Source organism: Peromyscus californicus, unplaced genomic scaffold (genome assembly GCF_007827085.1).
Source record: "Peromyscus californicus insignis strain IS unplaced genomic scaffold, ASM782708v3 Scaffold_23__1_contigs__length_62951481, whole genome shotgun sequence".
In the NCBI taxonomy this organism is placed as follows: Eukaryota; Metazoa; Chordata; class Mammalia; order Rodentia; family Cricetidae; genus Peromyscus; species Peromyscus californicus.
The window spans coordinates 25,389,237-25,460,703 of NW_026294534.1; the positions used below are offsets into that span (position 1 = coordinate 25,389,237).

The window sequence follows — 71,467 nt, forward strand, 5'->3', positions numbered from 1 at the left end:
GAGGGATGTTTTTATTTCATCATCCTTTGAGATAAAAAGCATTCCATTCCATCATATTTTGAAACAGGGTCTTGTCATGTAACATAGGTTGCCTCAAATTTGTAATCCTTTTGCCTCTGCCCCCAAGGAGCTGGTAGGACATGAAGTTATCAATGTATCAGTCAGTCTCTTTATTTTTCTTTTCTTTATTAATTAATTTCTTTCAAGACAGGGTTTTTTTGTTGTTGTTTGTTTTGTGTGTGTGTGTGTGTGTGTGTGTGTGTGTGCGCGCGCGTGCGTGCGTGCGTGTATAGCCCTGGCTGTCCTAGAACTCACTCTGGCCTCGAACAGAGATCCTCCAGCCTCTGCCACCCAAGTGCTGGGATTAAAGGTATATGCCACTATACCTAGCTTCTTAATTTATTTTTGAAACCAGGTCTCAAGCATCTCAGCCTGGTTTCAAACTCACTTTGTAGCCAAGCATGACCTTGAACTCCTGTTCCTCCTATCTCTACCTCCCAAGTGCTAGGACTGCAGGTGTGACATCACCATGCCTGGCTTTCTTTTTTATCTTAACTATTGCAATGTACCTTAAAAAATAAGGACTGAGGTGATGGCTTAGTTGGTAAAGTGTCTGCTACACATCCATGAGGACCTGAGTTCGGATCCCCAGCCCCACGTTAAGGCCAGGAGCAGCTCTGGAACCTCAGTGCTGGGGACCGAGGGAGACAGGCAGATCCCTGGCAGTCACTGGCCAGCCAGTCTAGCCAAGTTGATGAGACCCAGGTTTTGAGAAAGACCCTGTCTGGAAGAATAAAGTGGAGAGGAAGAGGAAGAAACCTGATTTCAGTCTCTGGCTTCATGCATCCACACACATATACATCCACATTACACACACTGTAAAACACTAAATGTAAAATGGCATATTTTTGTAAAACAAAAATAATATCACACATTTAAATTCAGAATAGAGATGGTAGTCTTATTTCCAAATCAAGTACCCTTGTAATTTCCTCTGGATATACCTTCTGGGATCTAAGTCCCCCCCCCCCCCCCCACACACACACTGTTTGATTGGTTTTTGAGACAGGGTCTCACTATTATGTAGAACCCTGGCTGTCCTAGAACTCCTATGTAGACCAGGCTAATCTCAGACTCACAGAGAGATCCGCCTGCCTCTGCCTCCCAAATGCAGGGATTAAAGGCATGTGCCGCCACAGGCAAACTGTAAATCCAGTTTCTCAACAAAGCAGACTTGCAAACTGCCTCTGAAGTTTCTTACAGTACAGTGTGCTTCCTGCTAACTTCGAATTTAAGCTTTAGTTCTCTATTCTCTTCAGTTTTTATCCTGAGCCTCAATATTGGACACCGAAATCATGTAATAAGTCCAAGTAACATCCGTCTGCACAGAACTAGACAACTGGAATTACAGATGGTTGTGAGTCAACATGTAGGAGCCGGGAGTTGAACTCTGCTCCTCTGGAAGAGCAGCCAGTACATTTAAGTACTACACCATCTCTCCAGCCCCTGGATTCTTAAAAAGCAAGACGGTTTCCTATATGAAGTTGAATACTTGTTATTGCCTCACAACGGCACCTTTCTCATTACTAGCAGTATTTAATCTTGGTCTTTTGAACAAGGTGTTGACTGCAGAAATAGCACCCTTTCCATTTCATGATCAAGAAGGAATCTGTGTGTGTGTCAGAATTCTTTAACTCTGTGTGTATATCTATCTAAACTTTTTCTGTCTATATAACTTTATCCCCATCAAACGTTAACGCGGTGATTTTAACAATCATTGATGGTTCCTAACAAAGCTGCTTTCACTGTAACCTTGAAAATGTTTTCTCGCTGTTATTCTGTCTACATTTATTACAGGGTACTATATACTAGAAGGGAAAAAAACCTTCCTTCTTCCTTGATGACTTTGAACCCAGGTTCCTCCTACCTCCCCCTCCCAAGTCATTATTACTTTTCAAGCAGGAAAAAACCCAACTTAATGAACTCTATAACGTTCTAATTCGGTGCGTTCTGATTGTGTGCGGGGCCTACCCGCCCTGTGTTCCTCATTTCTTCGCCATGGGCTCCTAGCCGTAGGCTTATGTCATCTATACACTGTTCCCAAAGACCCTGCCTGGGATCTTGGCCGGTTTAATTGGCGGCTCGGTCTCAGTCTCTTCCACAGCGTGGCGAAGCAATGCTTTTGTCTTCAGGCTTCATCTGTGGATCACAGAAATCTTTTCTGCCATCCAACTCATTATCCCAGCCTTTTTAAAAGTACAAGTACCCGAGAATCACTTTAGGGAGGAAAAGTGGGGTTTTAAAATGTAAATTCCTGCCTCCTGCCCCCCCCCCCCGCCGCCCCCCCTCGTGAATCTGGACATGGGCAGTGCAGGAGCGGGTCCCAGAGAGGCTGGGGGAAAACAAAAGGTTCACGTCCTTTCTTTATTTTATGTATTCGGTGCTCTATCTGCATGCCAGAAGAGGGCCTCAGATCCCATTACAGATGGCTGTGAGCCTCCATGTGGCTGCCGGGAATTGAACTCAGGACCTCTGCTGGAGGAGCTGCCAGTGCCCTTCCCCGCTGAGCCACCTCCCCGGCTCCCACGGCTCCCGCTCCTGGTCCGGGTCCAGGCGCTGCGGGGGCGGGGGCCGGCGAGGGGTGGGGACAGCGGCCCTGCGCCCGGCCCGCCGCGGGTGCTTAGTCACGCCGACGCTGCGCCCGCTCGGCCGCGCACTTCCGCGCATGGCGCTGCTGCCCCGGGCGCTGAGCGTGGGCGCGGCCCCGAGCCTGCGGCGGGCGGCGCGCGCGCTCACCTGCGCCATGGCGAGTCCTGGCGAGCTGCAGACCCCGGCCACCGCCGCCACCGCCGTCGCCTCCTTCGACTACCTGGTGATCGGCGGCGGCTCGGGAGGGCTGGCCAGCGCGCGGCGGGCGGCGGAGCTCGGCGCCAGGGCCGCGGTGGTGGAGAGTCACAAGCTGGGTGGCACTTGCGTGAGTATCGGGGGGCCCCTCGGGCCGCGTCGGCAGCGCGCCTGCTCCCGGACTCCCGCGCGGGCGTCCCCGGGGGCTTCCTCGCTCTTCCCAGGCCTTGGGGCCCAGGAGATGGCGGGAAAGAGGGGGGAAAAAAAAATAGCGACCGAGCCCGCCACGCAACACAGGTGCAATGCTAAGGAAAGGCAAACACTGCAGCTGCCCAGCTTAGCTGCCCCGCGTGCACCTCCGTGCGGGGGAGTATTGCATCGGGCGCTGGAGCCAGGGAAGCACGAAACTGCCTCCGGGAAACTGCTAATGGCGTGGGCGAGTGGAGAAGGGGAGGGCTCTGGTGTTAAGGAACGGGGACCTGATACCCATTTTAAGGGCGGAGTGATGGGTGACAGTCGTTCTCAACTTTGGTTGCGCATCGGAACCCCCTGGAGAGTTGAAGTTCTGCTGCGCGTGTTCCCGCGCATCCGAGGCTCCCCACTGTGGCTGGAGGTGCCCCGTGGGTGTGAGCAAGTGCAGAAACTCGCAGTTGATCTGAACTGCAGCCAGCGCTGAGAACGACAGGCTACCTTAGGAGAAGTCTTAAGGAGTCTCTCAGAGCTTTACGATACCGTTTGCTTTGCATTGTTTGGGGACAGGCTTTCAAATTGCAAAGGGATGGGGGTGGGGGACAGAAAAAGTGGTAGATTGAAAAACTTTGGTAGTTGTTAAATAGTCTCATACCCACGTTAGTGTGGCCCTTTCCCATCACAAGATCTAGTCAGAGTTCTTGTTGGTGACTGAAAATGCTGAGCCCAAGAGTCACCTGAGACTGGGGATAGGTTCTCTCAATGCCTTTGAAGACTGACGTTTAAATTATACTAAATTGGGAACTCCTTAGGGGCAGGGATGGGTTCGTAAATTTGTGTGCTGTTTGGTACCTTAAAGTGCCATGCTCCGTAGCTGTTTGTGAACCGAATGAAGCTGGAGATGAGTAGCCGTAAGCAGGCTCAAGCCACTGTTGAAAATGAAGGGAGGGAGGCGTTAGGAGAAAGGAAAAGTCACTGTTAATGATTGACGTGCTCTTTGAGCCTGCCGCCCTCTGCCCTCCATAAATGGTGGGAGTTTCTCACCTCTGCCCTTCTCAAGGCTTTTGCTTTCTCCCGTCCTTGCTCATATCACCATGGATCTGTGACATCTTCTGCCATTGTTGGTTCTGCTGGCCTCAATAAAGAAGGGGCTGGTGGGTTTATGTTCCCAGTGAGAAGGTGAAGCAAAGGACAGCTCAGAATGTCGTCCCTTGCCGCCTGTGGTACACCTGGCCTTGCCCAGCGCATCCTTGTGCACCGGCTTCCATTTCCATCTAAGCACTGATGTCTCCCGAACGTCCGTCCGTTGCTGTTCTAGTGTCGTAACTTTGGGGATCTCCTCAAAGTAGTTTTGGCCTTGAATTACAAAGCAGGGTAGGGCTGCAGCCAGTGTCAGAGAAAATGCAACCGAAGGGTAGATATGGGTTTAGATTTGTCCAAGGATTGCGGTTATGAGAGCTGACTACACAGAGTAACTTCCAAGCGTGGGCAAGGAAAAGAGAGGTTTTCTGAAGCACATCCTTTTATTCATGTTTTGGGTTCTTAGAAGGAAGAGGGTAGATACAAATTATTTTTCTACAGAGGTCCCTTTCTTCAAGGAACTTTCCGGGCTGGAGAGATGGCTCAGCAGTTAAGAGCAGTGAGTGCTCTTCCAGAGGACCGGGGTTCAATTCCCAGCACCCACGTGGCGGCTCACACCTGTTTGTAACTCCAGTTCCAGAGGATTCAGCACCCTCACAGAGACATATATTCAGACAACACACCAATGCTCGTAAAATAAAAATAAATAAATTTTAGAAAAAGCTTTCAAGGAACTTGGAACAACTTTCAAGGAGCTTGCGGTGTGATGGGGTGACCAAATACAGCCGACCACCAAGTGGGATTGGCCTGTTGTTGTTGTATAATGTTTATTTGTTGAGTGCTTCCATGGGTGTCCGTGCACTGCATGCATGTCTGGTACCCACAGAGGCCGGAAGAGGCTGTCCTTGGATCCCCTAGACCTGGAGTTACAGATAGTTAGTTCTTGGCTGCCCTGTGGGTGCTGGGAATCCAACTCAGGTCCTCTGGAAGAGCGGCCAGTGTTCTTAGCCACTGAGCCATCTCTCCAGCTCAGGACTGGTGTGTCTTAATTATTGCAAGTAATGACCATCCCAAGTAAAGTAGTTCAGGGAAGTGTTAATTCTCATAACTTCCTGGGGCACTCGGGAGGCTGAAGATGGCTGAATTCAAGGCCAGCCTGAGCTGTGAAATGAACCCTGGCCCCATACACAGGGCAATTAATTAAGTCTTCCTCCGGCAGTGTTACTTCCAGGTGGTAGGATTTTATTTTATTTCTACTTGTTTTATTTTTATTCATTTGCTCACTGGATATTATTGAAAAAAATCTGTGTATCGGGAGCCTTTTATAAAGACGTGTTGGGGGGGGCTGTAGAAATGGCACTTGCGCCGGGCGGTGGTGGCGCATGCCTTTAATCCCAGTACTTGGGAGGCAGAGCCAGGTGGATCTCTGTGAGTTCAAGGCCAGCCTGGTCTACAGAGGGAGTTCCAGGAAAGTCGCACAGAGCTACACAGAAAAACCCTGTCTCAAAAAACAAACCAACCAACAAACAAAAAAGAATGGCACTTGCCACTCTTATGGATAACTGGGGTTCAGTTCCCAGCACCCACATGGTAGCTCACAACTGTCTGTAATTCCAGTTCCAGGGGATCCAGCACCTTCTTTTAACCTCCTCAGGTACTGGCGCACACATGGTACATAACCTATTTGCAAGCAAAGCACTTACATAAAATAAAAATCCTTTTCAAAATTTTATTTGTGTTATGTAGGTATGTAGGTGTGTGTTGAGGGATGGTGTGTACGTGTGAGTGTAGGTACCCACAGAGGCTAGAGTCAGATTTCCCCCAGAGCTAGAGTTGTGAGCTGGCCAGCCTGGGTGCTGGGAACCATCTACTGGTCTTCAGCGAGAGTGGTCCATGCCTTAACTGATGAGTCGTCTCTCCAGCAACCCCTTCCCTACGTTTTCATAGATGCTAGAAGGCCGGTGCAGCCAGCAAAGCAGATAAGAATTCCTGTCCCTGGGGGTGGGCATTTTGGTTATCTGTAGTTTCTGAATTTTCCATTTCTATTTTTTTGTGATGATACAGAAAACTGTGTTATGGGAGCTGGTGGTGATGGGCTTTGTTTGTTTGTTTTGTTTTTTTCTTTTTAGCTTAACCCTTTTTTTTTCTTTTTTTTTTTGGGTGAATGTTTGGGATCATTGGAAATAAGGCTAGAATTGATTTTTGGAGATTCATCAGTCCTATATGACTATAGGTTTTTTTGTGTGTTTGATTGATTTTTTTTAATTTTTTTAATATATATATTTTTTAAATTGAGTCTTTGAGAATTTTACACCATGTGTCGTGATCCCACTCTTTTCCCAATCCTTCCATATCTGCCCTCCACCCTGGTAACCTCCCAGTACTTGGGAGGCAGAAGCAGACAGATCCTCTATGAGTTCAAGGTCAGCCTTGTCTATGGAGAAAGTTCCAAGACACTCAGGGCTACACAGAGAAACCCCGGCTGCAGTAGGACCAGGGATCCAGACATTGCCTTCAGGTGTAGCCCAGACATTATCATGGCCCTCAGCCACAGCCTGGACATTATCATGGCCCCAGGTGGCAGCTCAGGCCACTTAGATCATATGGCCCCCGGCGGTGCCAGTGTGGCCCTTCAACATCAATGTGGCCTCTGGTGGAGGTTCAGACCGTGGCCCTTGGTGGTGGCCACAACATCAACACAGCCTCTGGCTGCAGTAGGGCCCCTGCCTGACCCAAATGTGACCCTTGGCAGCAGCTCGGGGGCCCCAGCAGTGCAGGCCACTCCCCTCAGCCTTTTCCTCACCGTCTCCAGTTTGGTCTCTTTCCACAGCAGCACTGAGCTGCTCCTCTTCTCTTACTCTCCCATCTCTCCATCACATGCTTGCTCATCATAGTGGCACCCGGCACGGGGCGGTGGGATGGGGCTGTCATGAATATATTTTTTCAAAACAAGATTAATAATGCAAGTCTGGGCAGTGCTCTTTTTTTCTATAAACCAGGCTGGCCTCAAACTCAGAGCTCTGCCTCCCTCTGCCTCTCAAGTGCTGGAATTAAAGGCGTCTAGGCTGGCCTCAAAAGCACTATAAGGGGAAGATGACCTTGAACTTCTGACCTTCCTATGTCTACCTCCCAAGTTTTCGGATTACAGACACGCATCACCACTTCCTACTTTATGTGGTACTGGATGTGAGCCTGAGGTTTTGTGCTTGGTAGGGGAGCATGCTGCGTACCCGCTGAGAAGGTGCTAACATTGTCTGTCACTAGCAGTTTGATCAACATTTACTTTGCCAGACATGGTGGCGCAGCGCTCGGAAGGCAGAGGCAGGTGGATCTCTATGAGTTCGAGGCCAGCCTGGTCTACAAAGTGAGTTCCAGGACAGCCAGAGCTGTTACATAGAGAAACCCTGTCTTGGGGCATTCAAAAAAAAAAAAGACTTCCTCCATTTATTTAGTTTGGGGAGGGGACATGCGTGTCATGGCATATGTGTGGAAGTCAGAGGACAGCTTATGGGAGTCAGTCTCTTTTTTTTAATTATCTATTTTTATTGTATGTACATTGGTGTTTTGTCATGGTGGTTGGGTCTCCTGGAATTGGAGTTACAGACAGTTACAAGCTGCCATGTGGGTGCTGGGAATTGAACCTGGGTCCTCTGGAAGAGCAGTCAGTGCTCTTAAGCATTGAGCCATCTCTCCAGCCCCCAGTCAGTGTCTCTTCCACCGTGTAGGTCCTGATGATTAGACTCAAGTTGTCAGACTTATCAGCAGGCATCTATCCATTGGGCCATCTTGTCAGCCCCAAAGTGGTATTTTATTACTTTCCTTCTGCTTTTTATTACAGGAAATTGAGCCCATGCCTTGTATATGCTAAGTATATGTTCTGCTCCTGAGCACTACCTCCAGCCTTAAGAACAGTATGTATTTTAATGAAAAATGGCAAACACGGGTCCTGTGTTTTTTATTTCACATAGATCCTGATATAGAGTCAGGGGAACTTCATTTTGTTCAATCTCTTTGCTCCGCTAACGAGCAAATTGTCAGCTAACACACTTGAGAACACTCCAGTAAGTGTGCTGAGGCCTGTGACATTGGCCATAGACACCGTGGCTTCTGTGTATCCTATGGGCTCGTCTGTGATGTGATAAAGGTTTGTGGGTTTGAGATTTGTTTTTGTTTTTGTTTTTTTAAGATTTATTATATATACAGTGTTCTGCCTGCACACCAGAAGAGGGCACCAGATCTCATTAGAGACAGGTGTGGGCCACCATGCGGTTGCTGGGAATTGAACTCAGGTCCTCTGGAAGAGCAGTCGGCGCTCTTAACCTCTGAGCCATCTCTCCAGCCCTGTGATAAAAAGTTTTTAAGCATTGTCCTCCAATAGAGGGGAGGGGCCTTTTTACTTCTGCTTAGGAACCAGGTATATTTATTCTAGACCGGTTAGAACTGGGTTGTACCTCCGCATAGAGCTCTTGCCTGACATCTGGGAGACCTGGGACCCCGAAACAAACATACAACAAGCTATAAGTCTCTTAACTAGGGGTTCCCATATGAGTCTTCACCCCAGAGCTCCCAGTTTGGTATTTCTGGAATAAAATCTTACAAACATAACTTTCAAAAGCTGCACCCACATTTTTTCGGGTGAGTCAGACACAATACCAGCTTTTGTCAGAATGGGGACTAGGAAAACAATAGAAGAACTCCAGTAAACCCTTGAGTGCTTGTGGGGTGAGACAGCAGGGAGTTCTGTCCCGGGTCTGTGAATATTTCTAGTTTCGGTGTGGCATGCTTCTGAGATAACCGGCCTGTTACACCTTCCAAGGATGTCTGCCTCATATTTGACCGCTTGCTTTGAGGTTTTTTTTGTTTTGTTTTCTCACTCTGGGTCATCTTCCCCAAGGCTTTACTCACTGCTATGAGACAGTGGATAGACCCTTCCCCAAGAGACGTAGACCCTCTAAAGGAATGAGTTGGTGCTATTGAAACCCTACCTCTCAATATGCTGATATCTGGGGATGATGAGGGTAGATGAAGATATGAGATGGGCCCTGTGGGCATCATTGTAGAGGAGGGAGACAGACTTCTCTTTCCCTCTGCCGTGGGAACCCTTACTGCCAACCAGCTGGCAGCACACAACTGTGAGAACCGTGTGCCGCTTCAGTTCTCCAGTCTGGTGTTCTGGTACAGCCGCTTGGACTCCTAAGATTGGCACGTGTCTAATAGTTCGCTTCTTTTTTACTGATTTTTTTTGTTTGTTTGTTTTTTGTTTTTCGAAACAAGGTTTCTCTATATAGTTTTGGTGCCTCTCCTGGATCTCATTCTGTAGACTGGCTGGCCTCAAACTCACAGAGATCCTCCTGCCTCTGCCTCCCAGGTGCTGGGTTTAAAGGCATGTGCCACCACCGCCCAGCTTTACTGATTTTTAAAAAAAATATAGAAAAATTTAAGATTTGTGTGTATGTCTGTGTCTTACATATTTCAAGTTGAATTTTCTGTGTAGCTGGGGATAGCCTTGAACCTTGGTCTTTCTCTCTCTCTCTCTCTCTCTTTTTTTTTTCCCCCCAGACAAGGTTTCTCTGTGTAACAGCCCTGGCTGTCGGGAACTCCCCTCTGTAGACCAGGCTGGCCTCAAACTCACAGAGATCCACCTGCCTCTACCTTCTTAATGTCAGGATTAAATGTGTGCGCCACCACCACCTGGCTCCTTTTAGTTTTTTGAGACAGGATCTTACTTTGTAGTACAGGCGGCCTCAAATCTGCCATCCTCTTGCCTTAGCCTCCTGAGTGCTGGAATGATAGTTATTTTCTTCCATCCAGGGCTCACTTTTTTTTTTTTTTAAATAGCATCTGTTCCTTTGAGACTTTGATGGTGAGCGGTGGTGAGATGGCAGCTATGAGATGACCCTGCCCCACACTGAACTGAAAACCGTAGGGCCCAGAACTGCCGCTAAGATGAGCCACAGAGAAATAAATTCACCGACCCGATAGCATGAGTCCACTGGAGTTTATCCTTAATTTTCTGAATTAGGCAAACAAAGAGTTTTGGGGTGTTGGATTACATAAAAAGCATGGGAGTAGGGATCTTTTCCCCTGGAATTAAAGATAATCCTGTGAGCCGGGCGGTGGTGGCGCACGCCTTTAATCCCAGCACTCGGGAGGCAGAGCCAGGCGGATCTCTGTGAGTTCGAGGCCAGCCTGGGCTACCAAGTGAGTCCCAGGAAAGGCGCAAAGCTACACAGAGAAACCCTGTCTCGAAAAACAAAAACAAAAACAAACAAACAAAACAAACAAACAAAAAAAAAGATAATCCTGTGCTGCCCAGAGGACAGGAGAAAACCCTTAGAGATGATCTTTGAATTCAATTGCAAAGTCTCTCCAAAGTACAGACCAGTGCTTCTCCTGATCCCGGACTCCACGCCAGCAGGAGAGCAGCATGAAGCGCGTCCCCAAAGCGGGGTAGTTCTCTCCCCCACACAGACCTTGGAAGGGAAACTCCCTCTGATTTACTGCTCCTTTGCCCTGTGGGGGCTCCAGCCCCAGTGTTTGCTGGGATCAGGAGGAACCCATTTCTTGTGGGGGGTCTGTACATCCTGCCGGGAAGCGGGTGGTAAGGGTGGACTGAGTGATTGGCAGTTATCCTGAGCTGGACTGCACGGTGCTGCCAGAGAAACCACAGGGCAGGCCTGGGAAAGGCTCGGCAAATGACGACTTATCTACTCAGCAAACAATGACTTAGCAACATGCAAATCATAACCCTGCTTATGGACAGCGTGCACGTTCATTTCTCAATGTAGCTTTCGAAACTGCCCAGGGTAAAGGAAGTTCACTGCCTCTGATCCCAACAGGTTCCCCTTAAAAAAAAAAAAAACAGGAAATTGCCCTTATTTGCTTTGTGAATCGAGAACTTCCTAAAATGAGACCCGCCTGTTCTCTTGGGTGTTGAAGAAGTGGTTGTGACATAAGGAGCTGGTTGGGGTTGGTAACGAGTATTAATTAACTCTGGCCATTTGCCTTGTTGATTGGCAGTTTCACAATGATAACACTATATTTTTATTTTTTTAAAAAGAACATCTTTAAAGGGCAAACAAGCAGTTCAGAAGTGTAAAAAACAAAAAACAAACAAAAAAAACCCCTCATTTTTGAGTCCCCTCCTGTAGCTGGGAGGGGACTCAGAAATGAGTTGCCTGTTTTTTACAGTTTAAATATTATTCTTATTATTTTTAAATGTGTGTGTGTATGAATGAGTGGAGATGCCCACAGAGGTCAGAGATGTCAGATACACACACACACACACACACACACACCCCTGGAACCACAAAGTTACCGGTCGTTGTGAGCCACCTGGCCTGTGAGCTCTTAACTGCTGAGCCGTCTCTCCAGCCATACTTTTACAACTTTTCTCTTTTGAGACAGAATCATGTGTAGCCCAGGCTGGCCTCAAACCCGCCACGTAGCTGATGCTGCTGACCTCCAGCAGCCACTTCCATTTGCTAGTATTGAGGGTGTCCCGGGCGCCACAGTGTCTGGACCTCAGCTAGAGAAGGCGGAGGAGAAGGAGAGCGTGGCCCGACTTCCAGAGCTCCTTAACCCTGCTCTCTCCAGCTCTCACGGTCCTTTATTCTTTCCATGAGGTGTCTGTCTCCTGTCGTGCTGAGAGGGGTGGGGCTTGGGTTCCAAATGCAGCAACTGCCTCTGGAAGGCTCTTCTCCAGAGCTCGCAAAATAGGACAAGTGCTATTTCAGGACCGCGGCCCTCCCTTACGTCTCCAGGCTCTGAAGTGTGCACCTCTGCATCTAGTCTCTTTGTAGCTAGAGTTTTCCTGCCTGGCCCACAGTCAGGATAAATCTCTTTCACCCACCAGCCCCACAGCCGCTCAAACCCGACCAAGTAAACATAGAGATTTATATTGGCTACAAACTGTATGGCCGTGGCAGGCTTCTTGCTAACTGTTCTTACAGCTTAAATTAATCCATTTCCATTAATCTATACCTTGCCACATGGCTCGTGGCTTACCGGCATCTTCACATGCGGCTTGTCATCGTGGCGGCTGGCAGTGTCTCTCTGACTCAGCCTTCCACTTCCCAGCTTTATTCTCCTCCTTGTCCCGCCTACACTTCCTGCCTGGCCAATGGCCAATCAGTGTTTTATTTATTGACTAATCAGCAACACATTTGCCATACAGAACATCCCACAGCAGTAGCCTTAACCGGAGGGAGAGGCAGCCAGATCTCTGAGTTTAAGGCCATTTTGGTCTACACGGGGAGTCCCAGGCCAGCCACAGCTACATAGTGACACCCGTGTCAACAGAAGCAGCAAAAGTCACCGTAAGTGTGGGGGGGGGCTGTTCCCACCTTTTCCCCCGGGGTACTCTTGAGAAGTGAGGGTTAAGAGATTTAGATAGAAATATAGAGGGGAGAGAAACAGAAACACAGGGTCGCCTCAGGAGGGCCTGGATCCTTATCCACCAGCCCCTCCTGTCTCTTCTAACGGGCTTTTTCTAGAAATGCCAAGGGATGGAGCAAAAGACCTCCCCCCAGCACAGCCAAGTGCAGACCGTTCCAATCACCTGGTAACCATGCACGTGGTCAAGCCATCTTCTAATGCAGCCCTGCTGGGTAAAGCAAGCTCAGATCTGACTAGGAAACCTCTGTGGGCTCCATATACATGTTGCTGGAGAGCTTTTCTCCAGGTCCCACCAAGCCCCCACAGTCCCACAACCCACATATAAAATAATCACTCAGACGCTTATATTACTTATAAACTGTATGGCCGTGGCAGGCTTCTTGTTATCTACTTCTTCTATCTTAAATTAACCCATTTCTATTAATCTATAAGTTGCCACGTGGCTCGTGGCTTACCGGTACCTTACATCTTGCTTGTCATGGCGGCGGCTGGCAGTGTCTCCCTGACTCAGCCTTCAACTTCCCAGAATTCTCCTCTCTCCTTGTCCTGCCTATACTTCCTGCCTGGCCACTGGCCAATCAGTGTTTATTCATACAGAGCGATATCCACAGCACACACGTAAGTCTTGTTCTTCGTTGTTTTTTGAGACAGAACCTCACCTACTGCCCAGTCTGGCTTTACCCTGTATGTAACCCTGCTGCCCTTGACGCCTCCCAATGCCCAGGTCACAACCTCTGTCCCTGCACCTAGCCCTCCAGCTCAGTGTAGGAGATCTACTCAGGTTTTCTAGTTTCACTAGCAGTGGCTGCTCAACATCCCAAGTTCCGTACCATGTGCCTTACAATCTTGTGCTTTTGGTGACCGCTCACCAGTTTGTAGATATGTGGCACCCCCAGCGCCAATTGGTATTGTGAATACACCGATTTCAAAAAATACTGCGTTTATTTATTTGACTGTGTACATGTGTGCATGGATGCTCCTGCCATGGTATATGTGTGGAGGTGAGAAGACAACCCATGCTGGTTAATTCTCCTCCTGTCGGTACATCCAGAGTATCAAACTCCGGCAGTCAGCCTTGGCTGCAAGCATCTCTACCCACCCAGCCATCTCGCTGGCCCCACACTGGTGATTTTTAAAGATGCACTGTCGATACCTTCTTTTAAGTCTTAGTACTTCTTATATCAGCCAAGATAAATGATCACTTCTTCCTAGTCAGTAGTTAGCCCGTGAAAGAGTGTTTGGAATGTGCGGGGGGGGGGGGGGGGGGGGGGGGGGGGGGGGGGGGGGGTGGATCTAGACAGCCAGGGGGCCTGTAACTTGCCCTTCAGGCTGAGATCAGTCTGGTTTTCCCTCCTCAGGCAGCTTTCCTGCTAGTATATACAGAACATTGCCCAGTCGGTGGGGCCCAGGCTTTGATTTGCTCCTTCATCTGTCTGTCTGTCTGTCTGTCTATTTTTGAGGCAAGGCTCATGTAGCCCAGGCTGGACTCAAAACTTCTCCTTATTTAAGGATCCTGGACTCCAGATTCTCTTGCTTCCGCCTCCCAGGTGCTGGGATTCCGGGTGTGTGCGACCATGCCTGGTTCAGATTCCCTACTCTCAAGGCGTTGTAGACACATGCTTACACACCCCAGCTTTTAATAAGAAGGAAATGATCCAAAGCAGTTATGAGGCCCGGGAGATGACTGAGTAAGTGAGGTGCTTGCTATATAAGCATGACTTGAGTCTGGACCCCAGAACCCACATAAAAGCCGGGCGGTGGTGGCGCACGCCTTTAATCCCAGCACTCGGGGAGGCAGAGGCAGGTGGATCTTTGTGAGTTCGAGGCCAGCCTGGTCTACAGAGCGAGATCCAGGAAAGGTGCAAAGCTACACAGAGAAACCCTGTCTGGGGGGGGGCGGGGGCAGATGTAGCAGCTTACCCCAGGTCCTGAGGCAGGCAGATCTTAGGGGTTCTCTGAACAATCCGTCTAGCCAAAGTAGTGAGCTGCAGGGTCAGTGGAAGGCCTGTTTCCATAGAAGGTGGAGAGGTCTCAAGGAAGATTGCATGAAGTCAACCTCTGACCTCCACACACATGCAGGTAAGCACACCTGTACACACATACACACACATACACACACATGCAGGTAAGCACACCTGCACTCACCCACACACTTGAGTATACACTACATACACACACAAAATCAACAGACGTGTACAAGCGTCAATGTGCAAGGATGGTCTCCTTTTGTAAGCATCTTGGGAGGAGTTTTTGTCTGGCCTTGATGTATGATAGTTTTTGTTTTTGTTTTTTTCTTGACTGTCTGGTGAAGCTTTCTTTTTTTGTTTGTTTGTTTTTCTTTTTTTATTTATTTATTTTTTTTTAAATGAAATCTTGTTTCGTTTGCGCTAGGAAGGGACCACGTTGTGTTCTGTGTCTGTCCATCTTATCCTGAGGCTTCCTAGCATGGCGGTTCCCGCTGCTGTGGCGTGGGAGAATGAGACAGGTTGGCCACTAGCTGTCAAGGGCCGTGGGAGCTTCACTTGAGTACCTCAGCGAGTTCACAGAGACTGTTCCCCAGTCTCCTCTCACTGCGCCTCCCCCTTCTCGAGGAAATGGGTGACAGTGTTCCCCGTCACACGAGGAACAAGCATGGTTTTCTCATTGTGGTAGGAAGAGGAAGTGCCTGTCGGATCCGGGCCACTGTGGCTGTCACTAGTTGTGTCTGGTCTCGGGGTGACTGTGTGATCGTTGGCATTCATCCCTGCGGGTGTGTGGATGACTCGGATTGGGTTTTCCTAACCTGTGTCTTTTTAAATTTTTTCCCCTAGGTGAATGTGGGATGTGTCCCCAAAAAGGTAAATTTTTAAATTCTCCTTCTCGCAATACTCCTTGTTCATGTTTAGTAACTCATGGTCGGAATAAGGGTGTCCCAAACGTACCCGTTACACATTGTCCTAGTTAGCCTTCTGCTGCTGTGACAAGCACCAGGCCCAAAAGCACCTGGGAGAGGAAAGGGTTTATTTCAGATTACAGCTCGCAGTCCATCATAAAGGGAAGTCGGGCCAGGCGCTGAAGCAGAGACCCTGGCGGGACACTGCTTGCTGCCCGTGGCTTTCTTATACAGTCTGCAGTGCGGTGGGTCAGCGTCTTAGTGAGGGCTCTATTGCTGTGGAGAGACAGTGTGACTGACCACGGCAACTCTCACAAAGGAAAACATTCAATGGAGGTGGCGGCTTCCAGTTCGGAGGTTTAGTCCATTATCGTCATGGTGGGGAGCCTGGCGGCTGGAAGTACGGCAGCGTGCAGGCAGACATGGTGCTGGAGAATTCTGCAGCTTGATCCAAAGAGAACAGGAAGTGAACTGTGACACTGGGCGTGGCTTGAGCATATATGAGACCTCAAAGCCAGCCTCCACAGTGACACACTTCCTCCAATAAGTCCACACCCACTCCAACGAGGCCACACCCACTCCAACAAGGTCACACCCACCCCAACAAGGCCACACCTCCTAATAGTGCCACTCCCTTTGGGGACCATTTTCTTTCAAACCACCACAATCATTAATCAAGAAAATGCCCCACAAATTTACCTACAGGTCAATCTAATAGAGGCCACAAACCTACAGAGATCCTCCTGCCTCCGCCTCCTGAGTGCTGGGATTAAAGGTGTGCTCCACTGCACCCTGGTAGTTGCCTCTTAGTTAGCAGAACAGCCTGAAATCACTCTTGTGGGAAGGATAGAGTGAAAGAGCAATCGCCAGTAACTAGAGAATAGGCCTAAGTTGCCGCCGCCATGCTGAAGAGGCCTGAGCCAAAACCCTAGAGCAGTTAGTTGATAGAGAGGCCCTCTCTCCGGAGGGTGTTTGGTGCTACTGTGTGGTCCATGACGTGGCCTGGAAGTCAATAAGTGTCATGCTGCAGGATGACCGAAGGTAAAGTGACGTTTGTTAACGTAATTTATTTGTGGCATTGGTAAATCCTCCATGTGCATTAAGATAATGGAACAGATAAAATGGTTAGTAGTGGTAGTCTGTTGCCTAGAGTTCTGGATACTAGTTTGAAGCTTCCTCTGATGGTCACGTGGCCTAGGCAGCCGCCTCCAGAGAATGAGCTGTACTCCACAGAGGAGAATGCACCCTCTGTGGTCACATACGTCCTTCAAAGGGTAGGTTGACGGTTCCTGGCTGCATAATAGGATGTATTACCTTTAACTTTTAAACTCTCCACGTACCTTGTGCCTTTTCTGTCTAAATTGTAGACTTGTAGAGTTGAGCTGTATTCTGTTTCCTAAAGATGAATGAAAAAGGACAAAGCTTACAAAAATACAGAATTTGAAACAGGAGTAAGAGCGATAGTAAACAAAAAGCATAAGCTATACTGAAAACTTTTAGAGGAACAGTTAGGCCAGTAATAGTTTACTTTTTATCATGTTTATAGGCTAGGTAGTTTAATGGTAGGTGTTATTTTCCCCGATATTTCAGAGTCCTTACTATAAAATTTATCTAGCCAGATCCTGAATTTTCTCTCTTAATGTATTTCGTTGTTATTTAGCTCCAGGGTCACTATTTGTATCAGTTACATTCCCCTCGTGGTTTTTGTCTTTCTTCGGCACACAGGCCTGACTAATTTTGACACTTCTTTTCTAGGTAATGTGGAACACAGCTGTCCACTCGGAATTCATGCACGATCATACGGATTATGGCTTTCAGAGTTGTGAGAGTAAATTCAATTGGCAGTAAGTGCTCAGGGGCTTCCGCTTACAAGTACGGGGTTCCGTTTACAAGTACGGGTGGTTTTGAGACTTTGAGGGGCGGGGGTTTACTGGGTCTGAATATGTACAGGGCTGGGCGTGGAGCTTGGGCTAAGAGTCCTTGCCTGGGCTGTGTAAGGGCCTGGGTTCCATCCCTACTGCCATATGTGTGTGTGTATATGTGTGTGTCTGTATTTATGCACAACGTAAATTGGCCATTTTCACCATTGTAAATAGTTTGACTTTAAGCACATACACACGTTTCACAGACAGCACCCCTTATGAATTTCCAGAACTTTCCCATCATTCTGAACAATCATTGCCTTTAAATAATAACTCCTGATTCCCTACTTTGCTATCAGCCTGTAGGATCATATGATCTCCTTTTAGGCCTGATTTCTTTTCTTTTCTTTCTTTCTTTCTTTTTTTTTTTTTTTTTTTGGTTTTTCGAGACAGGGTTTCTGTGTGTAGCTTTGGAGCCTGTCCTGGAACTCACTTTGTAGACCAGGCTGGCCTCGAACTCACAGAGATCCGCCTGGCTCTGCCTCCCAAGTGCTGGGATTAAAGGTGTGCGCCACCACCGCCCAGCTCCCTGATTTCTATTGTTCAGTGTCACAGTTAAGGTTTGACTGGCTGGAGTGTTGGCTTCCATACTCTCGAATACCAAATGCCACCTCTGTACGGCTTCCTCTGTACAGTGTGCCAGTGTGTTTATCCAGGCATGTTGCAGTCACCTTGGGTTGCTTCTACTTTGTGACTGTCATGAGTGATGCCTCCATGAAGACTGACGGACAGTCATCTGTTGGAGACCGTGTTTCCAGTTCTTCTGGGTCTGTACCTAGAAGCATGTGCTGGGTAATAGGACAGTCCTGTGTGTCACTCTCTAAGGTATTGCCACCAACTTTTGGAGTCATCAATTTCTCAAGGAGTTTAAAGAAATCTGTTCATGTAAATAAAGTCCATCGGGGACCGTGCTGGAACAGCTCTCCTGCTTTGTTTCTAATATTTTGTTACTTTGTGTGTGTGTGTGTGTGTGTGTGTGTGTGTGTGTGTGTGTGTGTGTGAGTGACATGCATGCATGCTGCATCACGTGTGGACATCAGAAAACAGTTTATGGGATTGGTCCTTCCACCTTGTGGGTCATGGGATTGAGCTCAGGCAGTCCGGCTTGGCAGCATGTGCCTTTCTGTCCTGAGCCATCTGGCTGGCCCATCTCCAGATTTCTACACAAAAAGAGGCGTGTGTACCGCAGACGCCACCTGAGCGTGCTCCAGGACGGAACAGGCCCTCAGCACCTGAGAAGCCTCTGACGCAGGGGGACACCTGTCTTCAGACACTTGCTTCCTTTGTTCCTTGGCTCAGGGACAGTCAGTGGTCTTGGAGGCTGGGGCCCTGGCTGCTGGGTGAAGAAAGGAAATGCTGTCTGAGTACTGACTCGGCTCTCTTTCCAGTGTCATCAAGGAGAAGCGTGATGCCTACGTGAGCCGCCTGAACACCATCTACCAAAACAACTTAACCAAGGTGTGTATGCTGGCCTTTGAACTTGGTGAAGGGGTCGTCAAGGAGGCACCGGATCTGACCAGACAAAAATGAAGTCTTTGGATGTGTCTTACTATGTTCTACTTTTTTTTTTTGTTTGTTTTGTTTTGTTTTGTTTTTTTTTGAGACAGGGTTTCTCTGTGTAGCTTTGCGCCTTTCCTGGAACTCGCTTTGGAGACCAGGCTGGCCTTGAACTCACAGAGATCCGCCTGGCTCTGCCTCCCGAGTGCTGGGATTAAAGGCGTGTGCCACCACCGCCCGGCCAGTAGCCTAGTCTTTTCTGCCAAGAGTAGAGAGTGTATGCAGGTCCATAGACCAGATTTTACCTCATGTGTGCATGCTGAGTAGGTCTGTCCCTCCAGTTAAATCAGGAGAGAGGGATTTACAGAATAGTGTGTAGGTTGAAGCCAGGAACACAAGCTGAAAGCCCAGTGTCGAACATTTGCTCAGAACAGCTTCTTACAAACCAGATTCAGAAATGTAATTTTGTAAGTAAATTCTTACCAAGAAAATTCTACAAAGGTGTATTTGCCTACAACAGATATTTGCCTTCTGTCCCTCTCTCCCAGTGCCCTTTTTAAATTAAATGTGTGTGTGTGTGTGTGTGTGTGTGTGTGTGTGTGTGTGTGTGTGTGTGCGCGCGCGCGCGCGCGCAGATACCCATAGAGGCAAAGAAGGTGTCAGGTCCCCTGAGCTGCAGTTACAGGCAGTTGTGAGTCACATGAGGTAGGTGCTAAGATCCAAATATGGGTCTTCTGGAAGAGCAGCAAGCCCAGTTAACCACTAAGCCATCTGTCCAGCACCCCTCCCCCTGTGTAGGGTCTTAGAATGTAGCCTTGGCTGGCCTGGCACTCACTATATAGACCAGGCTGGCCTTAGAACTCACAAAAGTCTGCCTATCTTTGCCTCTTGAGTGCTGGGATTAAAGGAGTGTGCCACCATGTCCAGCTCCTGCTGGAATTTCTTTAATGAGGCTAACTAAATTTTTTTTTTTTTTTTTTTTTTTTTGGCTAACTAAATTTTAAGGAAAAGATGGGCATGTGAGATGGCTCACAGCTAAGAACACTGGCTGTTTTTCCAGAAGACCCAAGTTCATTTCCTAGTTACCCACATGGTGACTAACAACTATAATTCCAGTTCCTGGGATCCGATGCTGTCTTCTGGCCTCTGCAGGCACTTTGCATGTATGGTGCCCATGCATACATACAGCAAAACCATACACATAAAATAAAATAAATCTTAAAACAAGATAGGAACGTTATTGAGAAATCAGCATTTGTACGAAGCTCAGACTTGGTGTGTGGTGGAGCTCACTCTGACCGTGTGATAGGGTTGGGCTGGTAGGAATTCCACAGCAAAAGAGACTTGGATGCCATGTCCCAGACAGTGCCAATCTTTCTCCCGACCATTACGTGTGCTGTCGCTACTCAGCCCTTTTCCTCCCAGGGAGAACTCGCTGCCCCCCAAGAAAGGCTGTTAGGAATGCTTGTGGGTTTGGCATTAATTGAAATTCAGTTCATTAAGCCAGGCACCTGCAAGAACAGGCCTGGAGGGGAGGTTGGGAGGGAGGAAAGAGTTCAGAACCAGACATGCTTTAAAACGTTGACTCATTCCTTTGTGTGAACATACTTACGTGGCTCCACTAGCTTTTAATAGTCCACCTTTGTGTGCCAGGACATAGGTCACAGCTGGCTGGAGTTTGCTGGCAGGCCTCAGATTGACCCCTTGCACAGGGTTGCACTCAGAGCAGGTCAGGCATTAGTGTTCCCAGAATTTCCACGGTAGAGCGTCTCTGTGTAGTTTGCTGTTTTGAACTCTCTTCCCACCAAAGACAGCAAAAGGTCGCATCTTCTGTCTTGGCCGGAGTATTTCTCTGGTGTCTGTTCCTTTCACCTTTATCCTTCTCCCTTGTCCTTCTTACTCGTCCCCCTCTCCTCTGGCATGTCATTTCCTAGTGTCTTTTCATTGTCGGGAGGACTTTCACCTTCAACCCTTGGAACCAAAGATGCTGTCTTTTTCCTTGGAGTGACTGGCATGGCTTTTGTTCTCTTGGTTTTGGCTCAAGGTAGCGCCGTTCTTTCTCCTTGTTACTCACATCCAGCACTAACGGGCAATGAGCTCTCCTGAGTATCCGTTACCAGTCAGGAGGTCGAAGAATGTGAACCACAGAATTCCTCTTGTTATTGACAAATCCAAAGTTAAAATCTTAAGTGGAGCAATGTGCGGTGGCATTGTGTAATCACTTATAATCTCAGCTGTGAAAGGCTGAGGCAGGGGGATTGCTATTTCAAAGACAACGAGGGTGGGGCTGGAGAGATGGCTTAGCAGTTAAGAGCACTGACTGTTCTTCCAGAGGACCTGGGTTCAATTCCCAGCACCCACAGGGCAACTCACAACTGTCTGACTCCAGTTCCAGGGGACCCTCACACAGACATACACACAGCCAAAACACCAGTGCACATAAAATAAAAATAAATCAATTATTTAAAGAAAAAGGAAAACTTGAGCTACAAGAGCCAGGTGTCATGCTGAGCTTTGTAATCCCAACACTTGGAAAGTAGAGGCAGAAGAATCCAGATTTTTGAGGTCATCCATGACTACATAATTGGGTTGGAGGCTAACCTGGACTATTTTGGGGTGAAGAAGTAAAGAGTTGTTGTATTAGACAGATAGATTTTTTTGTTGTTGTTTTGTTTTTCGAGACAGGGTTTCTCTGTGTCGCTTTGCGCCTGTCCTGGAACTCGCTCTGTAGACCAGGCTGGCCTTGAACTCACAAAGATCTGCCTGCCTCTGCCTCCCGAGTGCTGGGATTAAAGACGTATGCCATCCTTACCCGGCCAGATAGATATTTTGTGAGACAGGGTTTTCCTATAGCTCAGACTCCCTATGGACTTGCTATGTAGCCAAGGATGACCTTGAGTACCTGATCCTTCAGCCTCCTCCCAAGCACAGGATTATAGGAACGCCCCACCACTCCCGACCAGGTGTTTTTTTTGTGTGTTTGCTTTTTAAGTCTTAAGAATATGCTAATGTCAATGTTCCTTCTCCAGTCCCACATAGAAATCATCCACGGCTATGCAACATTTACAGATGGTCCTCAGCCCACAGTCGAAGTCAATGGACAAAAGTATACTGCACCTCACATCCTGATTGCCACAGGTGGCGTGCCCACAGTTCCTCATGAGAGCCAGATCCCAGGTGAGTCTTCCAGAGGCCAGTACGGTCAGAGAGTTTACGAGTCACGTCTGGGGATCTGTCTACACTGGTTCTGTCCTGAGAAAGGTCAGAAAAGAAGGTCCTGAATCTACGTGGTAATTGACGATGAGCCAAAGAAAGCTATTTCATCCAGCTCGGGACTCAGGAAGAGAAATCATGGAGAACTTCAGCTTTTCGCTCCTGGTGTGGCACAGAGTGCTGCCCTCCTGGGGTTGTCAGACAAATTTTTACTTCTGAGACTCAATATACAGTAACTGTTCAAGAGAGAGAAATCTTGTAAAAAGGATAGCTCTCCCCATTCCAAGTTTTTGTTTCTTATACAGCAAGGTGTGAATGATTAAACTAGCCATGAATCTCAGAGGTGGTCCTAGCTGCCTGTGTAGCTATGTGTTGGGCTAAGAGCTAGGGATGAATCATGAACAGATGACCATATTCACTCCAAAGACAGATTACTCATTCTTTCTCCCACATAGTATCACGTGTGAGACCTTGGTTCTGTTTGGAGCAGTGCAAAAAAAAACAAAACATGACCTGGGGAGAAGGCTCAGCCATTTAGAGCACGTGGTGCTCTTACAGAGTACCTGAGTTCGGTTCCCAGCACCGTCTATAACTCCAGTTCAGGGGATCGAGCATCCTCTTCTGACCTCCGCAGGCACTGCACCAGTGTGGTGCACAGACATACATGCAGGCAAAACACACACACACACACACACACACACACACATAAATAACGGTGAGGCTATAGAGATGGCTGCATTTTAAGAGCACTGGTTAATCCTCCAGAGGACCTGGGTTCAATTTCTAGCACCCACATGGAGCTTAACAACCAACTCCAGTGCCAGGGAATCCAGCACCCTCTTCTAGCCTCTCCAGGCACTATATACATGTGATACACAGACATACATGCACCTAAAACACCCATACCCATAGAATAAAATGATACTTTAAAAAGCAAAACAGCCGGGCGGTGGTGGCGCACGCCTTTAATCCCAGCACTCGGGAGGCAGAGCCAGGCGGATCTCTGTGAGTTCGAGGCCAGCCTGGGCTACCAAGTGAGTTCCAGGAAAAGGCGCAAAGCTACACAGAGAAACCCTGTCTCGAAAAACCAAAAAAAAAAAACCAAAAAAATAAAAAATAAATAAAAAGCAAAACAACAGAACCTAATATCTATTCTGTCTAGAGAGGAGTCAAGACATAGAATGGGGAAGAGTCCTGATCTCACTCTCCCTCTACTGTACTTTCTGATGTTTTTACTTACTTATTTGTTTTGTTTTTTCCAGACAGGGTTTCTCTGTGTAGCCCTGGCAATTTTGGAACTCACTCTGTAGACCAGGCTGACCTCAAACTCATTGAGATCCACTTGCCTCTGCCTCCCAAGTGCTGGAATTCAAGGCATGTGCCACCACCACCTGGCTCGGCCTCGCCTTCTTTTTTTTTTAGTATTATTTTTAAGATTTTATTTATTTTTTGTGTACACAGTGGTCTGTCTGCATGTATGCCTGCATGCCAGAAGAGGGCACCAGATCTCATTCTAGATGGTTGTGAGCCACCATGTGGTTGCTGGGAATTGAACTCAGGACCTCCGGAAGGGCAGCCAGTGCTCTTAACCTCTGAGCCATCTCTCCAGCCCCCAGCCTCACTTTTTAAATGACTGCAAACGTTACTTCATTGATTAAGGTAATAACAAGAAATGCATCGTCTAAGCTCTCTAAGGCGCCAGATGCTGAAGGCAGAGATGGTCTTGAGGTGGGTGTATAGAGCTTTAATTGGCAGCTTGAGCCTAGAAGAGTGGGCCTGAAGATGAGGGGACCAAAGTCTCATGCATTAGCCAACTTTATTCAGAGCATCAGACAGTTTGTACTCTGAGGGTTAAGAAGAGTCACCTGAGTAAAGTGTCCAATTACAAGGACAAGCCACATGTGGCAAAACATGTTTTTCCATAAAGTCATACGAATAACAACAGCTGAAGTAAACTCACTCCTATCTACTAAACACATTGTTCCAAGAACAATTCTATGTTTCCAAGAAACTGAGGTCACAAGACTCTTGTCTTGGAGTTTTCTCACAAGCACCCAGAATTCTTACATGATGCCATTCTTGGACTGTTTTCGGACAGAAGGGAGGATCCACATGGACAGGCCTGACCCAGGAAGACTTCTAAGAAAGGGGCTCTCAGTCAGAACTATGTGCTGAGAGAGAGCAGAGCAGGAAGAACCAGTGAGTCATGAAGACATCTCTGAAGGCTTTTCAGTCAGTTCAGTCAGTTGGACGGCACTGAACTTCTGGAAGCAAGAGCTTTGAGTCGAGACTAGAATTAGGTTATGATGGAATTATGGGAGACTCCTCAAGCCAAGGTCACTTTGGTAACTGCAGCAAATCATTGGCTTATAAACAGTGACAAGATCTGTGTGATGTTCAGAAACAAAGCTGACAGGGACTGGATGAGGAGGGACTTTCCATAGTCCGCAGGAGGTGGAAGATAGTTCTAAATGGATGCTCTCACCAGAACTGAAATGGGAGACTCTCAGCCCCGTGCTCTAGGTACTTGCTGAGCCCTCTACTTGGGCTAGGGGAAACAGGCTGAAGACAGCCCACGAAAGGTCGGATGCTGTACATCTCTGAGTTAAAGAAAGGTTTCAGAACATAACTCTTCACCACGGAGACCTGCCAGGGTATGCCGTGTGCCCGTGGCTCTTAGATTTGGAAAGATGGGTGTATCTGTTAACTGAGGAGGTCCAGATTAGGAGGTGAGTGTTAGAGAAAGAGGCCCTGTCTGCATTATCAGGACAGAGTGCTTCCTCTGGCTAAAATGGTAAGAGGCATATAGTTTGGAAAATTAAGATTTAAAACTGAATGGACAGGTTGAACATCCATATTCTGGAAATTGAAAATGTGAAATGCTCCAAGATTCAGTTTTTTGACATACCACAAGCAGAAAGTTCTGCCCAATGAAACTTTATTTCATGTATAAAATTGTTTTTAAATGTTAAAATATTTTGTGTTAAGCCAGGCAGTGGTGGCGCACACCTTTAATCCCAGCACTCGGGAGGCAGAGGCAGGCGGATCTCTGTGAGTTCGAGGCCAGCCTGGGCTACAAAGCAAGTTCCAGGAAAGGCGCCAAGCTACACAGAGAAACCCTGTCTCGAAAAACCAAAAAAAAAAAAAAAAAAATTTTGTGTTACTCGCGCCCCCATCCAGATAGGTCTTGTAGAGCTCCAGTGGCGCATGGTTAGCACACGGTACTTAAAGGATAGGCCTTGAAGCCCAGACTGACCTCTAGTCCACTCTCTTCTTTGAATTCCTGGTCCTCCTGCCTCTGTCTCCCCTGTGCTGGGATTACAAGCTTATGGCCTCATGCCCAGTTTATTATGTACAGTTTAATCTTCAGCTGTAGTCCTAAGACATCTGTCTCAGTTAGCATTTCTATTGCTGTAATAAAACACCATGGCCAAAAGCAACCTGGGGAGGAAAATACAAGTTCATTCCGCCTCACAGGTCACAGTCCATTGTGAAGGGAAGTCAGGGCAGGAACTCCAGGAGGGAACCTGGAGGCAGGAACTGAAGCAGAGGCCATGGAGGAACCCTGCTAACTGGCTTGCTTCCCATGGCTTGTTCAGCCTACCTTCTTTTTTTTTGTTTTGTTTTTGTTTTTTGTTGTTGTTGTTTTCGAGACAGGGTTTCTCCATGTAGTTTTGGTGCCTGTCCTGGATCTCACTCTGTAGACCAGGCTGGACTCGAACTCACAGAGATCCACCTGGTTCTGCCTCCCAGAGTGCTGGGATCAAAGGCGTGCACCACTACCACCCAGCCTCAGCCTACCTTTTTAATACAACCCGGGACCACCTGTCCACATTCATCAAGAAATGCACTATAGTCATATTCCCAATTCTGAAAAACTTCTGAAATTTGAAATTCTGACCTCACGGGTTCCAGATAAAGGGAACTTGAATGAGAATTAAGAAGCAGGACAGATGTAAGTATGGACCTGGAATGTTTGAGGGGGAAATCAACACTGCTGCTGTATGTGTAGTCTTGAAGAAGAAAAACAGGTGGAAACCAGGTGTGGTAGTGCATGCCTTAACCCCAGCACTTGGGAGGCAGAGGCAGGGCAGGCAGAGCTCTTGTGAGGTCGAGGTCAGTTTGGTCTACATAGTTTGAGTTCCAGGATAGCTAGGGCTATGTAGAGAGGCCCTGTCTCAAAAAAAAAAAGTGCAGGAAGTGAAGGGTGCCGAGACCCCACTCCTGGCTTCCTGGCTTAACTTGGAGTTAGACACAAAGCAGAGTTAGCAGTGTGTTCCTGACAGCTGACAGGATCTCAGTCCTTCAGGGAAAGCTAAACTGACTTATCCATCACCGTTCCTATTTCTTGAGATAAACATAAAATGTAGACTCCAGGAAGACGTGTTCTCAGTGGAGGTCTAAGAAAGCTGCTATGACAGTGCCTTGGCTGAGAAGAGTGTTTGGTTCTTGAATAGCTTGTGTTTGGGCCAGGCATGGCAACTTATACTCCAAATTCCCACTGTTCCGAGAGGCTGAGGCAGGAGGATTGCCATGAGTTTGAGGCCCACCTGGGCTACGTAGTTAAGTCCCAGGTCAGCCCAGATTATAGTGTGTAACCCTTCCTCAGCCCTTGCTAAAAACAAGGTTAAATAGTGCGTCCATTTTACCACAGTGTGGTGTTTTTCTCCGTAGGTGCCAGCTTGGGAATAACCAGTGACGGGTTTTTTCAGCTGGAAGACCTGCCTAGGTAAGCAGACGTGACGAGTATTCATCTCCCCCTCTCCTGGGAACCAGTGCTCTTCCTTTTCCGAAGTCTCAGTTGACTTACCTGCCTCAGCATGAGCCACCCTGAAGTGTTTTTAGGCTCCACAGATACGATGTGAATGAGCATGCATCCCGAAATAGCCAGCCATGACTCAGTTGTGTTTGGGTGATGATGTAAGTCAGTTCAGACCCACCCCCGAGCAAGCTCTATTACATATTGCCCATTACATATTTTAGAACTACTTAATAAACTTTTATTGATAGGAATACAAGGTTAATGAATGAATTTATTCATGCTGTAAAGAAAGGGCTCTGGGAACAAAGGGAAGTGAGTTCACAGTTCAGCTAGGTGTGGTGCTTTGCCCAAATCACGGCTGCTTGGAGGCTAGAGTAGAGAATGGCAGGAAGCTAGGCATTCCAGGCCAGGCTAGGTAACCTGGAGCAACCCGTGTCTCAACAAAGAACAACCAGCCGGGTGGTGGTGGCAGAGGCAGAGCCAGGTGAATCTCTTGTCAGTTCGAGGCCAGTCTGGGCTACCAAGTGAGTCCCAGGAAAGGCGCAAAGCTACACAGAGAAACCCTGTCTCAAAAAACAAAACCAAACAACAAAAAGAACAACCAAATATGGCACTGTACTTGTGGGGCACTTGGAAGGCTGAGGCAGGATAGCTTTGCTGGATAGTGAGTTCAAGGCCAACCTGAGCTGCATAGAGCTTCCCTCCCTCCAAAGCTATTTCGTAGGTGATTTCTTTTTTCATTCCTTTTTCTCTTAGAAGTTTTTTTTTTTTTAATCATAAATTACAGTCTTGAATAAATCCTGTAGGTGAGGTACCAGTGCACCACATGGTCCTGTTTTTGCCCTCAGAGGGCTTATGGCTGGATGGGGTGGGCAGCTTGAAGCCTCTGGAAGGCTGTGGTGATAGTTCTCAAGGCGTCAGGAGGTAAAAGGGAGCTGCTTTGGGGACGCAGAAGTGTGGAAAGTTGTTTTCAGTCTATACTGTAGTGATGGGGGTGGGGTGAAGGCCAGTGGGAGCTAAGGGAAGCAGTGAGCTCCTTGTAGCTCTCAGAAAAAGCCGTGTGATGGCGACCTGTCCTTTTCACTTGAATGCCGCCTCCCCACAAAAGATACCCACCTCTCAGGAATCCACAGTTTCTACCCTTCAAATACTCAGTCCTCTTTGACCAGCTTCAGGGTGTGTTTCTTTAGAAATTCTTCATGGGCCAGGCCTTACGATTTGGATTTATTTATTTTTTTATTATTTTATGATTTATTTATTTATTATGTATTCAGTGTTCTGCCCCACATGTATGCCTGCAGGCCAGAAGAGGGCACCAGGTCTCATTACAGATGGTTGGGAGCCACCACGTGGTTGCTGGGAATTGAACTCAATACCTTTGGAAGAGCAGCCAGTGAGTGCTCTTAACCTCTGAGCCATCTCTCCGGCCCACAGTTTAGATTTATAATCCCAGCTACTCTGGAGGTTGAAGATGGAGAATTGTAAATTCAGGGCCCCTTGGGCTGTTGAACAGATTTTATAGCCAACCTTGGCCACTTGGCCAGGCTGGTCTTTAAACTTTATTTATTTATTTATTTATTTATTTATTTATTTATTTATTTATTTAAGGCTGGAGATATAGCTCAGTGGAGAGGTGTGTTGAAGATGGAGAATTGTAAATTCAAGGCCCCTTGGGCTGTTGAACAGATTTTATAGCCAGCCTTGGCCACTTGGCCAGGCTAGTCTTTAAACTTTATTTATTTATTTATTTATTTATTTATTTATTTATTTGATTAAGGCTGGAGATACAGCTCAGAAGAGAGGCATGTCTAGTATGGAAAGGGCATTGGGTTCACACCATGTCAGTATCGAAAAAAGCAGAAAACACTTTGAAGGCAGAAACCGTTACCTATCCCATCTAGTGTAATGCCTAGTACAGTGTAGGGCTTCAGTGTCCAGAAAAGCAAGAAGGTGGAGAGGGGAACTGAGAAAAGCAAGTGTGTGTGTGTGTGTGGGGAGACTTACGGAAAGAAAGGGGTCAACACAGGAGTGAGAGAGCCGGAGATGCCAGAGGAGCTGTGTCACAGGTTTTGAAGAGTATGGAAGCTTCTAGTCATGCTGAAGATTTTAGGGTAAGAGGGTCCTCACCGGTCATCTGCAGCCATTTGAGGTCTTTATCCTCCAGCCAGGCCAGGAAGCTTCTGTAGGCTGGCATGTCTGTGGGAAGTCCTGGAAGATAGTTCCTTTGTTCTTTGCACAGTGGGAGGGGCGTGTTGGAGCCTTGGGAAACCTGTAGCAGAAATCTCTGACTGGGACTGTTACTCTCCATGCCTCAGCCTGGACGTAAGCCTTAAGCAACAGGGTTTTTCCATCATTGATCCAGACGGTCATTCAAGCGTTTAACTGGGGCTTAAGCTCCTTTGTTAAACCGAAATGCATTCGAGAAGTTGAGTTCAGCTGCCTCCTGGGCCACCCAAATGCTGGGATTACTGGCATGAGCCACCATGCCTGACTTAAAATGGCTTTCTTAGATTGGCCTTAGGTCAAGCTACAAGGATTAATAGAACTGAATAATGAAGGAGGAGAAATACCCGCCCGGAAAATGATGGTGCTGTTAGATGTCTGTATGGAAATTGGCAGGGGTTCAGGACCAGTCTCAGCAACTACTTGTTGGCCAGCTGAGATACAGAGGCTGTCCTAGATAGATAGATAGATAGATAGATAGATAGATAGATAGATAGATGGAAGGATATAGATAGATAGACAGACAGACAGATGGATAGATAAAAATAGGACATAGGGAACTTACATGTCAAATAAAAATATCTTTCTTTTTTTCTTTGTTTTTGGAGGAGGGTCGAGATAGGGTTTCTCAGGGTTTCTCTGTGTAGCCCTGACTGTCCTAGAACTCACTCTGTAGACCAGGCTGGCCTCGAACTCACAGAGATCCGCCTGTCTCTGCCTCCCGAGTGCTGGGATTAAAGGTGTGCGCCGCCGCCCCCAACAAGATAGCTTTCTTTTCTAGGGGAAAATTTTGTTTTGTTCTGTTTGAGAATAACGCTTCGCTATGTAGCTCTGGATGGCTTGGAACTCACACCAGGCTGCCTCCGCCTCCAGATGCTTGGGAGTGCAGGTGCAGGTCACCATGTTACTCATAAAATATTAACTGTTGGGAAAACCGGGCAAAGAGCCCGAGGGAAACACACTAGTGTGTACATCTGAAGCCGTCCCAAAGTCAAGTTGACGAAGTGGTCACCCTTTCCTTTCATCTCAGCCGCAGTGTCATTGTGGGTGCGGGTTACATTGCCGTGGAGATAGCTGGCATCCTTTCCGCCCTGGGCTCCAGGACATCTCTTCTGATAAGACATGATAAGGTAAGTCCGGTCTCCTCTCCTCCCTTTCCTTTCCTTTTTTGTCCAATTAAAGAAGTTTTCTTACGTTTTAAAAACTAGGCATCACCTAATTTTTAAATTTTAACTTCTTATTATGTATATATGATACGTATAGGTGAGTGTGGATGGGCGTATGCCATGCGGCCTGTGACAGCAAATGGCAGTCATGGCGGCCAAAGCAGGAAGCAGAGAGTTCAGCCACAAACAAAGCCGAGAGAGTGAACTGCAAGTGTCCCGAGGCTTTACATTGTCAAAGCTGGTCCTCCAGCAAGGTTGCATCTCCTAAACTTCCCCCAAACATCGCCACCAGTTGGAGACCCAGTGTTCAAATATCTGAGTCTGTGTGACACACTCATTCACACCACTCCAGGCAGTGTGGCCAGCTCTTGTAGTCAAACCTTCTTTAAAATCAAACGTTCTAATACAGAACAATCCAAAGATACACTAACGTGACCCTTCTGTGCTAAGGAGTGATGGTAGAGATATGTATTGAGTCCGTATGTTTCTGTAAGAGCCATGAGCTTTGTATGTGCAGTAAAATCACAGCAGGTTGTGGCATAAAGTCGTCTGAAATCTGCCCTTTGGCGGTCATTGGCCCTCAGTGGCATGTTGCAGTATGGCGTGCATGCGTGGCGTGTTCGGATCCGAGGCAGGGTGGAAGTTGCAGTGTGCGGCATGGTGGGCCCTGCCAGAAACTCTTTAGACTCAGTATACGTTTGGTTATGAATTAGGTTTCTGTCATTGTGTGTTCAGAAACTTTTACTGTTACCCAGTTTTTGTGTGACACCCACCACCACCCCCATTCACTTCTACTAGTTTAAAATGCTGGATCTAGCTGCCGCTTTTTCACAGGATAATTGAGAAAGCCTTCCCACAGACCAGAGGGAAGGTCAGTCCCACTACATGAAAATTTCCCTAGATTCTGAAAAAAAAGAAAGGAGAGGAGGGACGTGAAGATAGAGTTCTGAAGTTTGTTCATTTTTCAGAACTCTAAAATAGATGTGGACGAAATCGGATACAGTAGTGACGTAGGCACATAGAGGCTCTCCTAAACCCTGCCCCAGTGTGAGCTCGAGGGAGGGAGGCGGGGAGAGGAGGGGTAACAGAGGACCGGAACTGCTCTCCCAAGTCCATGCTATGACTCTAATCAAGTTTCATTTCCTCCCCAACATCCGTCTCTCCGCCGCCGCCATGTCGAAGTGCAGGTTCTTAGAAACTTTGATTCCCTCATCAGTTCCAACTGCACCGAGGAGCTGGAGAATGCTGGCGTGGAGGTGCTCAAGTTCTCACAGGTACCCGGCCGGGGCTGGTCAGTCACACTTCCAGGGCATCATCCTGTGTGGGGAAGGGCTCCGCCACTGAGCTGCGTGTGCCTCAGCCGGCCCCTAGTTAGCTTTGCAAACGCATCCTTCCTCTACTCTGACTCCGTGTGCCAGTTCCTTCCTTCCTCTCTCTTTAATCTGTGTGACTGTTTTCCCTTCATGTATGTCTGTATACCGTGTGGCTCACCCGGTGACCAGAGACCAGTGCATGACCAGAAGAAAGTGTCGGATCCCAAGGTGTCGGAGTTACAGACAGTTGTGAGCTGCCATGTGGGTGCTGGGAATTGAACCCGGATCCTCTGGACGGGCAGCCAGTGCTCTTAGCTGCTGAGCCAGTGTTCCAGCTCCTCATGTACCTTTTTGCACATCCTTATTTTTCAGATTTTTCAAGAAATCAATTTTTTTAAGCATATGGGGTCTTTATTATTTTATGTATTAATTTAAACCAAGCATTACAGACTACTTTATTCCTCAGGATATTATTTAATTTTAGTAGAATTTTTTTCAGAGATTCAGCCTGGTAAACATGAGTATGGTCTGTGCTACCCTTTCAGCATAGCCCATATTGAGCAGAGTAATAAATAACAGTGTGCTTTGGGGATGCAAAAAATGAAGGGATTTCCATCTGCATCACCTTGGAGACCTTCATTAAATGATGAGCTGGGCACCCATAGGGATGCTCACTACAAGTGCATATCCATCAACAACTGGACTGTAAATGTTTGAAGTAAAAGAGTGTGTCTACTGAACATGTACAGGCTTTCTTCTGTTCACTGTTCTTTAAATAATATAGTCCTAACAAACAGCTATTTTCATGACATTCACCTTGTGTCTGACATTATAAACAACCTGAACTTGATTTAAAGTATTCACGATGTGCTTGGGTTCTATGCAAATGGCAACTCACAGCCGTCTGTAACTGCAGTTCCAAGGATTATAATGATGCCTTCTTCTGGCCTCTGTGGGCATGGCATACGTGTGTGCACACACATACACATGATTGCAGGTATCCTTGTAGGGAAGGCCAGAGGTGTTGGAGCCATCTGGAGTTGAATTTACAGGCAGTTATGAGCTGCCTAGTATGGGTGCTTAGAACCAAACTCAGCTCCTCTGAGCCACCTCTCCAGCCCTGGAAATATATTTAATTTTTAGGCCGTAGCATTTCTGTAGTGTCTTAGTTACTGTTCTCTTGCTGTGAAGAGACACCATGACCAACTCATAAAAGAGAGCATTTAATTAGTTGGGTGCTTGCTTACAGTTTCAGAGAGTATGTGCATGACCATCATGATGGGGATCATGAGCAGGTAGGCAGGCATGGTGCTGGAGCAGTAGTTAAGAGCTTACATCTTATCCACAAGCAGCAGGCAGAGAGAAAGAGACAGACAGACAGACTGGCTGGCCTGGCTTGGGCTTTTGAAAACTCAAAGCCCCTTTCCAGTGACACACCCTTCCAACAAGGCCACATGCACCTCCTAATACTTTCCAAAACAGTTCCACCAACTGGGGACCATGTTGGAAGCCAGGCCAATCCCAGGCTTTTCCTGAGGCCCTGGTGTATGGAAAAGGAATATAGTTCCTTGTCTCAAAGCAAGAATATGCTTAACAAGGCCAGTAATAGTCTGAAGCATCCCGGGCGGTTGGTGACGCACGCCTTTAATCCCGGCACTTGGGAGGCAGAGCCAGGTGAATCTCTGTGCGTTCGAGGCCTGCCTGGGCTACAGAGTGAGTTCCAGAACAGGCACCAAAACTACACAGAGAAACCCTGTCTGGAAAAAAACAGAAAGGAAGGAAGGAAGGAAGAAAGTAGTGTGAAGCCAGAGCCTTGGAGGATCTGTGGCTTCAGATTCTGGGAACCCAGCTCTTGACTCTTTTTAAAGGGCTATGGTATCAGTCCCAGGCTGCTGTGTGTCCAGTCTGTGACACTTGAGATACCCTGTGTTCTTTTTGTACAGCGTTGCTTGAGTAGCCTCCTGCCCGCTTTGTCCTATTGTATGATAGGTTCTGCCGACTCTCCCACTTCTCCCCTGCAAATAGTATATAAGATGTGGTAATTCTTAGCCGGGCGGTGGTGGCGCACGCCTTTAATCCCAGCACTCGGGAGGCAGAGGCAGGCGGATCTCTGTGAGTTCGAGGCCAGCCTGGTCTACAGCGCGAGATCCAGGAAAGGCGCAAAGCTACACAGAGAAACCCTGTCTCGAAAAACCAAAAAAAAAAAAAAAAGATGTGGTAATTCTTAAAAAGCTTGCTGTCGTGAGTCACCAGCTCATACAGACCTCCTGGTCCCTGTTGGGGTAGCCTTGGCTGTCCTGGAACTCTATCTTATCTCCTCATCCCATCCTCCACCTCGACACCTTGTCCCTCAGGACCCTTATTCCTGTGGGTTTAGGTCAGGACCACACATGAGCCTATGGGGGCCATTCTCATACAGACCCCCACATACAGCAACATAAGTCAGCTTTCCTGGTCATTGGAAGAATCAAGGAAACAGGACTGACTCTGGGGAGTTTGGTGTCCATGGCCTTTGGCTAAAATTAAATACCTGTTTGAACTATAAGTAAATGTTATCAAAAATTCTAGCTGGATGTAACAGCCCAAGCTTGTAATCCCAGCACTTAGGAGTCTGGTGCAGAAAAATTGATAGGAATTTGAGGTCAGTCTGGGCTATAGATTGAGATCCTGTCTCAAAAAACAAACAAAAAAAACCTCACAAAAATTTGGTTCTGGTTTTACTGAGTCTAGTGCTTAGGTCTAAACTCCCAGGTCTTAGGAAGCTGAAGCAGGAGAATTATTAAGTTCAAGGCCTGTCTGAATGACAGAGTAAGCTTAAGCCCAGCCTGGATAATTTAGTGAGACCCCTGCCCCCCAAAAAAAGGACAAGGATGTAGCTCAGTGGTTGAGTGCTTGCCTGCCATGAGTTCTAGGGTCAGTCCCCAATACTGGGAGAAAATCTTTGCTTTCATACTGCCTTTGCGTTTTCCTCCCATACATACTTTTTTTTTTTTTTTTAAATAGGTTAAGGAAGTAAAAAAGACACCATCCGGCTTGGAACTCCAAGTGGTTACTGCGGTTCCTAGTAGGAAACCCACCATGACCGTGATTCCAGATGTTGACTGCCTGCTCTGGGCCATCGGACGGGACCCAAATTCCAGGGGCCTGAATCTAAATAAAGTGGTACGCTGACCCGGTCCGCCCTGTGGAGTTAGTCTTCCATCTGCCAGTCGCCCCGTGACCTTTTGCACACCCATTCATCCATGTGCTTTGTTGTGAAACCCTGCTGCTTTGGAATATTTCTCCAGATCAGGTGTCTTGTTAGATTGGAGGGGTCTGATCCAGATTGTCCAGCCATTTCCTGATTTCAGTCGTTCTTTGCAGACTTCTAAATGTTAGGATTATGGGTGTGCACTGCCCTACCACACCTTCCCTCCCACTTCCTGTGTCCTCCATTTTTCTCTCCTTCCCTCCCTTCATTCCCGTTCTTTTTTTTTTTTTTTTTAAAGATTTATTTACTTATTATGTATACAGCATATATGACTGCAGGCCAGAAGAGGGCACAGATCTTATTACAGATGGTTATGAGCCACCATGTGGTTGCTGGGAATTGAACTCAGGACCTCTGGAAGAACAGCCGGTGCTCTTAACCTCTGAGCCACCTCTCCAGCCCATTTTCGTTCTTTTCGGCAGCAGTGGTATGAATTGAATTTAGGGTCTCCCCCACACACATGCTAGCCAAGTACTCTACTGCTGACTGTAGTCTTAGCCCTCTTTTTCCTTTTTTTTTTTTTTTTTTTTAAAGACATGGTCTCACTAAGTTACCTAGGCTAGCCCTGAACTCAGTCTGTAGCCCAGGCTGGCCGTGTAGTTTTCCTTCTTCAGTCTTCCAAGTAGCTGGTGTTAGAGACCTGCACCATCAATCCCTGTATTTGTTTGTTGGTCTTTTGAGACAGGATCTTTTGTAGTCCAGGCTAGCCTCGTTTTCAATAGGGAACTGAAAATGACCTTGGACTGCTAATCCGCTTGCCTCCACTTTACAAGTGCCCGGATTCCAGTCATGAGCCCCATGCCTGGAGCCTTCAACATTTTAATGAGTAAAATATCTAGGAAGGGGGCTGCCTTGTTTTCAGTCTTCAGTGAAATTTAATTAAAACTCACTATTCATAATCATAAAACTAATCCCCTAGCCTTTCATCTCTAATTGGTAACGTGTGTTTGTGCAGATGGAATGTTCATGAGTCCAGTGGTCAGCTATATTTTGCTGAATTTTTTTTTATTGTGTTTATTTATTTGTGAGAGGATTTGTCTGTGCTGTAGCGCCTGTGCGGAGCTCCGTTCTTTCCTCCCACCAAGTGGGTCCTGGGGATTGAACGTAGGTCCTCAGGCTTGTCAGCAAGTGATTTTACCACTGAGCCATCCTCTCAGCCCTATGTGGTGAATCTCTCCCCACCTCCTACTCCTCTTTTGTTTGCTGAATTTGAAAAATAGTTTTTCGGCAAACTAAGCAATGAGTTTCATTGGAGCATTTTCATAGGAGTGTATGATTGTACTGTGTTTAATTCACGCCCCTCCGCTGACCTCACCCCTCCTCCTCCTCCCCTCCCAGATCCCATCCTTATTTGTTGAATCTGTGTGGAGGTGTTGATGTGTGTGTATGCATGTGTGCTTTGCATGTAGTGGCCAGAGACTGCCATTGGTGTCTTCCTCGATTGCTCTCTATCTCAGTTTTTGAGAGTGTCTCATTGAACATACAGCTTGCCAGTTGGGCTAGACTGGCTGGTTAGCGGCCCTGGGGATCATCTTGTCTCTGCCTCCCCAGCTCTGTGACTCCCGCTACACCTGGCTTTCCCGTAGGCGTTGGGGACTGAACCCAGGTCCTCCTGTTTGCCCAGCAAGCTCCTCACCCACAGATCCATCTTCCTATCTCCAGCTTTGAATTTCTTAGCCTCCTGACTCTACCTCCCAAGTACCGGGATTGCAGACACGCACTGATGCTGCGGATCAAACCCAAGGCTTCGAGCATGCTAGACAAGTGCTCTGCCAGCTAACCTATTTCCCCAGCTCATTCATTCACAAGTGCTCTGCCAGCTAGCCTATTTCCCCAGCTCATTCATTCACAAGTGCTCTACCAACCTGTTTCCCCAGCTCATTATTTCCTGATTTTTTAAACAATGAGGCCAAAAAAGAAGGTCGATTCTCACCTTATTAAAAGTTAAGATAGTCTAGGACAGACTACAAAGCTACAGAGAAACCCTATCTCGAAAAACCAAAAAAAAAAAAAAAAGTTAAGATAGGTCTGTTGTAATGCAAACTGAATGATTGCCGTGTGCCAGGTTGTACCAGGGCATTACTCATCTCGTAAATCTTGCCAGTAACTGAAGGGCGAGGAAACCAAGAAACAGGATTAATAGATAATTCACCAGGCTGGTAACTATGGACTAGGAAGTCTGTCCAACTCACCTGTCTGTGTTTTAGTGGCCAAGCTAAACCTGCAGTAGAAGCTCAAATATCTATAGCTAAATGGTTACATGTGTGAAATTTTTTAACTAGTGAGTGACAGAGCTGGGATTTAAGCCAAGTCTGTCTGACCCGCCCCATGATGCTGGGAGTCAGTGCCAGGGCCTGATACATGCTAAGCGTGTGCTCTAACCATGGAGCCACATCTCAGCTCCAAAGATCGTATTCACATATATGTATTCATATACGTGAATACACCAATACATTTATTTATCTATTTATTATTGAGGCTGGGTCTCAATGTGTAGCCATGGCTGGCCCAGAACTGGCTACGTAGGCCAGGCTGTCCTCGAACTCAGTGACTGTTCCTCAGCACGGTGCTTCTCTGCAGAAGCCATTGTACTTTGTCCTCCTCTTCACACACTGGAACGTTGTGTCTCTCGGATCTGCAAGGCCGCAATATAAACAGAACAGCGAAACCTAGGAAAGACGACTCCGCGTAAAGGAAGTGGATTCGGTTGTGCCGAATAGCATATTTTGGAGTAGAATGCAAACTTGGCTTAGATTTTTAAAAAAATAAGATGATAACTTGAAAAAAAAAAAAAAAGCCTTCAGTGACTGTTTCGTTCTGTGACCCTCTAGATGACTGTTTTAGTGGGGTTTCTATTGCTGTGATAAAACAACATGACCAGCCGGGCGGTGGTGGCGCACGCCTTTAATCCCAGCACTCGGGAGGAAGAGCCAGGCCTTTGTGAGTTCGAGGCCAGCCTGTCTACAGAGCAAGTTCCAGGACAGGAACCAAAACTACACAGAGAAACCCTGTCTCAAAACAAACAAACAAACAAACAAAAACACCATGACCAAAAGTAATTGGGGGAGGAATTGGTTTATTTCAGTTTGTAGTTTGTAGTCCCTCATCCAGAGAAGTCGGGAGGAACCCATGGAGGAGAGCTGTGTACTGGCTTGCTCCTCATGGCTTGCTCAGCCTGCTTTCTTATATTATCCAGGACCATCTACTTAGGGTGGCACCGCCCTCAGTGAGCTGGCCCCACCCACTTCATTAATCAAGAAAATGCCCTATGGGCTTGCCCACACGCCAGTCTGATGTCAAGGTTTGATGTACCATGATAGATGGCCCTGGTATTGACCAGATGTTCCCTTGTGGTTCTAGGGGATTCAGACGGATGAAAAAGGTCATATCATCGTAGACGAATTCCAGAATACCAGTGTCAAAGGCATCTATGCTGTGGGAGATGTCTGTGGGAGAGCGCTTCTCACCCCAGGTAATGCTTCTTCCTTTCTTGGGAAGAGAGGGGGCCTGTGTGTTATTAAAGCTGCCCAGCTTGTCACAGTCAAAATCTTCAGCAAAATTAAGAGCATTTGTGTCTTTGTCACAAAATGACGTTGAAGTAGATGGAGGCATGGAACCTCACGTTTTCTGAATAAGATTCTTGATTCCTTAGAAGACTCTATCTGTTGCTCTTCTTGTTGCTGACAAGAGCCACTGAAGGAAGGAAGGAAGGGCTTCTCTTGGCTCCGAGTGTGAGGGATTCCCAGTCCATCATAATGGACGGGCACAGCATCGGGAACAGGAGGCTGCTGGTCACATGGTGTCTGTGTCCAGGAAACAGAGAGAAGCAGGTGTTAGTGCTCAGCTTGGTTTGCCCTTTTTGTCTGGTCCAGGATGCCAGCCCAGGGAATGGTGCTCCCCATATTCAGGGCAGGTCCTCTCTCCTCAGTTAAACCGCTCTGGAAAAGTCCTCATAGATACACCCAGGGCCGTGTCTCTTAGCTGATTCTAAATCCAGTCAAGTTGACGATAAGGATTAACCATCACAAACACATTAGCAAGTCCTGAATTCATCATCAAGAAGACTGTTCCTATAGGTTACCTTCTGAAGATGTGTTTAGACGGTTGGCATTGTTGGATGAGTAAGTGGTCTTGGTGCCACCGGCTCTGAGGTCCTTGTCCTCATTGCTGTACCTCGACCCACTCTTACTTCAGGAACTCACTCTGTAGACCAGGCTGGCCTCGAACTCAGAGATCTGCCTGCCTCTGCCTCCCGAGTGAAGGGATTAAAGTGTGTGCCACCACTGCCCAGCTACTCTCAACAATTTTTAAGTAAATAATACATGTGTACTTAATTATATGCTGTATTAACAGTGGTTACCATGCTGTGCAATAGATCTCTTAAACGTAGTCATTTTAACTGAAATTTTATGTCCTTTGACAGGACTTTGAAAACAACCTTGCGTCATATGACACAGGTCTACTTAGCTTGTCTTATGGAATACACTGCTAATTTTGTATCAGTAAATTAATAACCAGTGCTTTTTCTGGACTCAGGCCATTTGAGGGGAAGACACAGGAATAAAAACAGGCTGACGGAAACAAGCTTTTTAATTTAAAAGAATCTTACTGAAGTAGAAATAAAAATGTGCCACACTATGGCTTGTTCTATAAATACCCTACCAGGAAGCTCATGTCCTCATTCAGCAGATTAACTTCCAGGTGACTGGGAACTTAGGCTCAGGTCACTTTTCTTCCTAACAGAATGTACAGTTACTAAGTCAGTGGTTTTGGATTGTTCACGATGGCAGTGCTAGGTTCTCCTGATGTTGAAGTAGAGATGATGATGAACGTTGGCATAAAGCCCGGTCGGAGCTCTGCCAGATCAGTAAACGGCTGTTAGCACAGTGCTGCCGTGTTAAAATCAACAAAACAAACACTGATTTTTGTGTCATTGTAGTTGCCATAGCTGCGGGCCGGAAACTGGCCCACAGGCTTTTTGAATGCAAAGAAGACTCCAAGTTAGACTATGACAACATCCCGACCGTGGTCTTCAGCCACCCCCCCATTGGGACAGTGGGGCTCACTGAAGGTAGGTGTTTTCAAAGGAAGGTCATTTGTGGTTCCTTCTCTAAACTGTGTCCCAAGTTACACTAACCCTTTTGTTTAGTCTGGAGTCATAGTTCTCAGGCAGTGAGTACTTGAGAGTGTGGCTCCTGCTGCCCATGTGTCTCTGTTTCCGTTCTCTCTCTCTCTCTCTCTCTCATTCTCTTGATTTTTTTATTTCTATAAGTTAAAAGTAGCCACCGAGAATACGAAGGACTCCTCTATGTCTGTACTGTTCCGACCTTACCATTTTTGCTCCCTATACACCAGTGGTGCTTAGCCTGTGGGTCTCGACTCCTGTGAGGGCTGAATGACCCTTTCACAGGGGTCACCTAAGACGACCAGAAATACTAGACATTTACATTCTGATTCATAACAATAGCAAAATTACAGTTATGAAGTAGCAATGAAATAATTTTATGGTTGGGGGTCACCACAACAGGAGGAACTGTATTTAGGGGTCACAGCATTAGGAGGGCTGAGGACCACCGCTGCATACACACCTTGCATCTTACGTTTTTTTTTTTTTGTTGTTGTTGTTTTTGTTTTTTTTTTTTTTAAATTTATTTATTCATTACATATACAGTGTTCTTTCTGCACGTATCCCTGCAGGCCAGAAGAGGGTGCCAGATCTCACCACAGATGGTTGTGAGCCACCATGTGGTTGCTGGGAATTGAACTCAGGACCTCTGGAAGAGCAAGCAGTGTTCTTAACCTCTGAGCCATCTCTCCAGCCCGCATCTTACGTTTTAAGAACAGAGCTTCACTTACATAAACAGTAGTTTAAGAGGGGAAAACTTCAATTAATAAATATTATGTAAACTTGAGGTTTTATGCAAATTTAGCCATCTATCTCAAATATCATTTGGAACATAGTTCCCCACCCACAGTCCAAAACTCAGTTCAGTACAATTCACTGCAAGCAGTTTGGTCCCATTCAGTCAAACAAGCATTCCTCAGCCATTCTGTGTGTGATGGGACGTGGACATTGATTTTGTAGACTGTCCCTTCCTTTGGTACAGTTGGCTGCTTCTTTCTTGTTTGATTCATGTGTATTCCTGTTTCTGGACAGTTTCAATCAGGTGTATTTCTGGACTGTACCCTCTCATAGCTCTGTGGGATAGTTTAGCTTTTGATTGATGCTGTTTGTTTGTTTGTTTGTTTGTTTGTTTCTCAAGACAGGGTTTCTCTGTGCAGTTTTGGTGCCTGTCCTGGATCTTGCTTTATAGACCAGGCTGGCCTTGAACTCACAGAGATCTACCTGGCTCTACCTCCTGAGTGCTGGGATTAAAGGTGTGCATCACCACCTCCCAGCTTTGATTGATGCTTTTTAAATGTGTGTTATAGATGAAGCCATTCATAAATATGGAAAAGATAATGTGAAAATCTACTCAACTGCCTTTACCCCAATGTATCATGCTGTGACTACAAGGAAGACAAAATGCGTGATGAAAATGGTCTGTGCCAACCAAGAGGAAAAGGTACTGGGGAAAACGTTGTCTCTTAGATGTACATTGGGACACTTTTGTTAGAAACAAGACTCTGTTCCTTTTTCAAAATGAGGTGTGAGTCTCGACACTGCATAAAAGAATGGCTATCTTAAAGATGAAAAGAAAAATTGGGAGGAAAAATAGAAGCTTATTGTTGACCACTAACCCAGAACAGACAGGAAGCTCAGAAATCCTGGAAAGATGACCCCGTGGTCCAGAGCATTGGCTGCTCTTGCAGAGAACTGGGTTTAGTTCCTAGTACCCACTTCAGTCAGGTGACCCTCAACCACCTGTAACTTAGCTCTAAGGGGATCCAGAACCTGTATCTGGCCTCTGAGGGCACCCCCACACGTGTGTACAGAATTACAGAGGCACACACGTAAACATAAATGAAAATGAAATAAGTCCTTAAAAAATACAGTGGCAAATGTGTTTTAAGATACGATGATTTAAAACGTAGCATAATAAAACAATAACGCAGAAGTTAGTCAGCTGTGGTTTTGAAAGTTACCGTCTCTTGGCTTAGCTTTCTGAAGATCTTCCAAATGGGTTTGGTGTTTTGCAGGATTTTCTGCCTCCTCCACCCAAAATGTTCGCATTCCTCCCACACCCTCACCACTGCCTTTTTCGAGGTAGCCACTTCAGTGAGTGTTGTGTGGTTTCCTGGTATGGTTTTGATCTGCATTTGAATGGGTTTTATTTTAAAATTTAGGAAATAGGTTTAGTTTTGGGCCCTCAACTTCTTAAGCTGTTTCTTCTCATTGAATTAAATCGTAAGGAGGAACTTGGTCATGTGTAAAGGCTGTGGTTTACATGAAGTGTTTGTTTTGCTTGGTTTTTTGCGACTGGCTCTTACCACATAGCCTGGTTCGTATTTCCTGACCTTTGTGCCTCAGCCTTCCAAGTTGTAAAATCCGAAGCACGTGCCGCCATTACCAGTGCGATGGGATGTTATGAGATATACATTAGGTTCGGAGATGGCCGGGCGGGTAGAGGTGCTTTGAGGCCGGATGACCTCAGGTTGACCCGCTGATCCCACAGGATGGCAGAAGAGAACTGCCTCATGGGGAGTTTTTCCTCCGACCTGCACTGACATTCAGTCGTGCACGTGTGACCCGATCACTCTCTCTCACCTGTGCATGCTCATGCTCTCTAGCTCTGCCCCTCCCCCACGCACAGTGAGATAAAGGTAAATAAAAATTATTTCAAAAATTTAGCTGTACTCCTAGTTTTCAGCTTCTGTTCTTAGTAATTACAGTCTGTGTATGTGATTTGATGGGCTTCAACCCCAAAAGCCACAAGATATAGTCTGTGCGGCACCTCAGACCAGCAGAGGAGGAGAGGGGTTTTGTGGCAACAAGACACAGCTCACAGCCTGGAACGGTCCTCAGTGGCCCAGGATTGCCACGTCCGTTGGGTCAACCCCTGCTCATCTCTTCCTGTTTTCCCAGGGTCTCACTCTGGCCTCTGGGCTCCCAGGTTCCTTCATGACTGAAGTTGAGGAGTTCCTGCTGCTCTTGCAACAGAAACAGGGATTGAACTGTACTTGTATAGTCCCTCCCAAAATACATAATCTTGTGACTGGCGTAGACCCTTGACAGAATTACTTGTGCTTAGAAAGCAAGGGACAGAATGAACTGGGTCAGGAAGACACGGGTCTGTAGCTGTCTGGTTAATGAATGGGAAGGCACAGGTCTGTAGCTATCTGGTTAATGGCCTTAGCTCTTAGAAGCAGAGAAGAAAGCCAGGCATGGTGGTGTAGACCGTGATCTCAGTGCTCAGGAAGCCAGCCTAGGCTGTACAGCAAGACCCTAAGTTCATCAACCAGCAAATTCAAAGAGAAGTGCACGGGACAGGAGTGTGCTCTGGAGGAGGTACTGTAGCAGAGCCGTGCACAGGGCCTCATGGGATCACTTACGCTGACTTGGGATTAGAGGTGGGATTAGAATCTTAGAGTGGTTTTATTGGTGGTGGTGGTGCTGCTGCTGGAGGCAGAATGCATTTCCAGCCAACTCTTCTACCACTGCGCTGTCATATTTCTCCCATGGTGTGTAACTAATAAAAATCTGACGTCCCTGATTTCTGTGTTCTCGCAGGTGGTTGGGATCCACATGCAGGGAATTGGGTGTGATGAAATGCTCCAGGGCTTCGCTGTGGCGGTGAAAATGGGGGCCACCAAGGCCGACTTTGACAACACGGTTGCCATTCACCCTACCTCTTCAGAAGAGCTGGTCACACTCCGCTGAGAGCCCAGGGACTTGTCTGGGTAGCAGCCGGACCAGTAGACCTCTGAGATGAACCGATGTATCAAGTTTACTTCCTGCTCCAGCTTTATATATTTCTTTATTTTAATCAAGATCTTCTGATAGTGAAAAAAAAAAGAACTTATTTATCTAATCAGAAATTTGTTTTGTTAATCTGGGATTGGTTTTCATGTGATAATATTTCACGTTAATTAATATTTTTAATTCTTTATTGACAGCCCTGTGCTAGTTCTGTTTTTCCGGCTTCAACCTCATTCCAAGTATAAACGTATATGAAGTACAGTGAAGTTAATGCACCTGACGAATGAATATAGCTGACTTTTTTTTTTTGACAATGTCTCTCTATACAGCCCAGGGTGGCCTCAAACTTAAGATCCTCCAGCTATAGCCTTATGAGCATTGGAAATATAGGACTGCATGGCCGTTCCTGGCCTAGCTCGTTAGTTTTAGATGATGGTAAGTCTCCATCTATCAGTACGCAGGTATACAGAATATGTGTGCGTTGCTGAACCTGTTGTTTTTGTTCTGTGTATTGCAAAGCTGCTCTGAGGATGTGACCTGATTTCATTTTATTCTTTGCTCTGTTTTAAACGATTTAAAATGGTTTGTGTTATTTTTTTTTTTTTTTTTTATGAAATGAAGTGCATTGAAGTTAGGAGAGCTGAGGCTGTTAAATCTGTGAGCAGATTCTGGAGATGATTGTGCCTTCAGGAGGGCTAGGCTGAGCCACCCCAGGAGGCCTGCCTTCTGAGCACTCATGGTTCAGTCAATCATTTCAATAGTTCTGTGGTTTTGTCATTTTATTATTTTTTTTTTTTTATGAGAACTGTTCCAAGAATTTGAAAACCGCTGTGTTGTCTTATAAAATTTATTATGAACTTAATTGCTGTCGGGTTATTTTCTGAGAATTGTCACACTGGGAGAAGAGACACCAACACCTGTTGGGGAAGAAGGCTCTCTGAAGTGTTGGAGGGCCTGGAGGGACAGGACAGCTCAGCACTTGTCACTCTTGTGGAGGACTCAGTTTGATTCCCAGCACCTACGGTGGCTCACAACCATCCACATCTCCAGTTCCAGGGGATTCGATCCCCTCTTGCGCCCTTTGCAGACACTACACACGTGGTGTGCAGACATACACACAAGCCAAACCCTTCTACACATAAAATAAATCAGTCTTTTCAAAAATTAACAAAACTTTGTAAAGTGCGAAGGAGGGTATAAAAGACAGCCTCAGCAGGTAGATGTCAGTGGAAGAGCAACCTGAAAAAAATCACTTAGACCAGGTATGGTGGTGCACCCTGGAGAGGTAAAGGCCAGCCTGGGTTACATGAGAAGTTTTCATAACCCTATTGATGTTGTCTTTAGCAGCTGGGTGAACAAATTTCTCTTTGTAGTTTCCACGAGCAATACAGTGCTGCTGAATTCTTTCATTAAGCTTCTTGGATGACTTTCTGAGTGGCCATAGCCAGTTGTGGCACTGACTTCTGGGTAGACCCAATGACAACCAAGTAAAATAATTAGCGTTAGTAACACGGTTATGTATTTGTGGTGGGAATGAAGGAAAGCCAGGGTTTTCACTTCTGAGCAACCTTCTAGTCTGGAAAAAAGAAAACTTCGCTGTTTTTCTCCTGTATAGTTGTGCCTTGTTGCCCAAGGTGATCCCACAATTGCGATCCTCCTGCCTCAGCCTCCCAAGTGTTGTGACTATAGGCATATATCACTATACCCTGCATGTGAGAAACCATTGCTAGACCAATAACAGGGCTGTGAAGCTCACAGCAGCTATGTGGCTTGTTGACTAACAGGAACACCTTGATGAGTAAAGGGAGTGCTGTTAATAATTGGGACATCAGGGGCTGGAGAGATGGCTCAGTGGTTAAGAGTACTGCTTGTTCTTCCAGAGGTCCTGAGTTCAATTCCCAGCCACCACATGGTGGCTCACAACCATCTGTAATGAGATCTGTTACCCTCTTCTGGTCTGCAGATAGAGAGCACTGTATATATAATAAATCTTTAAAATAATAATAATAATAATAATTGGGACATCAGGCACAGATTGGAACTATCTCCCCAAATGGGACATTGCCATTCGGATTACACAGTGCTAGGTAGATGTTCCTGTGACTTTGGAACAGAAGATTAGAGCTGGAGCAAGGGCCAGAGTGCTGCATTGCTGTGTAGCAAAGACCTCAAAACTTAGCCTGAAACAGAAGCTTGCAATGTGGTTCAGCTAGACAGGGCTCCAAACAGCTTCTGTCCCTGCCCCTTTACGGACCATCACATCTTTTGGCCCCATATGACCAATATACAAAGCATCTTGCATGGCAGCCTGTGCCTGCATAAAACCCTCTTGTTCTGCATGCCTCTCAAAACTAGCAGGTTTTCAGGGCACCTGGACAATGGGCCAGAGTCATCTGTCCAAGCGAGCATGTTACCTCCAAAGCCTGCTGGATGCTGTGCCTCTTTCTTGCTTGTAGAAGGACCAAATTCAACAGTTTAATTGCTCACCTAAAAAAGGTGTTTGGCATGTAACCTACACTAGTCGACCCCTTAACACTTTGCTGAGGTTAGTAGGCTACTGGATTTTTGTTGGATTGATTTTTCCGCTCCCTGGCTGGTAAATATCTTAGCAGTACCGTTGTTGATACTTGAAGAATGATGTCCTTTGAGCATAACAACTATGACCATTTTCATCAGAGTAGACAGGACTCATTGCAAGAGACACTCAGGATGGGAAGCCTGTGTGCATCTCCTCGTAGAAGGCAGGAGTAGAGAGTCTCGTCCCTCATCAGAGACCTCAGCCCCTCTAACCTGCATTTACCTGACAGCTGAATGTAGTTCTGACCCAGCTGAAGATAATCTTGTCTCAGAAGGAGCTAGACTAATAGAGTATATAAAGTGTAGAAGGTTAAGGGAAGAGAGGGACTCCCCATCTGTACAGCTATGGGAAGTCTTCATCTGTGTTGGTGTGAGCCTTCTCAGTGGGGCAGCTCTTTGGGGCTTACCCATGAATCCTTAAGGATCTCCAACTCATCATTTGGCTGTTGGCCTTAGTTAGAGGATTGTAGCTTTGATCTGCTATGACACCCTGCCTGGGTAGGTAAACATTTGTTTACCTCTTCCCAGGGAAAGTTCACGCAACAGAACTCGTGTTTACTTGGTCCAGTCAGTGTATTGTCGATGGGTGGACCAGTGTGGTCTCTTGTGCAAGGGAAAAGCAGTCCAGTTTGCTGTGAATCAAATTTTAACAGGCTGGGGTGTACATCCCTGAGACGAGTCAGCAAAGGGGTACTGCTGGCCTGGCCGGCTGAAAGCAAACTGCTTTTAGTGGCCCTTATTGGTGATATGGACAAAAAACCTTTGCTAGGCCATCAGGTGCATCCCAGGTCTCAGTATTCTGCCGCTGTGAAGAGACAACATGAATATGCAGCTCTTAGAAAGGAAAGCATTTAATTGGGTCTTGCTTACAGTTTCAGAGGGTTAGTCCATTTTCATCATGGCAGGAAGCATGGCAGTGTACAGGCAGACATGGTGCAGGGGAAGGAGCTGAGAGATCTACATCTAGATCTTCCTTCTACATCCACGGGCAGTAGGAAGAAGAGAAAGACACTGGTTCCTGGCTTGAGCATTTGAAACCCCAAAGCCCACCCCCTGTGACACATTTCCTCCAACAAGGCCACACCTCCTAATCTCTCTCAAGTAGCACCACTCCCTAATGACTAAGCATTCGAACATAGGAGCCTATGGGGGGGGGGGGGGTCATTTCTCTTCAAAACCACCACAGAAACCAAAGGCGTTGGACTCCCTGGAGCCAGAGTTGCAGACAGTTGTGAGCTGCCTGATATGGGTGTTAGGACAGAAACTTGGGTCCTCTGGAGAAGCGGCAAATGCTATTAACTCCTGAGCCGTATCTCTAGCCTCCTTTAAAAAAAAATTAAAGTGGGCTGGGTGGTGGTGGCGCCCATCTTTAATCCCAGCACTTGGGAGGCAGAGCCATGTGGGTCTCTTGAGTTCAAGGCCAGCCTGGTCTACAAAGTGAGTTCCAGGACAGCAAGGACTGAACAGAGAAACCCTGATTTGAAAAACAAACAAACAAAAAATTAAAGTGAAATGTTCAAATCTTATATGGTCTTATAAAAAACCCAGAGCCAGATATTGGGGTGAAAGCCAAAAGATAAGAGAAGCAGAGCAAGCCACAGCCAACCTCTCCTTGCCAACTCCTCAGCCAATCCTGTTTCCTCAGACTGAAAGCCTCTGAGTCCTCACCGGAAAGGATCTCAGCTGAACTGCTTTAGTTCCTGTTTCCTCACACCTTGTATACCTTTCTCCACCCAGACATGTCACTTCCTGGGATTAAAGGTGTGTGCCACCACTGCCTGGCTCTGTTTCCAGTTTGGAGTTGAACTCAGAGACCCAGACGGAGTAATAGGATTAAGGGACAGTCGGGCCTCTGTGTATGATCTAGTGGCTGGCTCTGTCCTCCAATCCCCAGGCAAGTTTATTAAAGTATACACTGTATCACTACAGTGAAACGATAGTACAAGTTAGAAAGTAATATAGTCAAGATTGACAACAGGCCACATAAATAAAGGTATTTAAATGATCCCACCCCATTATTGTTTGGAGCTTTCTTTTATGGGATTCAAGAGGAGTCTGGTTACTAGAGGCATAGACTGAGTAGTTCTCTATTTTGTTTGACATTACATAACCATTTCTCTACTGTACATGTCCCCTCCCATATTGCATCTGATTATGATCGTATACACACTCATCTATGCACAGGCATATTTGGCAAATGGGATTTTCCCTGAAGGTTCACTTTGAGGACACAGTTTGCCTTATTATACATGCATCTAAAACCAGTTCAGCAGGTTAGCCTTCCTACTTTATCTAAGTGGTAAAGTATGATCTAGTAGAATCTGTTCAAGTTTAATGGTTATTAAGGGGAGGAGATACTTATTCCACTCACTGTTAGGGGCTTCATGCACATGGGACCCTAGCTTGCTAACAGGTGGCTGGGTGCATTGTTCAGAGAAAAGTGCATGTATAGTACATGCAGGTAAGGGACTCAGGTTTCCAAGTGCATTATTAAAAAAGGAGTGTGTGTATAGCCCAAACCAAGGGGAGTCCCAGAGTGCTAAACTATTCCCAATGCTAGCCTCCCTCATATCTGTTAAAAGAGTTGCAACTGGAGTTACCATGTGGTTAGGACTATGACAACCACTATCATTCTCCCAGGGTCAATCTGTCTTCGGCATGGGGACATGGTGGGGTTTACCTATGCAGTATTGCTTTTGGTTTTCATTTGACAAGATAGAGACAGATGCGTTTTCCCACCATAACCAGTATGGAAAGTCTGCCTGCTGCTAAATGTGTCTATTCTCTGATCTGAGGGATGGGCTCAAAGACCCATGAGGACCGGGTGTGAGATGCACCTGAGCTAAAGTTGTATCAGTCACCTGATTTCCAGAAGTCCCTGACTCTGGTGCTCCACAGTGAGATTTTGTGTTCCTTGATATTAGTGTCTGTTTAGAACTCGTGTTTCTGGGATCTTTCTCCTTTTCCCAGCAAGTAAAAGATAATTCTCTTTAAGGAAAAGTGGGGGGAAGAGTAACAATGTGAGGAAGTTGAAAGTGGCCTGTCTGTTATTCAGGGGTTTCTGGGTTTGTAAAGTGGGTCAACCCCAGGGCTGAGGCCCTACATCTCTGTTTTTGTGATTCAAGCTAGGCTTTCTTCCCTCAGTCTAGAATTTTCCACTTACACAGAGAATGTGAGATTTATAGACTGGGCTGTCTATCCTACCCATAGAACACCTTGATCTGCCTCCCCTCATTAATTGCTGACTACAGAATCCCATTACAGAAGCCACACCCACTTGCAAGTATTTGGCAAGTAATTGCTGCTACTTGGCCTGTCATCCTGAGATCCTGAGTGTTTTATGAGATGTTTATGTACAGTAGGAAAACAATAGGATTTATGTATGTCAGGTCATTTTCAGATTTCCTTGGTTTATTGGTGACTTGAGATGCCAATATTAGATTGGTAGGGAGAAAAGGCAAGATGAGGATGATTGGGAAGACATTCTGTGATGAGCAAGAAGTGACAACTTAAAATCATTCATTCGTTCAGAAGTATGTTTGGGGGAGGTTGGAGAGCTGGCTCAGGGGTTAAGAGCACTGGCTGTTCTTCCAGAGGACCCAGTTTAAATTCCCCAGCCCCCATAAGGTAGCTCACAACCTTCTCTAACACTAGTACCAGGGGATCCAATATCCTTATCTGACCTCCAAAGGCACTGGGCACACATACTTTCAGGTAAAACACACATACAAAAAGAAAACCTTTTCGCCGGGCAGTGGTGGCGCATGCCTTTAATCCCAGCACTCGGGCAGCAGAGGCAGGCAGATCTCTGTGAGTTCGAGGCCAGCCTGGGCTACAGAGTGATTTCCAGGAAAGGCGCAAAGCTACACAGAGAAACCCTGTCTCAAAAAAACCCAAATTAAAAAAAAAAAAAACCACAACAACAACAACAAAAAAAAACTTTTCAAACTTTATGTATTGGACTGAGGAGACACCTAAGTGGATAAAACATTGGTCATGCAGGATGAGGACCAGAGTTCAGATCCTTGGGGCCCATGTGAAAGTGGAGCAGGGGTCAGGATGTAATAGTTAAGAGGTAGAGCACATGTCTGGTATGCATAAAGTCATGGACTGGAGTCCTGGTACCATAAAAATAAAAATGGGGCAGGCATGATACATGACTGTGATCCCGGCACTCTGGTAGCAGAGACAGACTCTCTGGGACAAACCTGGCTAGCTAAACTAGCCAGAATTGGCAAGGTCCAGGTTCAGTGAGAGACCCTGCCTCAGTAAATATAAGGTGGAGGAAGACACGTGATGCCAACTTCAAGCCTCTACATGTTGCTGTTTGTTTTTACTCTTTTGGGAGGACCCACCACCCAGCTCCCAAATAGATCACACATACAGGAGTATTCTTAATTATAAGTGCCTGGCCTTCGCTTAGCTTGTTTCTTGTCAGCTTTTCTTAAATTATCCCATCTACCTTTTGCCTCTGGGCTTTTCCTGTTCTCTTACTTCTGTATATCTTACTTTCACTCTTACTCTATGGCTGGCTAGGTGGCTGGCCCCAGGTGTCCTCTTCTTTCTTTTCTCTTGCTCTTTCTCTTTCCTCCCAGATTTCTCCTTTCTACCACTACTTATTTTTGGTTTTCCCTTGGACACACATATACATACACATAAACACATATACATATACATACTACATACAACAACAACAAAACATTGTGTACCTATGACATCTTAGCTCTAATAGTAACAATGGAACTGCCAGGAAGTGTGTAAGGAAGTATTAAAGATGAAAAGAAAAAAAAAAACAAGCATGTTTTTACTGAGGGGATAGCTCCAGTAGCAAAGGAGTAGGGTGGGGATAAGTGTTCTGGGCACAAAGATGGTAACTGAAGGAATAGTTTTGTTTATTTATAGATTTAGGAGATGAGAAAACAAAAAAGATTTGAGTATATCAAACACACATACTACCAGTGAGCTACACTCTCAGCCCTAATACTGAACGTTTTAAAATCTTTGTTTTTCATTTGGATGGGGGTGATCTGTTTAATTCAAAATTAGGGGTAAGGATGTGTCTGTCCCCTTTAACATCATATGAACCTTAAGATAGATGCATGGTTCCTCTGATGTAAAACCCCAGACGTGAGGACTGGCTACAACCTGCCCTCCCAGCCTTTCCTTCCTTTTCACATGCTCCACTTTCCAGTCAAACTGGAAGAGCAGCTCCTGGAACCAGTCACCCCCCCTTTGTGGTCAGATAGGCCAGTTTCCTAGATGCTGCCTCTCTTGTCTCTGGTACCTCGATTGCCCTATAAACCTGACCTCTCCACAGAGTGAACTCCTCCCCACAGTCAAATCAGGCTTTCTGATGTCCTTCCAAAGTGTTTTCTTTTCTTTTTTTAAGAATTATTTATTATGTTATACAGTGTTCTGCTTGCATGTATCCCTCCCTGCAGGCCAGAAGAAGGCACCAGATCTCATCACAGATGGTTGTGAGCCACCATGTGGTTGCTGGGAATTGAACTCAGGACCTCTGGAAGAGCAGTCAGTGCTCTTAACCTCTGAGCCATCTCTCCAGCCCCATTCCAAAGTATTTTCATTGAATTTCCAGAAGTCTTGGCTGCCTTTTGCTCTGGACCTTTTAGACATGTGATTCTTTTTTTTTTTTTTTTTTTTTTTTTTTTGGTTTTTCGAGACAGGGTTTCTCTGTGTAGCTTTGCGCCTTTCCTGGAACTCACTTGGTAGCCCAGGCTGGCCTCGAACTCACAGAGATCCACCTGGCTCTGCCTCCCGAGTACTGGGATTAAAGGCGTGTGCCACCACCACCCGGCTGACATTGTGATTCTTAATCATGATGGTATTTCTTTATTCTTTCTCAAGCTTAGACATAATGCATGTTTCATGACTACTTTTAAAATCAAAATATTCACTGGAGACAGGCGAATCCCAAGACAGTAAAGTTCTCCATATATATATATATATATATATATATATATATATATATATATATATATATATATATATGGGGGGGCAGGGGAGGAGTTTCGAGACATGGTTTCTTGTATAGCTCTAGCTGTCCTGGAACTAGATCTGTAGATTCAAGCTGGCTTCCAACTCAGAGATCCATCTGTCACTGCCTCCCAAGTGCAGGGATTAAAGATGTACACCACCACTGCCCAGGTACTTCTCCTTATTTATAAAGGCAATACTCTAGACATGTATATTCATTGTTTAACTAATATTTAGGGAGCATGGTCTGTGCTGAGTAATCGAGATACATACTGTTGAATAAGTTTCTGGGAGACTTTGTCTTTTAGGGATCATTTAGAAAGCAATTTGTATTAGTCAGTGTTTGCTAAAGTAACAGAATTTATAGAATGAATCTCTCTATATACATAGAAAGGGGATTTATTAGAATGACTTACAGGCTGTGGTCCAGCTAATCCAACAATGGCTGACAGAAAGTCCAAGAACCCAGGAGTTGTCTAGTCAATGAGGCTAGATGTCTCAGCTCAGTATATGCTGGAATGCCAAAGAGGTAGGCTTTAATACCAGTAAAGGAACAGACTTGCTAGAGAGGCAAGAGCAAGCAGGCAAAGAGCAAAAGCTCCCTTCTTCCATGCCCTTTATATAGGCCTCTAGCAGAAGGCATGGCCCAGAATACACGTGGGTTTCCCCAGCTCTAAAGATCTAGATTAAAGGTGTGTCTTCCTACTTCAAAGATCCAGATTAGAAGTAGATCTCCCCACTTCAAATTAAACAAAAATCCCTCACAGGTGTGCTCTCCACTTTGGGGTTCTAGTTAATCCAGAGGTAGTCAAGTTGAGAACCAGGAATAGCCATTACAGCGCTATTTCTTTATTGAGTTTCTCATCATCATGGTAGGAGAGTTCTTTAAAAATTTTTATTACATATATTTGTGTGTGCACGTGCAAGTGTTTGAGAGTGGTAAGCACCTTGAAGTTGATTCTTTCCTTCCACTATGTGAGTCCTGAAAATCAACTTGGGTTGTCAGATATGGTGGCAAGCACCTTTACTTGCTGAGACATCTTGATAGCTCAGTAGGATGGGTTTTTTTTTTGTTCCTTTCTTTTTGTTGCTGGCTTTTTTTCCCCCCATGACAGCATGAAATTTGCAGGCAAATGGATGAAACTGGAAAATATCATCCTGAGTGAAGTAACCCAGACCCAGAAGGACAAACATGGTATGTACTCACTCATAATAAGTGGATAGATACTAGATATAAAGCAAAGGACAATCAGACTGCAACCCACAGATCCAGGGAGGCTACTTAGCAGGGGGGTCCCTAGGATGACTGTGTCTTATAAGTTTTTGGTTTTACTCAATCACTGGGCAAGCTTCAGTGAAACATTTCACTATTAGGGTAAGAATTTGTACTGTATCAAGCTGATGATAGAAAATGCTGGCTGTACTTTCAGGAGAGGAAGCTAAAGTTTTTTTTTTTTTTAATAAGATTTATTTACTTATTATGTATACAGTGTTCTGTTTGCATGTATCCCTGCATGCCAGAAGGGGGAGCCAGATCTCATTACAGATGGTTGTGAGCCACCATGTGGGTGCTGGGAATTGAACTCAGGACCTCTGGAAGAACAGCCAGTGTTCTTAACCTCTGCGCCATCTCTCCAGCCCCTAAAATCTTTTTAGATTATGGATTAGCCTATAGAAAAATGTCTGCCACAAATCAAACAGTGAAGGGGAAGATGAATAGGAATCTCAGTTACACAACTTAAGTAAAACATAGTTCTCTGAACAGATCAAGATAGGTCTCTTCTGTATCCCAGAATCTAATCAATATTTATATGTATAATTCAGCTATCATTTGGCTAAAAGGGCTTATTGGGAAATGTTATCATTTATGCTATTTTCTACAGAGAAAATATTTTACTGTTTAAAATAAGTAAATAAACAAATAAAAAGAGGCAGTCTCATATAGCTCAGGCTAGCCCTGAACTCACTGTGCAGCCAAGGAGGACCTTGAAATCCTGATCCCTACGCCTCGACCTCCAAAGTCCTGGGATTTTGCAGGCCACACCATGCCTGGTTTTATGTGGTGCTGCAGATCACCCTGAGGGCTTCCTGCATGCCAGGCAAGCACATAGCCTCCTCCCATTCCCACTGATCTTGAAAAAGCAAAAACCATATTATAAATTGCATCGGTAGAGGATCATATTAATGAGATTAAATTGCTATCAATCCACAGAAATAGCTTGATGATTATAGGAATTTATTGAGGGGTTAACTCACAATACAGGAAATTCACAATACAGGAAATAGGGTTGAGGCACGGTCCAGCACTGTTCTCTGGAGAGCTCTGCCCTGATCTGTACCAGCATCCAAGACCACAAGGTAGCAAAGAGAGCGAGCACGTACATCATCCCAGGTTTTAACAGGTCCCTGTTGGGGGCTGGGGGGGATACCTAGCAGTTACCTGCTGCTTCACTAGGGGCAGTGCTTCAGGGTAAGGCACAGACAACCACCCCTACATCTCCCCACTTTGTCTAAGGAAAAAAGTTCTCTAACATAAAACTATATACAATACAAATAATTACCAAGGAGAAATAAAGCATAATGACATAAACAAATGGGACTACAACCAACAAGAACAACATCAAACAAGAGACACATACTAAAATCCAGATAAGTCTGGAGCATGGGTAGATGGTGTGTTACAGAGATCATTCCAAAAGGTGCCCTATCCTGAAGAACCTGAATCTAATACTTAATATGTTCTAGCTAAGATAGAAGATTGTAACTGTAACTGTTTAAGTCTTCAATCCCATCAAAGACCTGAAAAGGAATATAATAATACCTGAGAAATGGGAAGAGGACGTAAGCAACTTTCGGGAGTCTTGCAAGAGTAGACAGAGACAGCTGGCAGCCTGGATAGTCACCTAATGTTTCTCAGCATTGTTGGTGCATTCAAATTGGCTACAGGCCTAGAGTATCTGACAGACCATTTTCAGAAGCAGGAATTCTGAAAGACCATCTTACCCTGTCTTGGCAGAGTACAGCGGTCGCTTTCCTTGTGTCCCGCTTGTCCAGAAAGGACAGCATTGCATTCGTACTGTCAGCAGTCGAGGCAAGGGCAGTTCTTTGCCCAGTAGGCCATTTTGTGCCAAGAAGAAGACAAACTTCCAAATGGAAATGTCTTAAAAGCCCAGCATTCTCTCGGGATCAAATTGGTGCTGCCAGGAGCAATTGTGTCTCATGTCAACAGAATTCTAAGTTATTTAAATGCCATATTCTCTAGGTCCATGAAGTGTTTGGAGATTACCTGTCCATCTGACCTATGTATCTGTAAATCTGGATAACCTAACTAACGTAACTATAGAGATGACAAGCATATGTGACTATAAATCTATAAGTCTTATCTACCTAAACAACCTACGGACTAAGGCTTCATGTAAACAAGATGAACAGTCTGTAAGCAAATGTACGGTAAAAGGACAATGACTTTAAAATTGTGAAAATACACAAAATATCTTTATCAGAGGTAGGAATGTATAGTACAATATGCAATATGACAATAATCCTAAATATATATTAATATACAAAATATCCTAAACAGAGGTAGAACGTACAGTATAACAGATATAAATTTACATTTGTATCAATATACAAAATTTCAAATAAGTAGAAATATATGTACATTACAACAAATACAGTTCTGTATTTGTATCAATATACAAATTATCTTAAACGGGAATATAAAAATAATTTGCATTTATATCAATATACAAGAATCCATAACAGTGCAAATTATCTAAGGCTGCTATTTTACTAAATTTGTTTACTAGTATAAACAATAATCTACCATATTATCTTATACCTATCCATTCCACTTTTTCATTATTTTTTCTGGTTTTTGAGACACTTTCTTTTCTTTTCTTTTTTAAAGATGTATTTATTTTATTATGTATACAGTGTTCTGCCTGCATGTATGCCTGCAGGCCGAAAGAGGGCACCAGATCTTACTACAGATGGTTGTGAGCCACCATGTGGTTACTGGGAATTGAACTCAGGTCCTCTGGATCAGCAGCCAGTGCTCTTAACCTCTGAGCCATCTCCCCAGCCAAGACACTTTCTTTTCTTAAGGAGAATACTGAGTCTAGTATTTTATTCCACCCCCAACCCTATAACCATCATCCATAACCCTGAGAAACATGAAACCCTTGGGAGAAAGGGTATTGTTTTCTTAGAATTGCTTCCTGCTGTTTAGGGGGCGATGGTATCCCTGTGGGGTCCTATAAGAAAACTCAGATAGTTAGGTCTCAGAGGAATCGGTAAGGTTGTCTGAGATTTTGGCTAGAAGTGTACTATGGCTGGGTGGTGGTGATGCATGCCTTTAATCCCAGCAATCGGGAGGCAGAGGCAGGCGGATCTCTGTGAGTTCGAGGCCAGCCTGGGCTACACAGTGAGTTCCAGGAAAGGTGCCAAAGCTACAGAGAAACCCTGTCTCAAAAAAAAAAAAAAAAAGAAAGAAAAAGAAAAAAGAAAAAAAGTGTACTATGATGGACCATCTCATCTTGGAACTGTCCTGGAGAGTTTTCAGTCCAAGGTTGATCACTGAGTAATGTTCATGAGCACCATGGCATCATTCTGGACTGGGTAGAGTTGTTGTGGGGCTCCATCTTCCTTCTGGCGACTTCAGAGATTGCTATTGGACAGACTTATTTTTTACTGTGGAAAACTTGAACATTTTTAATATCGAAATGGAAAGTTTTGGATTTATACTGGACAGAGAAGGGATTCTTCAAAGGCGAAGAAAAGCATTGGAAAAAAAATAGAATCTAGATGACAATGGTCCCTTTTTATTGGTTTTCTTCTGTCCCACATCAGGCAGCTCTTCTGATATGAGACAGAATCTCTTAACCTTTTTCTTTTAGCAACATGCTTGGTTTTAAAGAAGCAGAGAGCCACATTCCAACTCCAAAGCCAGCTTGATTTATAAATGAATTGGGACCACTACTTTTCTAGAGTTAAAGAGATATAGATGTTAGGCAGTGAGATATTACCCTGTGTAGATTGATACCAATAGGTTCTTCCCTTCTGCTGTAGAAGGATGTCCAAGGCCTTATGATTTCTAGAAGATGAGTATTTCTATTATCCTGTAAAGACAGAAAACAGAACCCTGCCCCAACCCTTGTTAAATTTTTCTTACAACTTGTAGAAATGTCACATCAGTAGATGAACTTTTACTTCTCATCAAGGGGTTTCTCCTGTTTGAATCGAATTTTTATTAATTTTGTTGGTATCCATAGCTTTTATTCTCCTGCAGAAACAAAAGCAAAACCCCTTCCCCAATGTAGAACGTATCCTGGTTTCCATTCTGAGGTCAACACATCTTTGAAATAAACCGGTTGGTTTAGCTCAGAAGTTTTGTCTGTTGTCCAATGTCTCTCCGCAGCTGTTGTTCCTTTCTCATCAGCATTGAGAAAATTCAAGATTAATAAAGCATTATGCAATCTATTTCTAGGAGTCATTGTTACCTGTTGTTGTTTATTTAGCATATCCTTTAAAGTTCAATTGGATCCTTCTATGACTGTTTGGCCTGTGGGATTGTGTGGTATACCTGTAACATGCTTTATATTGTAATAAACAAAAAACTGTCTCATTTTATTTTAGACATATGCTGGGGTATTGTCTTAATTTGTACAGGTATTCCCATGATTGCCATAACTTCTAATAGGTGTGTAATCACAGAATCAGCCTTTTCAGAACTTAATAGGAGTTGCCCACTGAAATCCTGAATAGGGAGCCAGACAGCAATGGCAGACCTTTAATCCCAGTACTCAGGAGGCAGAGCCAGGCAGATCTGTGAGCTTGAGGCCAGCGTAGTCTAGAGTGAGATTCAAGATAGTCACCAAAACTACACAGAGAAACCCTGTCTCTAAAAACCAAAAGAAATCCTGAATAATTATCAATGGTATGGTGTACATATTTTAATCTTCCAAATTCTGCAAAATTTAACACATCCATCTGCCAAATTTCATTTCTTTGTATACCTTTTAGATTACTTCCTGTGAGTAATGGGAGTTTGGTTATAGAAGGAACAAGTAGGACATTTTCTTACAATTTCCTTGGCTTGTTGCCAAGTGATAGAGAAATCTTTCTTCAAACCAATTCTGAGGCTTCTAGCACATTATCTGTTAGTAACTGATCAATCTCATCATAACCTTGTGCTAGAGGTCCTGGCAGACTCACATGGGACCTGAAGTGTGTTTTATATATAAAAGATGTTCCATATTTCGGATGATTTCCTGTAATTGTATGGTTAGTGAAGTTAATTCAGGAATAAATGCAGCAGTTTCAATATGTAAAACAACTCTCTGCATATTGAGAGTCAGGGACAATATTCAGGGGTTCTGTGAAGTCCATTAATACCATAAGAATAACATACAGTTCTGCCTTTTGTACAGAATTACATAGGCTTTTGCCCCGGCCAGCGGGGTCTCAACGGGGGCGACCCACCTGTGGGAGAGAATGAAAGGGATGGGAGATATGAAGGAAGACAGCAAGACAGGGTTCTGATCAAGCTGCAAGTTTTATTCTCCTCAGCAAGGCTTATATAGCATGGGAGGGGGAGGGGGCGGGGAGGGAAGGGGTGCAGGACGTGCAGCTGAGGAGGGACGTGTAGCTGAAGGGGAATGTGCAGGTCGTGAAGCTGCAGGATGTGCTAGGTGATAAGGTCACTGGTCAGGGCCCATTGTTCTGTTGCTATGCTACCTGACCTCGGGATGTTCTTTATCTTTGGGGGCATCTGGTTTAGGGCCTGTGGCTTGTTCTCTGGCCCAGCTAGTACTTTTCCATGGTTCATGTTTGGTCCCTGACATCTTCCCCCTTCTATACGTATAGCAAAACAAAGAAAGGAGGCCCAAATGTTTTTGCCGTGACAGGGGAGGGGTGACAGAGGCTCTATCCCTGATAAGTTCCATTGTTAACGGTCGGTCCATGTAGGCGTCCCCATATGTCCCAAAGGAAGCTGGAACGATGTAGTTTTTTACAGGGGGTGGGCTTGAATCCGGGAGGAAAGAGTATAGGGTCTGCATAGGTGCCGTGCAATAGAGCAAGTCATCCAAGGCACCCAGGATGGTGGAGCACTTTAGTCTCCCTGCCTTCTGCAGTCCTTGCTGCACCCTCAATCCCCTATGCAGTGGGCTCCAGCTCCCAGGCAGATGCATCCTCCCCTGGGCAGAGGGGTCTGTGCTGATATGGAGTCTTTATCTGGTTCATCGAGACCACGATCATGGAGGTCGAGGCGATGGTAATGAACCTGAATTTGTTTTGCCTGAAGTTCGGCCAAGCTGACAGCGCACAAATTGAGTTAGTCAAGACAAGGCCCAAGGGCCGAATGTCAAGACAAGAATGAGGCCAACCGAGGGTCCCAGAAGGGATGGCAGGAGGGTGGTTAACCAGGGAGATGCAGAGAACCAATTTTGGAACCAGCCTAGCTCTTGACCTTTCTTTTTTGTACTTCTCTAAGCCTTCCCGGACCTTGGCCATGCTATCCCTTGCTACTCCTGTGTGATCAGTATAGAAGCAGCACTCTTCCTTAAGAGTGGCACAGAAGCCTCCTTGTTGTAAAAAGAGGAGGTCGAGACCTCAGAGGTTTTGGAGGACCACCTCTGAAAGGGAGGTGAGGGAAGATTCAAGGGCGGAAATGTCTCGCTCAAGCTGTGCTATATCTTCATCTATAGAAATTCTAAGCTCTGAATAATGTTGATTAGATAAAACCAGGGAAGCTATGCCCATACCGCCCCCTGTAGCCCCGACCTCCAGGAGGGCGGCCAGAGTGACCACGGTCACGGGTTCCCTTTTCGAGGGATGGGGGGGGGGGGCGCGAGGGCAGCCGTCTCTGCCAGAGTCTTCTCATCCCATCTTCCTGATCTGGGGAATAATAGGTTAGCCTAGCGATAAGTTGAACCAATATACAGAATAAGGGGGCAGAGGGATTATTTAAATGAAGAGAAACGCATGGTGTTAGGCCATCAGTACAGGCCCACCAAGTATCATTGGCAGGGAGAAGATATCCAGACTTAAGGGAGGATTTTAGGTTATCTGTGATATTACAAAGGGGTTGATAAACGGGGGGAATGGTAGTGCCTTGGGTGACAAGGCAGCGGACCGAGCCCATAACTTGGGAGAGTGTAAGGCGAGATGTGGGAGGCTGCTGCCAGCGACAATCGTGTGGGTCAGTGGTTAGGGAGAAATCTACATCAACAGCCACACCTTCATAAAATGGGGGGGCGGGGGGCAGAATGATAGCAAAGCCAGCAGGAGTCAATCAAATCAGGCTTGGAGGTATTAAGTAGTAATTATATCTTTGGTAGTTGGTGGGGGAGGTGGGAACGTGGGAGAAAAACCCGGGGATGTCTGAGATATATTGGTTGTAGGAAAATCATTGTTGCCGAGAAGAGAGTTGGGACCGATGGCAACAGGGTTAGGGGAATTGACAGGCTGTTTTAAAAGCTTGATGATAAAGGTGACGCCTGTATCTCTTCCCTCCTGAAAGAGGCGAAGGCCCCAAGTGAGACCCGCCTCCCAGGCCGAATGAGCCTTCCCAGCCTCGGTGAAGGTAACCTTCAGGGGGTGGCACCAGGAGGAACAATCAGGGGTGCCATGATAAGTATTAATATGCCCAATGGAATAATTACTGGTAACAGTAATAAAATCCCAAGAAGAAGAGGGGTGCCAATAGGCATTGCCCGTAGTTTCACATCCCCAGGACTTGCAAAAATAATCTCCGGTTCCCCCACATTTGTGGAGAAGATTGCGAGGCCGATGATGACCAGGGCAGACATAAAAACGGAGGGTGGCGAGTTTTTTCCTCTGGGCCTGATTTGCACACCCAGGGGGTCGAGGCCTGGGGTCGTGATAAGAATCAAAAAGCTCGGGGGCCCTTCCAGTAGGGGGTTGATCATCAACATGCCAATCGGGGGATGTTAAGGCAGCCATTTTACAAAGGTCGGGATAAAGGTCAGGCCACCAGGGGGCATGGGTGACTAGGGAAGTTTGCCAGATGACATCTTGTCGCCCCGTCAGCACCTGCCAGGTATGGTTTAAGGGCTGGTGGCGATTGGTGTTTTGGGGTAGGCTAGAGAGGCTGGGGCTCAGAAGGAGGAGTATGAGACCCCAGACAGCCAGCTGACTCACGATGGGCAGCTTCCTGGGTGATCTCCATCTCTTTGGGGTCTCGGTCTTTGATGGTAGCTTTAGCATCTGGAAGAGAAGAAGGAGGGTCCTCAGGGGGGCCAGTCAATCCCTTGGGTATGTTAGGTAAATTTACAGATCGGACCAGGCGCTCAGGGAGCCAGCGCGGGGCGTCGTGTGCCTGGTCAAGGATGCAAGCGGAGCCATGGCCCCAGATAAGTACAGGATCTGGACCTTTCCAAACGCCTGGAAGGGGGTCTCGCCACATGGCCAAAGGGCGTCTGGCATCTGCTGAGGGGTGCCAGTGGTGGTCAGCCGCTGATCGACCTTCACCATCCAGGGTGAGGAAGTTAAGAACAAAGAGGGCGTGGCTCAGGCGGTCTGGGGGGGCGGGGGGAGACCAAGGAAAGCTCGGACATCTTTAATCAAGAGAGCCATGTTTTTAAGGTCTGGTGGGCCTGTTCTACAATGCCCTGACCTTGAAGGTTGTAAGGGATATCGTAGTGTGAGAGATTGCAAATTGTTGGAGGAACCGTTTAAGGCCTCCACTGGTGTATGCTGGGCCATTGTCTGTTTTTATGTGTTTTGGGATACCCAAGGTAGAGAAGCAGACCAGGAGGTGAGCAATAACGTCCCTGACGGCCTCACCAGTATGAGGGGAGGCAAAAATAAATCCGCTGAACGTGTCAACAGAAACGTGAAGATATTTTTGTCTGCCGACGTCAGGAACATGTGTGACATCCATTTGCCAAATCATATTAGGCAGGAGTCCACGGGGGTTAACTCCAACATGGGGGACGGGATGGGAGACTATATAAGAAGGGCACTGTTTAACTATCTCTCTAGCTTGTTTTCTGATTTTGAACTTTAACCAAAGGGTTTTGGCATTAAGATGGTGGAGGCGGTGGGCGCGAGAAGCCGACAGGATGGGCTCTTGTTATGAATCAGAATGTAAATGTCTAGTATTTCTGGTCGTCTAAGGTGACCCCTGTGAAAGGGTCATTCAGCCCTCACAGGAGTCGAGACCCACAGGCTAAGCACCACTGGTGTATAGGGAGCAAAAATGGTAAGGCCGGTATAGTACAGACATAGAGGAGTCCTTCGTATTCTCGGTGGCTACTTTTAACTTATATAAATTAAAAAAATCAAGAGAGGGAGAGAGGGAGGGAGGGAGAGGGAGAGAGAGAGAGAGAGAGAGAGAGAGAGAGAGAGAGAACGGAAACAGAGACACATGGGCAGCAGGAGCCACACTCTCAAGTACTCACTGCCTGAGAACTATGACTCCAGACTGAACAAAAGGGTTAGTGTAACTTGGGACACAGTTTAGAGAAGGAACCACAAATGACCTTCCTCTGAAAACACCTACCTTCAGTGAGCCCCACTGTCCCAATGGGGGGGTGGCTGAAGACCACGGTCGGGATGTTGTCATAGTCTAACTTGGAGTCTTCTTTGCATTCAAAAAGCCTGTGGGCCAGTTTCCGGCCCGCAGTTATGGCAACTACAATGATACAAAAATCAGTGTTTGTTTTGTTGATTTTAACACGGCAGCACTGTGCTAACAGCCGTTTACTGATCTGGCAGAGCTCCGACCGGGCTTTATGCCAATGTTCATCATCATCTCTACTTCAACATCAGGAGAACCTAGCACTGCCATCGTGAACAATCCAAAACCACTGGCTTAGTAACTGTACATTCTGTTAGGAAGAAAAGTGACCTGAGCCTAAGTTCCCAGTCACCTGGAAGTTAATCTGCTGCATGAGGACATGAGCTTCCTGGTAGGGTATTTATGGAACAAGCCATAGTTTGGCACGTTTTTATTTCTACTTCAGTAAGATTCTTTTAAATTAAAAAGCTTGTTTCCATCAGCCTGCTTTTATTCCTATGTCTTCCCCTCAAATGGCCTGAGTCCAAAAAAAGCACTGGTTATTAATTTACTGATACAAAATTAGCAGTGTATTCCATAAGACAAGCTAAGTAGACCTGTGTCATATGACGCAAGGTTGTTTTCAAAGTCCTGTCAAAGGACATAAAATTTCAGTTAAAATGACTACGTTTAAGAGATCTATTGCACAGCATGGTAACCACTGTTAATATAAGCATATAATAAGTACACAATGGATTGTTTACTTAAAAATTGTTGAGAGTAGCTGGGCAGTGGTGGCACACACTTTAATCCCTTCACTCGGGAGGCAGAGGCAGGCAGATCTCTGAGTTCAAGGCCAACCTGGGCTACAGAGCGAGTAAGTAGTAAGAAGTAAGAGTGGGTCAAGGTACAGCAATGAGGACAAGGACCTCAGAGCCGGTGGCACCAAGACCACTTACTCATCCAACAATGCCAACCGTCTAAACACATCTTCAGAAGGTAACCTATAGGAACAATCTTCTTGATGATGAATTCAGGACTTGCTAATGTGTTTGTGATGGTTAATCATTATCATCAATCAGCTAAGAGACACGGCCCTGGGTGTATCTATGAGGACTTTTCCAGAGCGGTTTAACTGAGGAGAGAGGACCTGCCCTGAATATGGGGAGCACCATTCCCTGGGCTGGCATCCTGGACCAGACAAAAAGGGCAAAGCAAGCTGAGCACTAACACCTGCTTCTCTCTGTTTCCTGGACACAGACACCATGTGACCAGCAGCCTCCTGTTCCCGCCGCTGTGCCCGCCCACTATGATGGACTGGGAATCCCTCATACTCGGAGCCAAGAGAAGCCCGCCCTTCCTTCCTTCCTTCCTTCCTTCCTTCCTTCCTTCCTTCCTTCCTTCCTTCCTTCCTTCCTTCAGTGGCTCTTGTCAGCAACAAGAAGAGCAACAGATAGAGTCTTCTAAGGAATCAAGAATCTTATTCAGAAAACGTGAGGTAACGTGCCTACATCTACTTCACGCCATTTTGTGACAAAGACACAAATGCTCTTAATTTTGCTGAAGATTTTGACTGTGACAAGCTGGGCAGTAGTACCTTATTAGTTAAAGGTACTACAGTTTCTGCTGGGTCCATTCCTATCAACTGACAAAGTCTTAACTTTCCATTTAGAATCAAATCAGAGATCTTTTCCATATAAGTTTTTAATTTCTTTCTTAGTATATGTGGTAGAAATATCCATTCCAATATAACATCTTCCGTCAGCATCAAAATACCTGTGGAGGAGTATCTGGAGGGGAGTATGACCAGAATGCACTTAAGTTCTGGATTCACACGATCCACATGTACGTCTCATAGTTTCTGTTCTACTAGAACCAATTCCTTCTCAGCTTCAGCTGATAATTCTCTTGGACTGTTGAAGTCCTTGTCCCCTTTTAGGGTATTAGCCAAATTTACTAGTCCATCCTTAGGTATCCACATGATGGTCTATTAGTTGGAAATGTATCCTAACAATTTTTGAAAATCATTAAGAGTCCACAATTGTCTCTCCTGAGTTATACCTTTTGGGGTCTAATTTTTTGTAGCTCTGTCTTATATCCTAAGTAATTAATAGAATCTCCTGTTCATTTTTTTTTTTTTTTTGGTTTTTCGAGACAGGGTTTCTCTGTGTAGCTTTGCGCCTTTCCTGGAACTCACTTGGTAGTCCAGGCTGGCCTCGAACTCACAGAGATCCGCCTGGCTCTGCCTCCCGAGTGCTGGGATTAAAGGCGTGCGCCACCACCGCCCGGCAGAATCTCCTGTTCATTTTTTTCAGGAACAATTTGTAGTCCCCAGCAAGGCAAAACTTTCTTTACTTACCTAACAGTGGATCAGCTGATAAGATATCATCCATATAATGATAAATTATGGATTATGGAAATTTCACATGAATTACTTCCAATGATTTTTGCACAGGGTAGGGCTATTTACCATTCCCTGTGGAAGGATCTTCCATTGATTATCTCTTGATTGGCTGGGAATTATTATAATTAGATACTGTGAAGGCAGATTTTTCTCCATCCTTTTCTTGTAGAGGTATGGTAAAGAAACAGTCTTTTACGTCAAGAGCTATACTAGGGAGGATAAGCCATTGTATGGGAGCCACCTAGCGATGTTACGACTTTTATGCCCACGCCCTTCTGCATATTTTTTCCTTTGTCGTCTTTACTGAGTGTTTCTTCCAGAGCTTGCACCCGAGCACCTAGGGTCAGTTGCAGTGAGTGAACCTCCTCTTTTGTAAGGGATTCCAGAGATTTCATGGAATCATGCAACCTTTTATGTTCTTCGGAAACACTTGATTCCATAGCCCGTAGTTTATCAGGTAACGATAATCTTTCTTCTTTACAAAGTATCTGAATAGCAGCAACATTACCCTGGAGAGTTATTGTCTTATCCATTAAGTATTCATATTTATTATCAATAGAATCAAATCTGGTTGTACATTTATTATTAATGGACTAAAGTTCTTGTAGTAAGTTAGCAGATTCCAAACAAAGGATTCTTTTATTTAAGTCTTTAATATTACCTTGTAAATCCTGGTTAGCAGATTCCAGAGAAAGAATCTGTGTATTCAAGTCTATATTGCTACCTTGTAAAGCCTGATTAGCAGATTCCAGGGAAAGAATCTTTTTACCTAAGTCTTCATTGCTACCTTGTAAAGCCTGTATTAGTCGCAGTATTGACTCATCTTTGTTATTATTACTAAACCAGTTCTTCAAGGCTATGTGAATAATTATGCCAAACGCTACAATGATATATATCATATACTTCCCAGGGAGGTCGTATGTGTCCTGTAAAAATCCATTCATCGTACAAGCAAAAAGGCTTTTAAATTCTTGTGATGCAATATTTTCTGCCATTTTGAGTAATATTCAAAATTGGTAAAGATAATTTTATTAATTTGTTTACTTATTTTTTTTTTTTTTGTTTTTGTTTTTTTGTTTTTCGAGACAGGGTTTCTCTGTGTAGCTTTGCGCCTTTCCTGGATCTCGCTCTGTAGACCAGGCTGGCCTCGAACTCACAAAGATCCGCCTGCCTCTGCCTCCCGAGTGCTGGGATTAAAGGCGTGCGCCACCACCGCCCGGCTAATTTGTTTACTTATTAATCAGTTTTAAGGTGTAAAATTATCGAGTACTTTTTACCTTGGATGAAATCCTTTAATTGCTGGTGTTTAGGTCTTGGTTTTGGGTGTAGTAGCGCTGTTTGGCCAGCAGGTGTCGCGCTGAAGCAGGTCCCACGGAAGACTTTGGCCTGTTTTTGCTGTGTCTGGTCTACAGAGCGAGATCCAGGACAGGCACCAAAATGACAGAGGGAAGCCTGTCGGGGAAAACAACAACAACAAAAAAGCTACAGGGCAAGTTTAATAACGAGGCAGCTGCGGGCATATGCGGGCCGGCACCCGCGGTGTGGCGTGGAAGACCAGAGGGTCGGCCCACTCTCGAACCGCCGATCTGGGGGCTAAGCCTGCTGGGGGACCGGACTCCCGAGTGGAACCGCACGGCACGAGGAGGTGCTCCCTGGCACCCACACGCGCGTGGCGAGTGGCACACACTAGGTGTAGTCAGCGGCTATACGGAACCCAGTGGAAGGGGAGGGGGGGGGATCGTGCCTGTGAGCTGGGGAGGGGGGGAGGGAGGGAGGGAGGGAAGGAGTAGCTGTATTCACGAGGTTGTAGGCAGATCGGGTAAGTGCTGGGTCCCCAGGAGAGGCGGGAATTTTAAAAGAGCCAGGGAAGCATGGAAAGTGTGCCACAGCAGCCAGGGAGGCTGAGGGCGGAGCACATTCCCCCACCCCCCCACCCCCAGGCGTTTGGAGTTTGCCCCACATGAGCGCCAGATAATGCGACTAAATCGCTACCAATCCACGGAATATAGCTTAAAGATTATAGGAATCTATTGGGGGGTTAACTCACAATCCAGGAAATCGGGATGGAGGCACGGTCCAGCGCTGTTCTCCCGAGAGCTCTGTCCTGATCCGCCCTGATCAGCACCAGCATCCACGACCACGAGGTAGCAAAGAGAGCGAGCACCTAGGTCATCCCAGGTCTTAAGGGGGTCTCCGTCTTGGCCACAGGGGAGGGCAGTACCTAGCAGTTAGCTGCGGCCTCACTAGGGGCGGTGCTTCAGGGTAAGGCACAGACCACCGCCCCCTACACCGTAGTGACGAGGCCCTGGGTGCAGCCCCTGGGAACAGAGTGGTGTCAGCTGAGAGCCAGCTAGGGAGTGAGGACTCCCTAGAATGATAAGACATCCTGCGGATAACCATGAAGCTTTGGAAGTGGAGCTTGGACCTCAGACAAATCACGAGTCCAATTAACACCCCAGCAGAGGACACCGGCCAGCCCATGGAATCTATGCTATACTAAATTTTTGTTGTTTTAAGTTTCTAAGTTAATGGTCATCCATGACACGGCAACAGAAAAAACGGATACGACTCTAAATGCAAGACGGGGAATCCCAGCACTCGCAGAGGCAGAGTCCAGGCGGATCTCTGTGAGTTCAAGGCCAGCCCGGTCTGCAGAGCGAGGTCCCAGACAGACACCAAAGCTACACAGAGAAACCCTGTCTCAAAAAAAATTTTTTTTTTCTTTTGGTTTTTTCGAGAAAGGGTTTCTCTGTATAGCTTTGCGCCTTTCCTGGAAGGCAATCTGTAACCCAGGTTGGCCTCAACTCACAGAGATCCGCCTGGCTCTGCCTCCCGAGTGCTGGGTCTAAAGGTGTGTGCCACCACCGCCAGCCATTACTATTCTTTAACACAGTTGCCAATATGGCCGCCACTACCCACAGAGAGCTGTTCAGTAACTGAAATATTCAGTTCAATTTGAGATGAACTGAAGACTCGGGTACAGAGGCAGTGAAATGGCCCAGTGCATAAAGACCCTCCTTGCCAAGTCTGAAAACTCAAGTTCAGTCCCCAGAACCCACGTGGTGGGAAGAGAGAATGAGAACAGATCCATTCAAATTGTTCTCTGACCTACACACACACACACACACACACACACACACACACACACACACACACACACACACACTGGAAAATACTGTTAGTCAGACATGGTGGCACATGTCTCCCATCTCCAGGAGGCTGAACCAGAAGGATTGTGGGTTGAGAGCAGCCTGAGACACAGAGAATTCAAGTCCAGCCTGGGCTACATAGAAAGATATTGTCTCAAGACAACAATACAAAGTTAAAGCACATAGCTGTTAAACTCTTAGATCCTGAGAGAAGGAGGCATGTCATCCCATGGGGTGGTGGGGGTGGGGGATGGTGACCAGGGTTGGGGTCGGGGACGACCCTGAGGAGGCAGTGGGGTCAGTCAGCAAGGTAAGAATGAAGGACAAGCGTGGCCAAGAGATCTGATTATGGTTTCTATGTGAATAAACAGGTAAGGCTGGGTAAGCAGGTTTAGGATTGCCTTATCTGGGTGATTTACACACTCTGGGACACAGGGGTTATCCCTCTTTGTTTGGTACCTGGCTAATTTGGGAGTAATTAGAAGCTGTGCAGAGTGTGAGAATTCAGTAAAGATGGTGGTTGGGGGTAAGGACTGACCTGGTTGGTTTGCACATGAAAGGTAACCTCACCTAGGTTTTCTTCACCCACCATTTACTGTATCTGGAAGTTGGCCAGTTCTGGGAGGAGCCAGCCACACCTGGTCTGAGGTCTTTCTCAGAGGCCAAGGCATCAGAATATGGAAAATAAATAGGGATGAAGCTCAGTGGTATAGTTTGCCTAACATGCTTGAGGCCCTGGGTTCAATTCCCAGCATGATTATGTTAAGAAAGCCACCTAGGTATGATGGCTCATGCCTGGAATCCCAGCATTTAGGAGACAGAGGCAGAAGGATCCCAAGATCAAGGCCAAACTGAGCTGCATAGCATGACCCTATGTCAAAAATCAAACCAGAATATGGAAAGTCAAAGCCAGGGTTATATATGCAGCATGGTGGGTGTCATTCTCTAGATAAGTAATGTAAAATCATGACCTCAATAAAAGTAGGGTTACACCCCAAAATATTCAACATCAATTCTGAAATGTCCCTTGAGAACAAGTTGTAAGAGTTTTTATTTTAGTGTGTATTTTAATCACAGGCACCTGAATCAAATCTAAAGCATTCTCTCTCTCTCTCTCTCTCTCTCTCTCTCTCTCTGTTTTCCTGAGATAAGGTCTTCTGTGTGGCCCACACTGGCCTCACACTCTTTGGTGATCTTCTGCCTCTGCTACCAGTGAACTGGAATAACTGGTATGAGGCACCACACTCAACTCACAGGTACTGTTATTTTTATGTGTCAAATTGCTTGAAGACCTTGAACTGTCTTAATCAAAATACTGTTCATCCATCAAGTTATTCTCTTTCTTTGTTTATTTGTTTATCTATCTATCTATCTATCTATCTATCTATCTATCTATCTATCTATCTATTTTGAGACAGGGTCTCACTATGTAGCTCTGGCTGTTCTGGAACTCCCTATATAGACCAGGCTGGCTTCAGACTCAGCGATCCCCCTGCCTCTGCCTCATGAGTGCTGGGATTAAAGACACAAGCCACCATGCCAGACTAAGTTATTCACTCTTACATCTCTGGCAATTGCTTGACATTATGCTTAATTTGAGTTTGTAGCATTTGGTAAGCTGGTTCTTTTAGTCAGCTACCACCATCTAGTGGGAGACCATTGGAAATGAGACTAAGTGGTCATGGGATAAAGGACTTTAAGAAGGGTTTTTTCCTTGATACTGAAGTGTGGTCAGTTTCTCAGGATGCAGTTTAACATGCGTATATGACTAAGGCAGTGTGTTAGCCAGGGTTCTCAGAGTAACAGAACCAACAGAATTAGTATGTGTTTAAAAATTAAATATTTATTTATTTTTATGTGTATGGGTATTTTGCCTGCATGTATATCTGTGTACCTCATGCCTGGCCCACGGAGGCCAGAAGAGGGTGTCAGATCCCCTGAGACAGGAGTTCTAGATGGTTGTAAACTGCCATGTGGGTACTCGGAGTCTAATCTGCGTCCCCTGGAGGGCTGCTCTTAACCACTGGGGCATCTCTCTAGTTCCCAAACGAGTATATATTCTAAAAGCAGACTATTAAATTGGCTTATGTTGCAAGCAGAGCCGGTGGGTGGTGAGACACTAGGCAGTTAGGATGACCACATGACATTGCTTTTCAAATATGCTCAGTTTATTCACCCAAACAGTCCTTATAATAATCATGTTATTATAAAGATTACAAGTGTTCCATGTGAACCGACATCTCACCAAACCGGGAACAGTGAGTCAGGAAATGCTGCAGGGTTCTCCTGGGGAATCCTCTATGGTGAGGGAGTTTCAGGGGCGGACTTGACCCACATCTGCCGTGAGGTCCTTCAGCTGTGGCGGCCTGGGAGGCTGGCTTTGTTGGAAGTTCCAGAAGGTTCTTGAGAGCACTGTTCAGTGGCTAGTGCTCACAGGTAGGTGGGCATGTGCGAACTCAGCAACAGTGTGGGAAACTCGCCGCTCCCTGGAGCCAGAGTCACACAGTGGCTGGTCTCAAAGTACCCGCTAGGCATAGGAATCGCTGTGGAGGCTGGAGATGCTGCTGTAAGTGAGATCCTGGGGAGCCACCTCCCAAGTTCCAGTTTTTTGCATTGTTCTAGTGGGCATTAGCTTTGTGTTATCTGGGCACACAGCTTGGGGCTGATGCATTAACATATCAGAGCCTGCCTGAGGCTTGGCTCAGAGTTGCCTTGTGGCTGGCTCCTTATCTTGCAAGCATTGCATTATTCCAATTCACACAAAATGGTTTTCGAGTTACACAAGCATTTCAAGTTCACTATGTTCCTAACAGCTTACACAATAAATAGAGAGATACGAAATATCACCATTAGATACCTCAAACACGTATGAGACACAGCTCTGTCCATGCCATTGATACCTTAGAACATCTCTGACAAACTAGTACATGTAATGAGATTATTGCCTTTCTTTTTGTTGCACTGGACAAGGGGCTGGGGACTGAACTCAGGCATTTGAATTTTCCATTCAAGGGCTATGTAATGACCTGAAAGTTTCTATTTCTGCAGCTGCTGGAGACGCATCTTGGTACTACGGCTGGCATGAGAGACATGAGACTAGGAAGCCGCATTTGGCTCCATTTTTGTGTCTTTAAAACCTTTTTTAAGCTTTCATAGGTCTTATGTGGAAATTCCAGCCTCACGTTGGAATGCACAAAAATAACAACATGCTGCCTCTATATGGAAGAAGG

The 71,467-nt window shown here is 46.0% G+C and overlaps 1 protein-coding gene across 2 annotated transcripts; it reads left to right on the plus strand.

Moving 5' to 3' along the window:
* Positions 1–2,710: 2,710 nt before the first annotated feature.
* Gsr (glutathione-disulfide reductase) lies at positions 2,711–44,450 on the plus strand. 2 transcript variants are annotated; one of them, XM_052751988.1, is made up of 13 exons: positions 2,711–2,974; positions 15,321–15,347; positions 17,138–17,226; positions 18,693–18,762; positions 21,831–21,978; positions 26,689–26,743; positions 30,030–30,129; positions 31,353–31,439; positions 34,482–34,640; positions 38,089–38,200; positions 39,668–39,799; positions 41,161–41,294; positions 43,400–44,450. In XM_052751988.1, exons 1-13 carry the CDS (start codon positions 2,726–2,728, stop codon positions 43,547–43,549), a joined length of 1,512 nt encoding a protein of 503 aa, XP_052607948.1. In that variant the 5' UTR covers positions 2,711–2,725; the 3' UTR covers positions 43,550–44,450. The 2 variants fall into 2 exon arrangements, with proteins under 2 accessions (XP_052607948.1, XP_052607949.1); XM_052751989.1 differs by lacking the exon at positions 2,711–2,974 and adding an exon at positions 5,657–5,660.
* Positions 44,451–71,467: the final 27,017 nt, after the last annotated feature.

Excerpts from the sequence above, each read along its gene's own strand:
- Gsr (XM_052751988.1), top strand. The coding sequence starts at position 2,726 with ATGGCGCTGCTGCCCCGGGCGCTGAGCGTGGGCGCGGCCCCGAGCCTG. Across the intron at positions 15,348-17,137 it reads TGGGATGTGTCCCCAAAAAG|GTAATGTGGAACACAGCTGT; the intron begins GTAAATTTTTAA and ends CTTCTTTTCTAG. Across the intron at positions 21,979-26,688 it reads TCATGAGAGCCAGATCCCAG|GTGCCAGCTTGGGAATAACC; the intron begins GTGAGTCTTCCA and ends TTTTCTCCGTAG.